This window comes from Pleurodeles waltl, chromosome 2_2, assembly GCF_031143425.1.
Source record: "Pleurodeles waltl isolate 20211129_DDA chromosome 2_2, aPleWal1.hap1.20221129, whole genome shotgun sequence".
NCBI classification, from domain to species: Eukaryota; Metazoa; Chordata; class Amphibia; order Caudata; family Salamandridae; genus Pleurodeles; species Pleurodeles waltl.
In genome coordinates, this window is record NC_090439.1 from 580,074,886 (window position 1) to 580,146,974 (window position 72,089).

Here is a 72,089-nt window from a genome sequence, read left to right on the forward strand (position 1 = left end):
GCCCAACAGAAATGATGCGTCCTCCAGAAAGAAGTGATCTGACATTACTGGGGTATTGGATACAGGTTGGCAGAGAAGCACTTGTACCAGAGAGGGGTTTAAGTAGCAGTTAGGAAATGTGTCTGAACTGAAATACACTGTTTCCTGTTGCTTCTTCTCTGTAAGCGGCAGAATTTATATGCTGTTGGCATCTGTATTGCTCCTGGACATGCTGGTAAACCATGAGGTTATCACTGAGGGCCTGATTTAGAGTCTGGTAGATAGTTACTCTGTCACAAACGTGACGGCAATCCTGTCTGCCTTAGTACAAGTGCATTATATCCTAAGACACTTGTAGTGAGGCAGACAGGGCATCTGTTGTTTGTGATATAGTACTCGTTTGTCAACCTCAAAAACAGGCACTATGTTACCTTGCTGCACATTTAATCAGGGAATGGCACAGAAACTGACACACGGATAAAAGAGTAAATCACCTCTCTAAAGACCATCCCTGCTATTTCCATACATACCGACAAGGATGCTACAATCAATTACAAGTAGAGCCCTGGGCTTTACATTACTGGCGGCATCTTACCACCTAGACGTTGCAGGAACATCACAGTCTTAGGGGGTCATTCTGACCTTGGCGGTCCATGACCGCCATGGCGGAGTGCGGCGGAAGCACCGCCAACAGGCTGGCGGTGCTTCCTGGGCGATTCTGACCGTGGCGGTAAAGCCGCGGTCGGAGAAGGGGAGCCGCCGGTTTCCCGCCGGTTTCCCGCCGGTTTCCCGCTGGCCCAGGGAACCCGCCATGGCGGCCTGCTTGCAGCACCGCCATGGGGATTCCGACCCCCTTCCCGCCAGAACCAGGATGGTGGGAACGGGTGCCGTGGGGCCCCTGGGGGCCCCTCACTGCCCATGCCACTGGCATGGGCAGTGCAGGGGCCCCCTAACAGGGCCCCACAAAGATTTTCACTGTCTGCTGTGCAGACAGTGAAAATCGCGACGGGTGCCACTGCACCCGTCGCACCCCTTCAACTCCGCCGGCTCCATTCCGAGCCGGCTTCATTGTTGAAGGGGCTGTCCCGCTGGGCCGGCCGGCGGTCTTCTGGCGGTCGCCCGCCGGCCCAGCGGGAAAGCCGGAATGGCCGCCGCGGTCTTTTGACCGCGGAGCGGTCTTTCGGTGGGCACCGCTTGGCGGGCGGCGACCGCCGACCGCCGCTGTCAGAATGACCGCCTTAGTTCTGAATGCCATTGCAAACTCTTTATCCAGTCTTAGGTGGTCATTATGAACTTGACGGAAAACACCTTACTGCCGGCGGTAGTGGTAACTACCACCAACAGGCTGGCGGGCAGGCCCACCAAATAATGAAGCCAATGAGAAACAAGTAGTGGGCCGTCCACACACCGCCATTTTTGTAGTCCTGCCGACGACGGAGAAGGCCACCCTCATGCCGGCGGAAAGGCCCTATCCACCCACCAAATAATGAAGCATCACACCGCCATCAGTTCAGGCAAAGCGTGGTGGAAACGACCCATATAAAGGGAAACACTCATCGAGGGCACACAGTACAAGCCGACGCAGACATGGAGTGAGAGTTGGAAATAATCTCAGTGCTTCTCCTTGCTATATTCCTCCAGGACCGTGACCGACGACGAAGACGATGATGGTAAGTACCGCAGCCTAGTACACATGGGAAGAAAGGGCACAGTTACACACCCACCCACCCCGCAGCGCACTCCCAACATCCCAAGCCATACATACCATAACAAGATGTGCTTACCAGACACAAGCCAACACATACCTACACCAATGCACCAATGCACACACCTGTATACACCATACCCCCACAGTGAAACGCTGCACAACGTCTCTGTATTGTGCCAACAGGACTGCTGGGCACTCAAATGTTATTGTAACAAAGAACATGAATGTCCAAATAAGGCCATTGGCCAGTCCATTGCAAAGTCCCGGAAGGGCAAATATAACCCACAGTTGACCCCTACGATGGGAAAGGAAACTCCACTGGGAAGGGGCATCAATGGGGCAGCCAGGCACCTCAGGGAACAGGGGCAGGGGGTGGTGGGGGTGGGGACTCAGGTCTTGAAGGAGGGGGTTTGGGGTTAGGTTTAGGAGGTGGAGGTGTAGAGGGTTTTGGGCTTGCCCTTGGAAGGAGGGGGAGTGGGCCTGGACCTGGGGCAACACAGGGCTTGTTCCTCCCTGGGGAAGGGGCATGGGAATGGGAAGGGCAGACCGGAGCAGACTTAGACGAGGAAGGAGTGGACTGGGCTAGGGCATGGGAACGTTTAGGGACAAGACAGGGTGGGCGCGTGCGTTCAAACAGGTCAACATGGGAGAGGAAAAGCTTCTTAGGAGGGGATTTGTAGCCAGATCTGGGAGTGGAGGTTGAGGGAGTGGTTGTACAAGGTGTAGGTGTGCTGGACGTGGATGCAGGTGCCTATTTAGTATGCTTATGTATGGTGGATGTGTGTGGTGTGGATGAGTGTGAACGTTTGAGTGTTTTGGGAGGAGAGGGGCTGTACACAGTGGGAGAATACAGGCTGCCAGTGTAGATGGATGTTGTGTGGGTGTCTGCAGGTCTGGTGAGTGTGCTGCAAGTGTATGTGAATGTAGTTGTGGTGAGTGCAGGTGTGATCTCTGGGGTGCATGACTGGATGTCAAATTGTGTGGTGACTGTAAGAATGGAGGCAGCAGCAGTGACTGAGGGTGCAGTGCATGTGGGTGTGCATGGTGAGGTGACAGACAGGGAGGAGGGGGAGGCTGACACAGTGGGGGAGGTGGATGTTGTTGTGTGTGCTTTGGTATGTTGGGTGTGTGCCTGCCTGTGGTGGGAAGTATTGTGTGTTGATCTGTGTGCATGGCTGTCAGTAGGTGTGCTTGTGATGGGTGGAGGGAGTGGGGTGCTGGAAGGGGTAGAGGTGTTGGGAGGGGGGGCGAAAAGACCAGGGACACTGGCTGACGTCAAAGAGGAGGCCAGAGTCTGAAAAGATCTCTGTAGGCCAGACATGGCACCATGAATGCCTTCAGATATGCATTGCATTGCTGTATCTGGGGTGCTAGCCCCTGGATGGCATTCACGATGGTTGTCTTCCCTACAGAGATGGTTTTCAGGAGGTCAATAGCCTCCTCCGTGAGGGCATCATGGCTGACTGGGGCAGGGGATGAGGTGCCTGGGGCTAAGGAAACGCCCACTTTCCTGGGTGAGCGGGCACGGACAACTAGGTGGGAAGCAACTGGGAGGGTGGTGATGGTATGGGGGTGGCGGAAGATGACAAAGAATGGGTGGGCCCAGTAGGGTCCACCACCACCAGGGAGCTGCCATCGGAGGAGGTATCACAGTCACTACCTCCGGTGAGAGCTGCCTCCCCGTGGTACTCCCCTTGCCCTCCAACCCACTGGTCCCCATGGCGTCAGTCGACTCTGCCTCCTGGGAACTGTGGGCTGCTGCATCCCCACTCACCAGTGCCTTAGCTCCCTCGCCAGATGATGCTAATGTACACAGGGACACAAGAGCACAAGGGAGGGGAAACAAAACAAGACAGAAGTATGTCAATTCCTGGAAATATGGTCATTTTGGGACACATACACTCCCACCCAGCTCAGGCACAATCCGTCAGCTGACACAACACATGTTATGAATGTGCCCCTGACTGGTAGGCATGACCCCATAATACACTACATTCCCATCCTGACCCACTACTCTGAAACACTTTGTAAAGTGAACCCATGAGAGACTATGCCAAGCCAACACATCTACTGGTTTGTGAGGCTACATTTAATACAATATTGCAAAAGGGGACCCCTCACAGGCCTACAGACCCTGCCAAAACTAGCAATGACACTATCCCATGGATGTGGAGGGGGCAGGACTGCAGGGACACAACTGTCTATATGTCTGGCACTACAATGCATGCAACCCTTAGCATCTAACTACCCCCTTGTGGCTGCTGTGCTGCCTTCAAGTGCCCATCCAAATCTGGATAGGCCACCACCAGAATGCGAGTCATTAGGAGGGTAAGGATCTGACTGGCACCCCTCCCTTGTTGGGAGAGCTTCCCCAGCTGGGCCTCTCCGGTCTTCCTGGCCCAGTGCCTCAGGTCCTCCCACGCTTCCTGCAGTGGGTGCTCTGCCGGTTGTAGACCTCCAGGGTCCGCACTTCCTTGGCGATGGCTTGCCACAGTCCCCTCTTCTGATGGGCGCTGACCTGCATGGGACACACAGAGTAAAGAAACAGACGTCAGTGTGTGTGCCATGTACACAAATGCCATGGCCGTTCATTATGACAAGGCCCATGGAGACTTGCAAATGAACAAATAACAAGCAGAAACTGCCAGACACACTACAGGTGAGCATTCACACCGCAAACAAAAAATGCATACATTCATCCGCCACAATCACACACATCTAAGGAGGACAGATAGCAACTCACCTGCTCCTCTGGTCACCCATACAACTTGGCATACAAGGGTAGGATCTCGTCCACCAGCTTCTCAAGCTCCTCCGCAGTGAATGCCAGGGCCCGTTTCCCTGTCACGTGCTCCATCTCAGGGACCAGAGTCAGGACACAGCAGCACACATAGCAGAGTTCTTCCCTTCACGTAATGCAGGAGTCAAGATACCGCGGCGGTGTGCACCGTCACCAAACGCGGCGCTCATGATTGGCCCAGGTTCCCCATTGACAACCATGTAATCCAATGATCAGGTGCACGGTGGTGAAAACTGCCTACCGCCATGTCCACTAACGCCAGAGGAATGAAGTCACTTCCACACTACAATACCTGGATGGTAGGAGGCTGCCATTTTGCTTCCACCATGTCTCCATAGCCTGGCTGTGAACCTTATCCATGGCTCCATTCTCTCTTCCCTTCATCGACTACTGACATGAGTACTGGTTCCCCACATGTACTCATGGTTGGAAGTGTGTCTACACTGTGATGCCATTATGGGTGAGAAATCTCACCACACATTAGCCTGATGGACTACCTCATTCTTTGTTTGTGTGTGCTTATGTGTCGCATTGTAGAAACGTATAGTGACACCATGTGTTGCAAGTGTTTGTCCAAGCTCAAAGTCTGTTCCTTCATCACCCTTAGGTACAGACCCATGTGGCGAGGGAGAGCCGCATCTGTGTACAGTCCCCTAGTAGATATGGCCACCATGGAGGAACGTCACATCATCATTACTTACCGACTTAATCGAGCTACAAACCTTGACCTCTGTGCAGTAATGGATCCTGTTCTGAAGCCGGGCAATCGGAATCAGCATGCCATACCTACAACTGTGCAGGTGCTATCTGTGCTCCATTTCTTGGCCACAGGCTCATTTCAAGTGACGGTCGGCATTGCTGCAGGAGTATCTCAGCCAATGTTCAGCCACATCCTGTCCAATTTCCTGGATGCATTTGTTCCACACTTGCAAAGTTTTGTCCAGTTTCCCCAAAGTGCTGATCTCACCGCCATCAAATAGGATTCTATGCCTTTGCTAATATCCCCCATGTGATAGGTGCAATTGATGGAACCCACATAGCCCTCATATCCCCAAAAGTGAATGAACAGGTGTATCGGAATCGTAAAAGCTATCACTCCATGAATGTACAATTGGTGTGTACTGCTGATCAGTACATTTCACATGTCAATGCAAGGTTCCCACGATCACTCCATGATTCATTTGTCCTGAGATACCACAGTGTGCCACACATGATGGGACAACTACAGGGGGACAGAGCTTGGCTCATAGGTAAGTGTGTATGACACTGGATCAGTTACATAGCTGACAGCCAGACTGAATGCAAGTAAAATGTGTGTTTCAACCCTCTTTTGCCCACTTTTGCAGGGGATTCTGGGTACCCCAACATCCAATGGCTCCTGACACCTGTGAGGAATCCCAGGACAGATGCAGAGAGGAATTATGATGAGGCCTATGGTCGTACTAGGAGTGTGATAGAACGCACCACAGGACTCCTGAAAGCAAGATTTTGTTGCCTCCATTTCTCTGGAGGATCCCTGTGCTATGTCCCTGCCAAGGTGAGTAAGATAGTTGTGGCCTGCTGCATGCTGCACAACTTGGCTGTGAGAAAATCTATCCCACTTCTGGAAGAGGAAGGTGCTGTCCAACAAGCCCTGCAACCTCAGTGGAGGGAGGAGAGTGATGGTGAAGAAGAGGAGGGGGAAAATATCAACTCCAGGACCCAGCTAATCCGCCTATACTTCCAGTGACTCTCAGGTACTGCTCTGTGATGCTAATGTCTTCACTGCATTGTTTCAGTCTGACTTATATAATAAGTACTGTGGTGTCCTTTACCAGTGAAAATGCAAAATCATGACTGAAATGGCAGATGCCATTGCACACAATGGGATGTACAGTGTGTCATACTTCAGACACTACAGTGTGTTGTATGCCCTCCTGCAATAAAAGTGGCATTCTGATGATAACTGGTTAATGCATTCACATTCACAATTGATCTCTCATATTGATTAAGGACAGATATTTTGAGTGCAAAGGTGTATTTATTCAAAGTGAAAACATACATGAGTGTTGGGACAGTGAAAGGGAGTGGCACACGGTGAACAACATACTCTGGTACATATGATCAGCTGTTGGTTGCACAGGGATATCATTCATGGGGCCATTGGAAGATGGTGAGATGGCAGTGGCATGTCAACGAGGTAGCTCAGTGGCACACAAGGGAGACACTTCAGGGCAGAGTCACTTCCTGGCGGTGGGCTTGGTCTTAGCTGGTGTTTCAGTGGGATATATGGGTCTGAGGGCACGTTTGTGAAGGTGCAGCTGGGATGCATGGGTAGGGGTGCTGGTGTCCTGTGAGTCCTCTGGCACTGCCACCAGTCCAGTGGATGCTGCAGATGTAGATGGCAGGTCAGTGTCCTGGCTATTGGTAGGGGCCAGTAGGTGGGTGGAGGACACAGGCCATTGATGCCCTCTCACTGGCCCTAGCCCCCTGTACCTGTGTCCCCTGCACACGTCTGGCAGTCCCACTTGCAGTTGGCCCTTCATCATCCTGCCTGTTGGTGGGTGGAAACTCTGGCCTCTGTACATGTGGACAGCCATTCCTTGGCCTAGTGACACTGGTGTGGAGTCGTTTGGCCAGGGCTGATGGTGGTGGCTGAGTGGTAGGGGTGTCCTGGGTGGGTCTTATGGAGGATGACTGTCCTGGGGTGGGGATGTGCCATGGATTTCCTCTGTGTCCAGACATCCCTCTGCACGCTCCTGAGTGGGCCCTCCGTCTTCAGGTGGAGTACTGGCACTCCTTGACGTCTCTGTCCAGGTGGCATGGGAGGTGGTGCCTGTGTGTGAGTGAATACAGATGTGGGTGTCCTGTACTTTTTGTCAATTGCATCACTGGCCAGCACTAATAGATGGTTGAATTCCCATGTAGTGGCATGCAAGGTCCCTTCGTGTACATCTAGATGCATTTATTGGAGGGGGTGTTGGTGCATTGTGGGTGCTGTAGTGCCACTGGGATTCCATGCAGGGGTTGGTGACTGTGCACAGGGGGCTGGATGGTGGTTTGTATGGGGTATTGTGGACATGCAGGTGACTTGGATGTGAGTGTGTGGGTGTTGTGGACTGGGTAGGGGATGGGGTCCTTGTGGTAGTGAGAGGGATGGGGTGATACATGCATTATAGGTGTGGTGACTGTTAAGGTATTATAGTTGACTTACCCGAGTCCAGTCCTCCAGTGAGTCCAGTGAGGCCATCCGGGTGCAAGATAGCCAGGAACTCCTCCCAGTCTGTGTATTCGGGGAAGGAGGTGGGGGACTACCACCAGTCTTCTGTACGACGATGTTGTGCCTGGATGCCATGGACAAAACCTTCCCGCGCAGGTCTTTCCATCTCTTCCTGAAGTCCTCCCTTTTGCATGGATGGTTTCCCACTACGTTGACTTTGTTGACCATTGTCTGCCATAGCTCCATCTTCCTGGCCACAGGTGTCTGCTGCACGTGTGCCCCGAATAAGTGTAGCTCGACCCTAAGTATTTTGTCCACCATGGTCATTAGCTCCCTGTCTGTGAAGCGGTGGTGCTTAGGGGGTGCCATGGTGTGTGTTGTGGGTGGTGTGTTGTAGGTGTATTGGTGAGGGTGCTTTTGTGTGGTTGGGTGTGTGGCTTGTGATGGTGGTTGTCCTATGTATGTGTTTTGGTGGTATATTTGTGTGTGTGACTTGTGTGATGGTTATTTCAGTGTATGCATGTTGTGTTGTCAATATCTATTGTGCTGTTGGCATTGTAAAGGATTGTGGGGGGTGTATGTGTGTGTTTTAAAGTGTTGTGGATGTGTGTCAGGTGTGTGGTTTTCAAACTTGCCAATGTGTGCATTTGTTGTTGGCGGGTCCCATTGCTGGCCGTGGCGTTCCGTACAGCCAATGGTCGTTCGACATTCAATGTCCACCGAGCTGATTTGTGCATCATTATTTGGTGGGTGGGAGATTTGTCTGCATGGCAGTGGCGGGGTGGGATGTACTGTCTTTCAGCCGTCGTTGACCCTGGCGGTGGGTGGAGGTTGCAAGATTTTTGGAGGTTTGTCTTTTTGGCATTAGTATGCGGCAGTGTGCAGTTCACCGCCACTGGCAGTCTTTTGTTCACCGTCAGCACAGCGGTCGGCGGTGATTGCCGCCAAGTTCATAATGAGGGCCTTAGTTTTTAACCATATATTTGGTGAACATATATGGACTTCTTGCTTTCAGTACAGGCCACTTCTCAGATCCCAGCAGCAATGAGAATATCTGATAATGAGTGGTAGAGTGTCGCATGAAGGAAGGACACAATTGATGATTCTGAGTCAACACTTTCAGTGCTGTTCCTGTTCCACCTAGATTTGATTTTGCTCAATCTGTTAGTTCTGCACCAGTGCCATCTTCACAGTGAAGGGGACATCAATGCTTCCACACATTTTCCCTGGATTCCTGGACTTATACTTAAATCCACTAGCTTCCTCTTTTTTAGCTAATCCTGTTTCTACTCATACTCTATATATTGTATCAGTCATTGCCATGTTAACACCTACTGACTGGAATTATGTCAGTAGTGTGGTTTGCCGTAGTTTGGCTTTTGCTCTAGGCAAGACTGCTGGTTTATGGATGACAGCACTTTTGTCTGTAGGCGACTAAGCCAATCCTACAACAAGTCGCAACTGTTGTCCCAACCCTCCCGGCTCACAAGCAGTACCTCACCAAAACCCAAACAGTAAATAGTGATTTCTGGCATCCTTTACACATGGACTCAAGAATGTGACATCTCAGGGGAGTTGTGGTTAAACAGAGATTACCCTTTTCTCACATGAGCAACAAGTCCCTTTAACACCTTTAACACACAGGCAAGGAAGGAGATGCAATAAAGTTTTCAATAGGTTTTATTAACAAGAGTACAATCTACTGTAGAATGCATGAGCTGCAATGATTAGGATAATGAACAATGGAAGGAGTAGAATCTTAAAAAACAGAGTCGTGAATATAAAGATTCCCACCATCTTGCAATAACATGAGATGTGAAATAGGCCCTAATACCCTAGCTTGGAGAACCTAGTCTCTAACCTAAAGAGAGCTAGGTGTGATAAACCTAATCTGCCAGTATCATGTCCATGAGAAGAGCCCTCCAACTCTGGTTACCTTGGAATGAGTCTCTAGATCAGACTCGATGGGGACACGCAGGCTGGGTCTGCATCCAGGCGACGTGTAGCATAGGTTGCATTGATGGCACCTGGTAGGAATCCCTCTGATAACCTTGTCTGCATGAGATGTATTTATACAGATCTTGTAGGTCCCCTGATGCAGGAATGTTCAATAGATAAGAGGGAATGCTTGGGCCGGCAATTATATAAACAATTTCCTCAAAAAGTAAATTTTAGCCCTCATTATGACATTGGCGATGAGTGATAAAGTGGCAGAAATACCGCCAACAGGACGGTGGGAATTACCGCCAAATTATGACCATGACGGTGAGAACTTCCATAGACAGCCAATGTACCACACCATCTGCCAGGGTGTTAACGCCACTGATCATAGCGGTAGCCATCAACAGCCAGACGGAAGACAAAGTACCACCCACCATATTATGACACAGCACACCACCACGATTTCTGGAGCGGTGTCAATGCCATCAAATACCTGGCAGAAACCAAACACAGAAAACAAAGCATTTACCAACCAGTACACAGAGGACTCCGCCGCCGCCATGGAACAGGAACTGCAAGTCTTCCCGATGCTCTTCTATGTCATGTTCCACCTGCAACACCAACGCCAACGAAGACGACTACGATGAGTACAGCCATCTAGCACACAAGGGAGGGAGGGAGGAAAATGAGAGTGACACACTTACACACACGCACAACACACACCAGACACACACACACCATACACACAACCAGCTGCACATGTAAACCAATCACACATGATACACAGCACAATAAAACATGGATCAGATTTCGTAAGTACTGAAAATGTATTAGCAAGGGAAGAGCCACCACATGATATGTACAATTGTCCACAAAGGGCCAATGCCCAGTCCAAAGTACAAAGGGCCCACATAGCCACAGGGCACAGTCCAAGGCCCAATTTGTCTCCTGACATAAACTGCACAGAACTCTGCCAGGGCATAATTTTGTAAGTGGGCAGGCACCTCAGGGGGAAGGAGGGTGACGGGCACCTCTGCTGAGTTGGGGCACTTTCCCACTGGTTCTGGAGGGGCCTCCATGCCCATTTCTCTGTGCTGGGGAGTGCAAGGACACAATCTCTCAGGGGGTGACTTGCCCACTGGTTCTGGAGGTGGCTCCATGTCCATTTCTCTGTGCTGGGGAGTGCAAGGCCACAGTCTCTCAGGTGGGTGACTTTCCCACTGGTTCTGGAGGGGGCTCCATGCCCATTTCTCTGTGCTGGGGAGTGCAAGGCCACAGTCTCTGGAGTGGGTGACTTTCCCACTGGTTGTGGAGGGGGCTCCTTGTACAGCAGTCGCAGGAGGGTAGTCTACATGCCCTCTGCTGGAGGTGAGGGCTGCATTGTCTCATCTGGAGGTGACTGCTGCACTGTGTCAGCAGGTGAAGGTGCCTCCTGGGCAGCCTCTACTGGAGGTGAGGGCTGCACTGTCTTAGCGAGCGAAGTTGCAGCCTCTGCAAGAGGAGTGGGCTGCACTGCCTCAACTGAAGGTGAGGGCTCCGTTACCACTGGTGGTAATGGTGTCATCCTGCCAGTCTCTTCTGGAGGTGAGGGCTGCACTGTATCAGTAGGTAAAGGTGCCTCCTGGGCAACCTCTGCTGGTGGTGAGGGCTGCACTGTCTCAGCGGGTGAAGGTGCAGCCTCTGCAGGAGGAGTGTGCTGCACTGCCTCAGCTGGAGGTGAGGGCTCCATGACCACTGGTGGTGGTGGTGTCACCCTGCCAGCCTCTGCTGGAGTCAATGGCTTCTTTCCCTTCATGGCAGACGTCAAGGGCTTCTTCACCTTCATGGCATGTGGTGCCGGCTCCTTCCCATTCATGGCAGGAGTAGAGGGCTGCTTCTCCTTCATGTCTGGAGTCAAGGGCTTCTTTCCCTTCATGGCAGGAGGTGTGGCCTCCTTCCCCTTCATGGCAGGAGTCAAGGGCTTTTTCCCCTTCATGGTAGAGGCTGTGAAATCCTTACCCTTCCTGGCTGGTGGAGTGGGAACCATCACTGTCTTGCCTCCATGACTAGAAGGTGCCTCCACTATCCCCGTTGACTGTTTGGCTGAGGTGCTGAGCTGGGTTGTTGGGACCCTCGTCTTACGAGCAGGACGGGGTAAGGGGAGGGAAGAGGTCAAGTTGGGCAAGGAAAAGCTTTTTAGGGACAGTGGGGTGGGAAGATGGAGGAGGGATGGGAGTGGAGGTTGAGGGAGTGGTTGTTGGAGGAGTACGTCTGCTGGATTTGGGTGCAGGTGCATGGGGAGGGTGATTTTGTGAGGTGGATGGTTGTTGGGTGTCTGAGTGCTTGCACTTGTGTGTTTTGGGGGGGCAGACAGGGTTGGAGAGGACACAGGGGACACGTGCACGGATGTTTTGGAGGTGTCTGCTAGTGAGGTGTGTGTGCTGCTTGGTGTGGTGATGCTGGTGGTGGTTGTTGAAGCAGTGCATGCAGTTGTGAGTGTGGATGTTGTGAGAGAGGTAGAGGAGGAGGGGAGACAGTGGAGGCAGTGGATGGGGTGTGATGTTTGCATGAGTGCTTGTGTTTTGAAGTGTGGTGCCTGTGTTTGACTGTGCTACTCTTGTGTGTTGTCTTGTGTGCATGCTTGTCTGTATGTGTGCATGGTATGGGTTGGGGTTTGAGGAGACTGGGACTGGGAAATGGTAGTTGGAGGGGGGATGGTAGGGACAGGGACAATGGCTGCCATCAGAGAGGAGCCCAGAGCCTGAATCGATCCCTGTTGGACCGCCAATCCACTGTGGATGCCCTCCAGGAATGCATTGCATTGTTGCATCTTGGATGCCAGCCCCTGGATGGCATTCACAATGGTTGGCTGCCCTACAGAGATAGATCTCAGAAGGTCAATAAACTCCTCATTCAGGGCAGCAGGGCTGACTGGGGCAGGGCCTGAGGTGCCTGGAGCGAAGGAGATGCCCACCCTCCTGGGTAAGCGGGCCTTGGCAACTCGCTGAGGGGAGGGCGGTGCTGGTACAGTAGTGGCGGCTGTACCTGCAGCTGGGGTGGTCACAGAGGTGTCTGCCACCACCAGGGAGCTTCTATCGGAGGAAGTATCTGAGTCTGTGTTGTCACCTCCTGTCTCTGTGGTGCTCCCCTCGCCCTCCGTCCCACTGGTTCCCTTGGCATCGGTGGACTGTGCCTCCTGCGTCCTTTGGGATGCAGCTCCCTCTGTTGCCGGTGCCCCTGCTCCTCCGCCAGATGATGCTAATGCACACATGGACAGGATGACAGAAGATAAAGGGGAGGAGAGAGAAAGAGAACACAGGGTCAATTACTGCACCGTCACACACAGGATCAGGATTGAGCACTATGCATTGCACTGCCATTGATTTGGCTAGATGCCAAAGCAAGATGAGGGCCAAACACCACCAACTGCATGCCTCCTGGGACCCACTAAGCCCTGTCTGACATGTAATGCAACCCAGCTAGGTTACCTTCTTTTCCCTTTCAAAAATTGCCCTTGAGCTGGATCACGCTGCAATGTCTGGCCTGGCATTAAGGGGCACCCACTAACTGACATCCACCACCCGGATCCCATGCCACCTACCAATTATTGTAGTAATTCTCACTGCACTCACCCTTTTGTGGCTGCTGTGATGCCCTCAAGCGCCCATCCAGCTCTGGGGAGGCCACCACCAGCATGCGGGCCATCCGGGGGTGGTCAGGTTCCGACGGGCTCCCCTTCCTCGCCTCCGTGGTCTTCCTTGCCCAGCATCTCAGGTCCTCCCACCGTGGGTGCTCCACCTGCCATAGACCCGCCAGAGTCCGCAGGTCCTTGGTGATGGCCCGCCATAATCACGTCTTTTGATGGGCACTGACTTCCAGAGGCGATACAGACAGGATGACACCATTACACAGACAATGCAGCCTGTCACACATATGGCCCACCAATCCCGATTCCATCATCATTGGCACACACATCGCCCTGCGCACACCATGTACACCAACAATTTACATGCCCCCCATGACACAATTCTTGCACACACATCTCCATGCATCCTTCCCACATGCATCATGCCCAAGGTGTACTCACCTGTTGGTATGGAGGGCCATACAGCAGTCCATACTGGGGTAGAACCCCATCCACCAATCGCTCCAACTCCTCTGCAGTGAAGGCAGGGGCCATTTCCCCAGTCACACTAGCCATGGTACGTTCCAGACACAGGTCACAGCAGCACACATTGTGTAGGTGTTCTCCTGTTGAACGTCAGGAAACAATTGAGGAACCAGATAGAAAATGGCAGTCACGTCTGCAGCGGTGTGCACCGACAGCGACAGCGCTGATCCTCATTGGCCACTGTACTCCATAGAGCCCCATATTATCCAATGAGGATAATATGTCTCGCTTCTGCCACAACGCCCAATGTCAGCAGAGTTACCTCACTTCCACCTGTCCCTAAATACAGGACAGGCGGTCGCCATGCTATGGAGATGGACCACCATCAGATTAAGCTTTACCTTGTCACTGCCTAGATTTGCACATACCTGTCATTACCACTGTCCCATCACATAACTGCAACATACACACTGAGGTTGTCGTTCCAATGTTCAAATTGTGACAGCCTACTCACTCTTGTGACCCTTAGGTACCTACTGCTGCGGATGAATTGGAGGAGAAGACGAACCTCCGTGGACAGAACCCTTGTGGACTTGGCTACACTGGAGGACAGGCACATTATATTCACCTATAGACTGGACAGGGCCACAGTCACAGAGATGTGTGCCCAATTGGAGCCTGACCTGATATCAGCTATCCGTCTTCCCACTGGAAGACGTCCCTCCCTCTTGTGCAAGTGCTATCAGTGCTCCATTTCCTGGCAACTGGTTCTTTCCAAGTGATAGTGGGCTTGGCAGTTGGAATGTCACAGCCAATGTTTTCTATTGTGCTGGTAAGGGTCTTGTCTGCTCTGGTGAAACACATTTGCAGCTACATTGCTTTCCCCCAGGGGGAAGATTTTGTGACTGTAAAGGCAGGATTCTATGCAATTGGCCATATCCCCAATATGATTGGTGCGATTGACGGTACGCATATTGCGTTAGTCCCCCCTGCCAGAATGAACAGGTTGCAACTGGTTTGCCTGGCAGACCAGTATATTTCCCACGTCACTGTCAAGTATCCTGGGTCGATGCATGACACCTTCATCGTGAGGAATAGCAGCATCCCAAATGTGATGGCCCAACTACAGAGGTACAGGGTGTGGCTATTAGGTGAGTCAGATCCCCCACCCACTGTATTCCATGTATGCCTTCAGGTGTTCTCCCCATAGGATTGTGTAAGGCTAAATGTTGTCCCGCAATACTTGCAGGTGACTCTGACGACCCAAACCTATTGTGGCTGTTGACCCTGTGAGGAATGCCAGGACAGGGGCTAAGGACCGTCATAATGAGGCACATGGGTGAACCAGAAGAATAATCGAGTGGACCTTCGGCCTCCTGAAGGCCAGGTTCAGGTGCCTCCATCTGACAGGTGGATCCCTGTGCTATTCACCGGGAAAGGTCTGCCAGATAGTAGTGGCATGCTGCAAGTGGCACAACCCAGACAACATGTGCTTCTTCTGCAGGAGGAGGGGACTGGAGATGAGCCTGTGGCAGCAGTCGACCGTGAGAACAGAGAGGATGAGGAGGCAGAGGATGAGGATGAGGACAACAGAACATCAGTTAGATGACAATGCTTCCAATGACAAACAGGTGAGACAGTGGAACTGACCTTTACTCTGACTATTGATTTATCTGTGTGCCTGTAACATGATGGCATTCACTTCCTTTGCATCTCAACTTACTGTCACCTATAGCTTCTCATTTTCCAGTTGTTGATGATATGACAACATTGCCCTGATGTGATCACTACAGACTGTTCCAGGTCATTATTTGTTAGCTATCACAGTGTTCACATCATTTGCACTCAATGTGACTTTTCCCACAAATGCACATTTAAGACACATAAAACAGTGTTACTCAAATTGTGTTCAAGGGTATTTATTGTAGTGCTATATAATTGAGGGTAAAGTGCAATGGAACGGGGTGATGGTGGAGGAAAGTCCAGGGTATGGTTCCATTCTCTTTGTAGCATAGTTCCAGTGTCCGAGGGGCCATAGGAAGGGGAGCAATGTCAGTTCAAAGTGGACAAGGTGACAGGGTGGGGCATTCAGTGGACAATCAGGAGAGTCTCATTTCCTGGCAGTGGTCTTGGTCTTGACAAGTGTCTCTTGCTTCTGTCTGGTTCACAGGGAACGTTTGCGGGGTGGTTCACCATCTGCAGAGGGAGGGGTGCTGGTGGCCTGTGAGTACATTGGCAGGGCCTCCTGTCCACTAGCTGCAGCGGAAGTGGAGGGCTGGTCAATAGGCTGGCTAGTGGTAGGGGCCCACTGGTGTGCTGTCCATTCCCTCATGATGTTGGCCATGTCTGCCAGCATCACTGTTATGGAGATCATGGTGGTGTTCAGTGCCTGGAAGTCCTCCCTGATCTCCTGATGGTGTTCTTCCTGCAGACGCTTGTTCTCCTGCATGTTGTTCAGGATCTGGGCCATCGTGTCCTGGGATTGTTGGTAGGCACTCAAGACATTGGTGAGCGCCTCATGGAGTGCCTCGTGGAGTGTCGATTCCCTGGGCCTGTCCTCCCCCTGGCGCACGGTGGTCCTCCCAGTGTCCCTGTTGCCCTGTGCCCCTGTACCTTGAACGGTCTGCCCACTGCCATGTTGGTGCTGTGTTTGGGATGGAGTGGAGTGATGGGAGTGAGGGCGAGGGTGTGAGATGGCATGCAGGTATGGGGGTGATAAGTGTTAAATGTTGACTTACCAGTGTCCAGTCCTCTGGCTACTCCAGTGAGTCCCTCAGGATGCAGTAATGCCAAGACTTGTTCCTCCCATGCTGTGAACTGTGGGGGAGGAGGTGGGGTTCCACCACCAGTCCTCTGGATTGCGAGCTGGTGCCTTCCTGCCACAGAAGGTACCTTCCCCCGTAGGACATTCCACCTCTTCCTGATGTCATTCCTTGTTCTTGGATGCTGTCCCACAGCGTTCTCCCTGTCCATGATTCTCTGCCATAGGTCCATCTTTCTTGAAATGGATACCCACTGGACCTTTGCTCCAAACAGCTGTGGCTCCACCCTGACTATTTCCTCCACCATGGCCCTCAACTCCTCATCTGTGAAACGGGTTGCCTTTGTGGGGACATGGGTGTTGTGTGATGTGTTTGAGTGTATGGGTGTTGGGTGGTGTGATTGGGTGTGCGTAGTGGAGTGCGTGAGGGATGTATGGGTGTGTGTGTATTTGTCGCAGTGGTCTTGATGTCTGTCTGGTGGCAATGATTAGTATTCGTAAAGGGTTATGGGTAATGTGGGTGTGTGTTTTATAGTGGTGTGAGTGGGTGGCTGTGATGTGTGTATGGGTGTCAGGTGTGTGTTGTTTGAATTGGCCAATGATGTGTAGTTTAGTTTTTGGGTGTCCATTCTGAGCATGGTGGTGTGTACCGCCAATGGTTTACCGCCATTGAATGTCCGCTGTGGTGATACGTGGGTCATGATGTGGTGGGCGTTGTTCTGTTGGCATAACGGTATGGATGTTGAGACAACCACTTTAGCAGTGACCTTTGGGCTGGCGGATTTGTGTCTGTGGCTGTATTCTGTCGGTTTGGTGTGTGTGTGTCGTAATATGCCGAATGGTTATCCTCCACCGCAGCAGTACGTTGGTGGCTATCAGCGTGGCGGTAAGCAGGATTTACCGCCAATGTCATAATGAGGGCCTATGTTCCTGTCACATGTAAGTGGGAAAGAGATATGATGTGAATACCTACTTATGTTATATTTCTTTGATGCTGATAGTGACGCCTTCATAGAGTGGCTCTGGTAACATGAAATCAAAACATCTTCCTTACTATAAACATACCAGACATCTTGAAAGACATAACTAAATAAATGTGCTAAAACAGAGCAGGTTAAGTAGGCTAAAAGTCACTAGGTGATGGGGGCACAGGCCTGCAAACCAGAAATCTAAGTGAACTCCTGATTCCCAATAAAATTAAATAGGATCCACTACAGTTGAAATCCATTTTACATGTTCACTAAGACTAAGGGGAGTGCCTCTAAATATTCCTACTGACTTTAACTAGTGTAGTGCTAACCTTGAGCTCAGACACTCCTCCTTGCTCTGGTCAGTGCATGTTGCAGATATCGCTTTTCACATGGCCCTAAATGACTGTGAGGCTTGTAGGAAACAAAAACCTAAAATAAATCAGTGCTTAAAAGATTCTCTTTACTGCAGCAGTCCAACAAGGGAAGATAATTACTATTACTACTACTAATAACAATAATAGTGGAGAAATGTGGGGGAAACAAACAAAACTGTAATCTGAGAGGAACATACTGAGAACTGAAAGACAGACCAATTAGATTAATTCAGGTAACACCAGGATACAGCTAAGAAAATATAAACATCTAGGAGCTCTATGATACCCTTCACACACAAGCACATACATCTGGGAATGTTTGCTATTTCTGATGCACAGTGATAGCAGCAAACAAAAGTGTGAATTGATTAAACAGACAAGGGTAACAAAGAACAAGTAAATGAGGAAGGTAAGGCATATGGTCTTTCAATCGCAAGGCAGAATTCAGAGAAGCAAGCTGAAGATGACATAGGAATACTGGCATGAACTAGGTTCTTCTTTATGTATTAAAAATCAATACCTCCAGCACTCTTGGGACCTGATTCAACAATGGTTGTAAATTTTCACCTTTAGAGTTACTCCTATGCGCAGATCCACGATAGACATTGACATTCTTGCTGCCCTATGGGGACAAAACATAAGTGTGCCCAATTACAGGAGGAGGAGCCAGGCAGCTTCCTAGCTGCACCATGCCCATTCAACATTGGTGACGACTCGGAGCCCCCAGCTGGGTGAGGAGAAGCCACATTCTGGTGAAGAACACATTTATTATACAGCCACCAACATCGAGGTCCCGGCAGCAACTGTGTAGTATCTTAGCTGGGAGTTCTTTGTTCAATTGCATGTGGCAATTGAACAAAGATGTTTTTATGCACAAAGCATTCTTTGTTCAATGGCAGGAGGCAATTGAACAAAGATGTTTTTATGCACACAAGGCATCTTTCCGATGTTCTTGTTGACGCGTGAGTGTTGCACGGTTCAAACCGAACATCGAACGGAAGGGCGGTTGGAGCAGCGGAGCGACGGCCCTCACTGCCCTGGGGTGATTTTAGTGGAAATGATTTTTAAATAAATCTGGTTTGTCAAAAACTATGTTTCGGGTGTGCTTTCAGCACATTTCATTTGCCGACGAGCTGAATCACCCCAGGCGCTTACCTTTCACCAACAATCGTGTGCACTGTTTACACGTGATGGTCCTATTCAGGGGGAATCGGTTAAGGAGTCTCTGGCCAGCTTCACTCACGGTGAGCCTAAGCGAAGCTTCTTAGGAGCTGTCTGCCTTCATTTCCCTTGAAGACCTTGTCAGAGCGTGTGGCTATAAATAGACTTTGTTCCTATGCAAGCGTGGAGGCCATCTTTAAACAGCAAGTCTTCCTAAAGGTTTTATTGCAATTTCTGTAAAATACTTACCGTGGCCTCTGTCTTTTGTTGAAAATTTTGATAAAAACATACCTTCGTTTTTTTTGGTGAAACTTTCAGTTTTTTAATATGACATGCAATTTGTTAACCCTTGCCACCATTTTTAGAAAAACCTGGGGAGCCAGCTGTTCCATGGAAACAGTGGTATGATGATTTTGATACTTATTTGGGTGCTATTGGTGCATCAAGGTTCAGAGCAGAAAGGTAGAAATGTTTGTTGCTGCATTCCTAAGGATTTGAAGGAAGATCTGTTTTTAAACATTTACCAGATAGTCATGTGGAAGAGGGTGAAGAATGAGACAAATTTGAAGAAGCCCTAAAAAAAATAGTTACCAGATTTGCTGCCCCACTTAGTTTGGTTGTAGCTAGAACACATGTTTTTTAGGAGGGAACAGAAAAGTGGAGAAGATGTGAATACTTACATATCTGCATTAAGGAAACTATCTTCAGAGTGTTGTTTTGCAGCATTTGATCCATTTGCGGATCAATTAATACGTGACCAATTCATATTTCACTGCTCGGATAAATCCATCAAACAAAAGTTATTGTCCACGGGAGATCCATCTTTATTGGATTCTATTAGAATTGACAAGAGTATTGAAACAGCCATTAAATCATCTAAGGAGTTGGAACATGCACAGGTTGACCGAGTTAATGTGGTTCAGAGATCAGACAACAGACGAAAATGAGCAATCCATCATCCAACAAATGGGATTTTGCCAGACAAAAGAGTTTTTTCAAACAAACAAACATATGTTTCAGGTGTGGTTACCCGCCACATCAGAAAGGAGGGAAAATGTGTCCGGCGAAGACTGTTCAATGTAAATTATGTGGCAAATCTGGACATTTTGCCAAAGTGTGTCAACGTTTCAGAAGCAATAATACTAATGTTAGTGTGGTGGTAGATTAATGCAAGGACAGAGTGGATGATTTGATGAGTAAGATGCAGGAAATGATTCTGGCCGTTGGCGAAGATGACATAAAAAGTGAAAATCCCGATCACCTTGTTAATCCTTACATTTTGGTTCAAGTTGGTGATAAGCATTTGAGGTTGTTAGCTGATTCTGGCGCTAGGATAACTATGGTTAACCAGGATTTGTTTGATCAAAATTGGGGTACACAGAAACTGAATCCACCAGATAGGTTACCTGTTTCATAATAGGGGAGGAGGCTTGATCTTGTGGGTTTCTTTGAAGATGTCCTTGTATTCGAAGGGCGACGGATTTTTGGGAAGATGTATGTGGCTGTCAAAGGGTTGAATATTTTAGGTTGGTTTCATCAAGGTCTGTTTGGCATGGTGTTGCGTCCAGGTACGTGTGACCAAATGACAGTTATAAGAGATTCCTCTGACATTGAGAATTTGCTTAATGATTTTCTGAAAATTTTTATTGGAGAGTTAGGCAAGATAAAAGGTTTTAAACACAAAATAAAAGGCAACATCAATGCCATTCCTACAAAGCATAAATTGAGAGGTATACAGTTTAGTGTCAGAGTTGATTTAGAAAGAGAATTGGAGAGTTTACATATGAAGAGAATCATTTAACCTGGTGAGTCCTCTTTATGGTTGTCACCCTTAGAGGTGGCAAAGAAGAAAAATGGAGAACTGAGAGTATGTGTTAACTTCAGGGATCTTAACAGAGAAATCTGGGTAGACTTGTATCCGCTTCCAAAAGTCAGTGAGATGCTTTCTTGTATAAGTGGAGCAAAATTGTTTACAAAACTTGACTTAGCCTCTGCTTACCACCAGGTGGAATTGACACCTGATTCTCATCACTACACTGCTTTTGCTTCCCCTTGGGGGAGGGGGACTTGGGGGACATATCAATACTGCTAAATTCTGTTTGGACTGGCGTCGGCAGCGTCGGTGTTTCAAAGAATAATGTATACCTTACTTAAGGATATTAAAAAGGTGTGTGTGTTTCAAGATGACATATTAATTCATGCAAGTGATCGTCATGAACATGATGTGATTTTAAGTCAAGTCCTAAAAGTGTTAGATGATGCTGGAGTTGTATTAAAAAGGGAAAAGTGTCAGTTTTTGCTAACGTCTGTAGAATATTTGGGGCATATCATGACAGCAGAAGGTGTGCATCCTAAACCTGGTCTTGTAGATCCAATAGTGGGGGCACCTGCACCTCAGGACAAAGTGAGTGTTAAATCTTTTCTGGGAGTTTGTAAGTTTTATTCTGAGTTTATTGAACATTTTGCAATTTTGGTCAGGCCTATCTCAAACTTGCTGAAAGCCAAAACAGAATTTGCGTGGGATGCTGAGTGTGTGGAATCATTCAACAACATTAAATAAGAATTGAGTAACGTGGAGTGACGTGAATGTTTTACAATCTTATGAACATAATTTAAAATGTTGTTGGACTGTTGATGCCAGCAAGTTCGGGGTTGGAGCTGTATTGACACTGGTCAGTGGGAAACAGGATCATACCATTGGTTTTGTGTCAAGAGTTCTTAGGTCGAATGAAGTGCACTATTCTGTTATAGAGAAAGAATTGTTAGCTTGTTGGTGGGCCATTGAGAAATTCAAATCTTATCTGTGGGGAAGAAATGTTTTGCTGCAAACTGACCATAAACCATTGGTTTCTATTTTAAATGGTACTAATGTCAAAAGTAACACACCAAGAGTTGCAAGGTTTGCAGCCAGGTTATTGCAATTTGAATATACTGTTGTACACATTTCTGGGGGAAAAATGTGAGAGCAGATTATCTCTCTAGGAATCTGATTGCTGGAGATGATGGTGAAAAAGACAAAATTCAAGATGAAAATTGTTTCATTGCTGCTATCGAGTTAGAACAACCTGGTTCCTTTTCTGTGGTGGAATGGAAAAAAGCTTCTACAAATGATCCCCTACCCTCTAAAGTCCTGATGTACGTCAAGGAAGGATGGCCTCATGAAATTTTTTTGGATTTGAGTGGTCAACCTTTTTTTAAGGTATCAGATGAGCTGTCTATTGAAGATGGGGTTCTATTGAGGAATGACAAGATTGTACCTCCTAGTGTTATTAGATCTGTCATTTTGGAAAAAGCACATGAGGGTCATTTGGGTACTTACCAAGAAGAGGATGAGAAAATACTATTTGTGGCCACAAATGGACAAGGACATTGATGTTATGGTCAAATATTGCCAAATTTGTTCTACAAGTGACAAGACCTTGAAGACGTCAACACCTCCTTTGAAATCAACTGAATGTCCTTCTGGTCCATAGGAAAAGATTGGTATTGATCTTTTAGGGCCTTTCAATTCTCTTCCACATAATGCTACGATGTTACGATATGCTTACTTTGTTGTTGATTACTTTTCCAAGTGCCCCCATGTGACATTTGTATGAGATGCCAATTCTAAATCAGTGGTGTCTTTTCTTAAAGATATTTGTTTGGAGGAAGGTTTTCTTAAAGAACTTGTTTCCGATAATGGGGTGCAATTTGTTTCTGCTGAAGTTGAATGTTTTCCGAATTAATGTGTGATCAAACATTTGAGGAGTTCACTTTGCCAACTGCAAACTAATGGCTGGGTGAACATTTTAATCAAGTGGTTGGAGAATGTGTGTAATGGGCTTTAGCTAAAAGGTGTGTGGTTGACGCTGTTGTTCAGAGTATGTAATTGTTTTACAGAACAACACCCCATTCGAGCACGGGGGTGTCTACGTTTGAAGCCCTTAGAGGGAGGAAGCCTGCCACTTTGTTTAGACCTGCTTGGTTGTCCAAATTTTTGAAACAGTCAACATGTAAGGAAGATATTGACATTAGGGTTCATTCTAATATGGATAAAGCTCAAGCAAAACAAAAAACATATTATGATAAAAATAGATGTGTGAAGAATGTTTGATTTGTAATTGGTGACTAGTGCCTAGTTTTATCAAGAAAGGTGACCCAAAGTGTTCTGAACCTTTAATGGTTGACAAAGTGTGTGGTAATGCTGTTTGTGTTAATGTACATAACTAGTGGAGTGTGGGAAAAGGTGTTAAAATTTCAGCGGACGGTAATGTCTCGCTGCTGGGTGTCCCTCTTAATGATTTAGGACAGAATGTAAATGTGAAGAAGTTCTCGAGTGTGCAAAAGTGCAATTATGTAAAACCAGTGTGTCCTAAGGTTTTGGACACAAGGTCGGATCATTTGCCTGTTAAGAAAAGTCTTAGGGCTCATAATTTACCTTTGAGGAGCTGTTAAGTAAGAATGTTGTGTTACATTAGTTTTGAAAAATTATTGTTAAAAGGAAAACAAAATGTACATGCAAACCATGAGCTCTTTGTTTACCTGTGAGGCACTGTTAAGTAAGAATGTTTGTGTTATCATTTTTTGGGTTCTTATTTCTGTTAAAAAAATGCTAAAAGGAAAACTAAATGTAGCATCTTAGCTGGGAGTTCTTTGTTCAATTGCACATGGCAATTGAACAAAGATGTTTTTATGCGGAGGCATTCTTTGTTCAATTGCACGCAGCAATTGATCAAAGATGTTTTTATGCGTGCAAAGCATCTTTCCGATGTTCCGGTTGCCGCGTGAGTGTTGCGCGGTCCAAACCGAACATCAGACGGAAGGGCGGTTGGAGCAGAGGATCGACGGCCTACACTGCACTGGGGTGATTTTAGTGGAAATGATTTTTTTTTTAAATCTGACTTTGCAAAACCTATGTTACGGTGTGATTTCAGCACATTTCAAACTGCCTTTCCAGGAACCTTGGTGGAAAAAACTTTCTATGGTCCTAGACACCTCTAACATTCCCCTTAACAATACCTAAGACACCTGATTCCCTCCACAACCCAAATACAAAATCACAAAGAGAAAACAAACAAAACACTTAAATCAAATAAATAATATAAACTCATCACTAAGCATGTACTTGCATATACAAATATGTGGAAAACTAAATTAACACACAAAAGTGCTTGCATTTGACAATAATGCAAACTAAAATATAAAATTAAGATCATTTGACATTTACAGTGATTACATACCATAATCCTTACATGTTCCAGGAAATGTTTGCGCTCTATGTGAGGCCCTATGTCAACTCTGATCGCGTTTCTACCCCCAACCCTCTTGTATTAATTCCCAACTTTTCACACACATACGAGAGCATGGAATCCGGCACAATTGCCACAATGCTTTTGTTCCACACTTTTCAATTCTCCAGCACAACATGATCCTTCACCTCTCTCATCTGAACTAGCTTCGAACATTGTGAGATTTATTTCTGAATGGGTCCTGTTTTGTTTATTCTCACCCAATCACCTACCTTTACTGGTAACTTGTTATAGCACTCACCACTGATGCGTTTTTCTTTTGCACTTCACGTCTTACACCTACCACCCACCCTACTTTCATAGCATCAGCCACTTTCCTGTCCATCCATTCTTTATTAAGTTTAGAACCATCCACTCTTCCTCTTAAGAGCATAGAAGGTGACATTCCTGTGCAGATGTGGGGTGTTGTGTGTATATATATATATATATCTGTCATCTTCCGTACCTTTTTTTTCCAACTTCAGAGCATTGTGAGTGTGCGGTGCTGCCGACAGAGAACACCAGGGCAGGCTGTGCCCTTCAGAAGGGAAAAACCTCTGATGCAGGCAGGAACTCCTGAAGGAATAAGACCACAAAAGGAAGACAAGCAGAGGCCAGAAGGATCTACAAAGGAAACCCAGGACAGGAGACTGAATATAATAGAGGGCTACCTAGATTCCAAAAAGAACATGAACCGCCAGGAAGCAACAAAGAAATGAAGCTATGCCAAGCAGGAGCAGAATGCACCAACGGGAGCGAGGACACACCAGCAGAAGCAAAGAGTGTTTGAACGCAATAGAAATGAAAATTCAGCCCTTAATATACCCATAGGAAGGAAGTGATGTAACTTGGATAAGAAAACAGTTAGGAAGAAAAATAGAAACATTGTATTATTACAAAGGTGAATACAATACAGCTCCCCATGCGTCCTGGGAGCAAGATCATGTGCCCCCGGGGTGCGGTAAGTAAAGAATACTGTATGAACTGCGGTTCCAACTGGAGCCACAGTGTTTGTGTGCCAGTTAACGGGACGCTGCACAGACCCACAGTGTGCCAGACGGGAAAAAGGCATGGGTTGCGGAGTGTGCCTGCAAATCCAAAACGGCTACAGCAGGCTGCTGCCAGAAGCGCGGCACCCCTGTAAGAAGGGGGAGGCAGCGTGGTCCTCAGCGGCAGGACTGATAGTGTTGTGGGCTGACTCAAAGCCCGCGTTGCAACAGTAGGTCCCCCTCCTGAGGCCCCAGGCTTATCAGAAAAAAAGCGACTGACAAGAATAGGAGCATAAACAGAGTCAGCAGCTTCACAACATCTGTCACTGGGAGGGTAACCCTTCCAATGAATCAGAAACTGTAAGCAGTTCCTAAAGAACCGAGAGTCACAGATTTCCTGTACCTCAAACTCGGGAACTCTATCGACCAAGACAGGCGTCAGTGACATAAGGTTTCAATTGTGAGGTATGGAACACACGATGTACCATCCAAGTACACGGCAACTATAGACAAAAGGACACTGGATTTATTATGTGAGTGACCTTAAAGGGGCGGTTTGAATTTGCTAAGAAATAGACGATGAGGCAGAAAGTTGGAAGAAAGCCTAGCCTTATTGTTAACCCGATAGGACAGGGACTGACATTGAACGGCTTCAGCAGACTTTTTCATTTTCTTTTTGGCATCCTGCAGGTTGAGATATATCCCGTGCCTGATAGCTCATAGATGTCTAAGAAAAAACCTGGTGCTGGAACAGAAAGAGAGTCATGTAAGACAGAAGGAAAAGCCCTAGGATGTTGACCATAGTGTCTGAAAAAAGGGGTGGCTTTAAGATGCACTTGGACAGTGTTGTTATAAAAAAATTCTGCCAATGTTAAGTAGAATGACCAATGACTTTGAGTAGAATTGGAAAAACATCTGAAATATTGTTCCAATCCTCAACTTAGGCGTTCGGTCTGACCATTGGTCAGAGGACGGAACCCTGAGGGCAAGGCTATCTCTATGTGAATAGATTTACAGAAATTTTTCCAAAACCGTGATACATACTGGGGTCTTTGGTCAGATATAGGTGGTCATTCCAACCTCGGCGGTAAAAGGCGCTTACCGCCGTTCAGAAGACCGCCATAACACCGACGCGGCCGCGGTAAACCGCCACGGTCATTCTGACCCACAACAGTCAAACCGCCAAAATACTGACATCCACAAAAGTCCGCCACACCAAAGGGCAGCGAGAAACTGGCGATGACCAAACCTCCACCGTCACGCCAACAGAAATACGCCCACACTATCACGACACACGAATCCACGCGGCGGTCTTTCAACCGCGGTATTCCATTGGCGGTACACACCGCCGCGCTCAAAATACACACACACTTACAAAATACAACCACATTGGACAATTCAAAATACACACACCTGATACACATACACACACCACTCCCACACACCCATTACAATATAAAATACACACCCACATCACCCACAAACCTCCACTCCTAGAGATTCGTGAACACGCACCGAGAAAAGACATCCGAGCACCCAGACGCCCAATTCACTGTCACCCAGCAATATTTGCACGCACTTCACACAACACAACAATACACATCACCACACTTAGCACCACACAATCCACCCTACACATCACCCACACCACCCCATGGCACTGCAAAGACACCCAGGTTCTCTGATGATGAACTCAGGGTCATGGTGGAGGAAATTGTACGAGTAGAGCCACAGCTGTTTGGGGCACATGTGCAGCACACCACCATTGCCAGGAAGATGGAGCTATGGAGCAGAATAGTGGACAGGGTCGACACTGTGGGACAGCACCCAAGAAATCGGGACGACATCAGGAAGAGGTGGAACGACCTACGGGGGAAGGTGCGTTCCATGGTATCCAGGCACAACATCGCAGTGCAGCGGACTGGCGGCGGATCCCCACCTCCTCCCCCAGAATTTACAACATGGGAGGAGCAAGTCTTGAACATCCTGCATCCTGAGGGCCTCGCAGGAGTAGGCGGAGGAATGGACTCTGGTAAGTCAAATCTTCACTACTTCTTCCCCCCACCCCACCTGCATGCCAACTCATACCCCCACCCTCACCCCCACCCCATCACACCTACTCCTTGCAAATGTCTCACCATCACAACCCACCCATCCCAACACCTAGCCCTGCATGCGTCCACAAAGCATGGACACCCATCACCTAAGCATGCCCACTGCACATACACATACAACCCCCCCACCCCAACCACAGTCACAACAGCCCCCACAAAGGAATGCCAGCACTGGGGTACACGGGCACCCACCCATTGCACGCTATGGCACACACAGAAGCAATAAACATACTTTTATACCCCTGCAGGACCCGAACGCCACGTCACAGCGCAGGAGGGTCCACAAATGTCCACTCCACCCCCAGAAGAGGACCACAGTGAGGACAGCAGCTCTGTCTCCCTGGATCTAGATGACCAGCCCGGTCCATCGGGGACCTCGGGACAGTCGGTTCCCCTCACACAGCCACAGCAGACCTTCCCCCCTCTGGGAACACCAGCACAGCACCCACCCAGCGGGCCCATACCTCTGTCCCCAGGACACGTCAATCAGCGGTGTGTCCACCACTACAGGGAACCCAGGCTAACCCAACACCCCAACAACAACAGGGACCTGGGGGCAGTGGTAGTGGGCACACGGTCCAGGGGACAGAGGCCCAGGGAAACAGGGGAACTGGGAGGGCTGCTGTGCGACAGGGGGGGGACAGGCCCAGGGAACCCACTCTCCACGAGGCCCTCTCCTCCATCATGGGAGCATACCACCGCTCCCAGGAGACGATGGCGACGGTCCTGGCCAGGTTTCAAGAGATCCAGCTTCCGCAGGAGCAACAGTATATGGGGTTCAGGGAGGAACTAAGAAACATAAGTTCTGCCATGGGTACCATCGTAGTGGCCCTGAATGAGGTAGTCACCACATTGCGGGACACTATGGCACCTCAAAGGGCCCCTGACACTAGCATGCACCAAGAACTGCCTACCACCTCCGCCGGCGCTAGTGGACAGGAGGCCCGACACAAGACCAACAGGCCACCAGAACCCCACCCCCTGCAGAAGGAGAACCACCCCGCAAGCGGGCCCTGAGATCCAGGAAGAAGACAGAGTAAGATGTCAAGACCCCCGCCAGCAAAGGATACCGCCCTGATTGTCATCCCACTGTCCCACATTGTCACCCTGTCCAACCTTAAACTGCCCCTGCTCCACTTCCCACAGGCATTTGGACAATGCACCTGTGAAACTGATAGTCTGGACTCTGCCATGGACAATCCTCCACCATCACCCCTCACCGATTTGCAACCACCCATCCAATTTCGAGCACTTGAATAAAAACACTTATTGCACAAAACAATCTGGAGTCTGGCTGTGATTTAGAACAAATGTATTAGACATGACCGTGCCAAAATGTTCATTCACATTGTGATGCCAACAAACCGCTGTCACACAGCTGTAGTCCATGGGAAAACAAAGCAGATGTCACGCAGTGGGGCCCACATCTCTGAAAACGGAAGGGAAAGTCACAACACAGTTACCATACACTGAGGGAAAAAGTCAGACAGTAGAGAGGTAGGAGTCTTTAAGTAAATGTAATATGCCGGTGTGTACTCTTACCTGTGTGTCACTGAAAATACTGCTGTATTACTGTGTTCCTGTTCTCTATGTCGTCCTCTTTGGCTTCCTCCTCTTCACTCTCCACAGGCTCCACAGCTGCTACAACACCACCATCTGGACCATCCTCCTGCAGAAAAGGCACCTGGCGGCGCAAAGCCAGATTGTGAAGCATACAGCAGGCCACGATGATCTGGCACACCTTCTTTGGTGAGTACATTAGGGATCCACCTGTCATATGGAGGCACCTGAACCTGGCCTTCAGGAGGCCAAAGGTTCGCTCGATCACCCTCCTAGTCCGCCCATGGGCCTCATTGTACCGTTCCTCTGCCCTTGTCCTGGGATTCCTCACTGGGGTCAGTAGCAATGACAGGTTGGGGTAACCAGAGTCCCCTAATAGCCACACCCGGTGCTTCTGGATTTAACCCATCACATACGGGATGCTGCTATTCCGCAGGATGTACGCGTCATGCACTGACCCAGGGAACTTGGCATTAACATGGGAGATGTACTGGTCAGCCAAACACACCATCTGCACATTCATGGAATGATAACTCTTCCGGTTCCTGTACACCTGTTCACTCCTGCTGGGGGGGACCAAAGCAACATGTGTCCCATCAATGGCACCTATGATGTTGGGGATATGTCCAAGGGCATAGAAATCACCCTTCACTGTAGGCAAATCCCCCACCTCAGGGAAAACGATGTAGCTCCGCATGTGTTTGAGCAGGGCAGACAACACTCTGGACAGCACCTTGGAAAACATAGGCTGGGAGATCCCTGATGATATGGCCACTGTTGTTTGAAATGACCCACTTGCTAAGAAATGGAGTACTGACAGCACCTGCACTAGAGGGGGGATCCCTGTGGGTTGGCGGATGGGTGACATCAGGTCTGGCTCCAGCTGGGCACACAGTTCCTGTATAGTGGCTCGGTCAAGCCTGTATGTCAGTATGACATGTCGTTCCTCCATTGTCGACAGGTCCACCAGCGGTCTGCACACGGGAAGATTCCTCCATCTCCTCGCATGTCCCAGCGGACGGTGCCTAAGAAGGACAACAGCGAGCACAGAGTCAAGCAACCCACAAGTACGTAACTACAGCTTGCACATAACACGATTCCCAATGCATTGAATGGCTTGTATGAGTGTTGGTGCAAGGCCTAGGTATGTGTGACGCAGTTGGTAATTAGGCCATGTGGGCCCTTGAAATGGCGGCTGCCTGACCTGTGAAGTGCGACAGTGGGATGTGAGGTCAATGCGCTGGCGTGGCACACCGCGGCGGTAGGCGGTCGAAGACCGCGGCGCAAAGCCGCATTGGTTAACATTGAACCCTATGGGTTTCAGGAGCCAATGACGATGTGCGCCGGCGGTCGCGGTACGCACCGCCGCGGTACGCACCGCCGCGGGCGTGACCGCCATTTTCTATCTGCTTAATCACTCGATACCTGATCTTCGACAGAAGAGGACCTACACTGCAAGTGCTGCTGTGACCTCGGTCTGGAAGAGACAATGGCTCATGCGACTGGGGAAAGGGCCCCTGCCTTCACTGCGGAGGAGTTGGAGAAACTTGTGGATGGGGTCCTCCCCCAGTATGCGCTACTCTACGGTCCTCCAGACCAACAGGTAAGTACAATGGGACCATGCTTAGTTGGCAATGCCTGGGTTGAGTGGGGTGGATGAAAGATGGTGGGGAGTGGAGCGATTGAGGCATGCATCAAACGACAGATGAGAACATGTGCCACATGGCAAGGGTGGGGATGGGGGGCCACTCACATTGAGCATGCAGAAGGTGATGACAATTTTTCTCTCCCTGTACATGTCACATAGGTCAGCGCCCACCAGAAAGTCGCGATTTGGCGTGCCATCGCCAAGGACGTCCGGACCCTGGGGGTCCACAACAGACGGGGCACACACTGCCGGAAGAGGTGGCAGGACATCCGACGCTGGAGCAGGAAGACGGCGGAGGCTCAGCTGGGGATGGCCTCCCAACGTAGGAGGGGTGCCAGTCGTCATTTGACCCCCCTGATGTCCCGGATCCTGGCGGTGGCCTACCCCGATTTGGATGGGCGCGTGAGGACATCACAGCAGACACAAGGGGGTGAGTACAAATACATTCTGCTGACTTTGCGCGCAGTGGAGGTGTCTGGGTGGGGGAGGAGGGCTGTGAGTATCCCTAGGCCAGGGCGATTTCTGTAGGCTAGGGCCCTCCGTAAGGCATGGCCCTGTGCCCCCGCCCCCCACCTCTGTAGGGTGCCAAGTACAGGTATCCATGGCCCTGTGTCATCTATGTGTGCAGTTGTCGTCCATAGGCTTGTAGGCCATGTCCCACGGATTGCGTAGTGGACCCCAAGTGCGCGGCGTAGTGCAGGGGGCTTCTGTGTCTGTCTTGTCCGCCAACGGTAGCGGTAATCCATGCACTCAACATGTCTTTATTTCTCCCCCCCTTTTTTGTGGTCTTCCTGTTCATGTGTGCATTAGCATCATCAGACGGAGGAGAAGTGGCATCGGAGCACGAGGGAGCTGCCTCCCACATGGCCCTGGAGGGCCATGCAACGGAGTCCGAATACACCAGTGGGACGGAGGGCGAGGGGAGCTCCACAGCGGGGACTCGTGCTGATGTCAGTGACAGCGACTCGTCCTCTGAAGGGAGCTCCCTTGTGGTGGCGGCAACATCCGTGCCCCCCGCAACAACAGGTACAGCCGCCACCCAGCGCACCAGCACCACCCTCCCAGCAGCCCCTCAGCGTTTGTCCCGTGCCCGCTCACCCAGGAAGGTGGGCATCTCCTTCGCCCCAGGCACCTCAGGCCCTGCCCCTGTCACCCCTGCTGCCCTCAGTGAGGAGGTCATTGACCTCCTGAGGACCATCATTGTTGGGCAGTCTACCCTTTTGAATGCCATCCAGGGTGTACAAAGGGAGGTGCACTAGAGTAATGCATACCTGGAGGGCATTCATTCGGGTCAGGCTGCCCATCAGCGATCGTTCAACGCTCTGGCCTCAGCACTGACAGCAGCAATTGTCCCTGTCTCTAGCCTCCCCCCTCCAACTTCCTCCACCCAGACCCAATCCCCTGTACCTCTGCCTATCCCAGACACACCATCAGACCAGCCTGCACACACCTCAACACCCAAGGGAAGCTCATCCAGACATAAGCACCACACATCACACAAGCATTCACACAAGCAACATCCACATGCAGACATACCAACAGCCACTGCCTCCACTGTGTCCCCCTCCTCCTCGTCTTCCTCCTCCCTCCCTGTCACGTCTCCACTCACACTTGCATGCACAACATCTTCAGCCACTACGTCCATCACCAGCACACCCACCAGAACACTCCGCACACGTGCAGTCACCACCCCCACTACCATTTACACGTCCCCTGTGTCCTCTCCCAGTGTGTCTGTCACCCCCTCTTCCAAACTACACAAACGCAGCCACCCACCCAACAGCCATCCACCTCACGACAGCCTCCAGCCCAAGCACCTGCACCCAAAGACACCAGACTTCACACTTCTACAACCACATCCTCTTCCTCCACTCCCATACCCACTACACCTACCCGTCCCTCTCTTTCCAAATTGCTTTTCTTTTCCAAACTTGACCTCTTTCCTACAACTCCCCCACCCCGTCCATCTCATAAGACTCCAATCAGCACCTCAGCCACCACAAAACCGGGACCTGTAAAGACTGTTTGCCATGGACTGTGGAGTCCCCCACCCTCAAGGGCATCCAGTTCAGCTAGGAGCCAAGGCACGGCCAGCCCGTCCCCGGAAAAGCATCCGAAGATTGCCAGTGCCCGGCGCGAGAGACCAAAGACCCCAAGGACCAAAATGCCTACATTGGCTCCGGCAGGAAGTCGGGTGCCACCTGGCACACCTCCAAAGGTGGGAAAGGGCCACAAGCGTACAGGGAAGGGTGGGAAGGGCAGCAGGCCAGCTGGCCAGGAGGGCCCCACCAGCCCCATCCCAGGTGTGCAGGAGGACACCCACAGGCCCGGTAATGCAGCCCAGGAGGGCCCCGCAAGCCACGTCCCAGGTGGGCAGGAGGACACCCACAGGCCGGGTACTGCAGCCCTGGAGGGCCCGCAAGCCACCAGACAGATGGGCAGGAAGGCCCCGCCAGCCACATGTCAGGTGGCGAGTGACATCCATGCCTGGGCCGGATCCGCTGACCAGGACACTCATCTCAAGCACCGCTCCGCTGGGCACCGACGTCTCAAGCACCGCTGAACAGGGCCCTTCATCTCAAGCACTGCCCCACTGGGCCCTGCCGTCTCAAGCACCGCTGAACTGGGCCCTTCATCTCAAGCACCGCTGAACAGGGCCCTTCATCTCAAGCACCGCTGAACAGGGCACCGCCGTCTCAAGCACCGCTGAACAGGGCACCGCCGTCTCAAGCCCTGCTGAACAGGGCACCGCCGTCTCAAGCACCGCTGAACTGGGCCCTTCATCTCAAGCACTGCTCCGCTGGGCACCGCCGTCTCAAGCACCGCTGAACAGGGCACTGCCGTCTCAAGCACCGCTGAACAGGGCACCGCCGTCTCAAGCACCGCTGAACAGGGCCCTTCATCTCAAGCACTGCTCCGCTGGGCACCGCCGTCTCAAGCACCGCTGAACAGGGCACCGCCGTCTCAAGCACCGCTGAACAGGGCACCGCCGTCTCAAGCACCGCTGAACTGGGCCCTTCATCTCAAGCACCGCTGAACAGGGCCCTTCATCTCAAGCACCGCTGAACAGGGCACCGCCGTCTCAAGAACCGCTGAACTGGGCCCTTCATCTCAAGCACTGCTCCGCTGGGCACCGCCGTCTCAAGCACCGCTGAACTGGGCCCTTCATCTCAAGCACCGCTGAACAGGGCCCTTCATCTCAAGCACCGCTGAACAGGGCACCGCCGTCTCAAGCACCGCTGAACAGGGCCCTTCATCTCAAGAACCGCTGGCCCATTGGCGGAAGGGGCAGGCCCGCATCTGTGTCGGGCAGGGCTGCACGAAGCACTCTGGGCACTAGTCCCCCTCCAGTACCAGTGGACACTGTTATCCACTTGAGAGACTGTGGCTTTGCACTCCCCAGGATGGCACAGTGGGCAAGCCACCCACTGTAGAGACTTGAGAGACTGTGGCTTTGCACTCCCCAGGATGGCACAGTGGCCATGGAGGCCCCTCGTGGATCTGGTGTCGTGGACTCATCTGGCTGAGGTGCCCCCCTTCCCTTCCCCCTGAGGTGCGTGTAGTTTTCCTATCTGATGCCCCTGCAGTGTTCTCTCCGTTGGAGGCAGGTATCCTGTGTGGGCTTTGCCCATGTGTTTTGGCCCAGTGGCCCACGAACAATGGCTGATAGACATATCGGACTGGACAATTTATGTATATAAAGTTATAGATGTGTGATATATTTTATACTCAGTCTTACAATATAATTCTATATTTATAATCATTTCCTTTTGCCTTTGCATTCTTCCGTGGGGGCTTAGGGGGTAACTGTGATGTGTTGCTATGCATTGATGTGTGTGTTGTAGTGGGTGAGGGTGGGGGTGGGTGTGTCGCGTATGTGTGTCCCCGTAATATTTTCTCCTCCCCCCTCCCCTGTGTCGTAGGTGCAGTACTCACTGTTGTCTTCTGCGTCGGCGTTCGTGCTCCTGGTAGAGGAGCAGGAAGACAATGGCTGGTAGGATGTGGAGTTGGGGTTCCATGCTGTCCAGATTCCTCGTGGGGTGTATGGAGGTGAGCGTTTTCCGTTTGAAATGTCTGTTTCCGCCGTGTTTTTATCGGCGGGGCTACCGCCCCAGAAAAGGTGGCGGATTGGTGGGTTGTGATAGGGTGGGCGGTACATTGTCTCCCGTCTGTCTGTTGGCGGTGACAGCCGCACTGTTTGTTTGTCCCGCCGTGGCGGGCGGTGTGTTAAAGTGGCGGTCTCTGTTGGCGGTTTCCGCCAGGGTCGGAATTGCATTTTTTTTACCACCAGCCTGTTGGCGGTTTGGCAGCCGCTTTAACACCGACCGCCAGGGTTGGAATGACCCCCATAATAACCTGCGCTAGACCATATAGGTGAAAGATTACTTGTATAGATATATCCTAATTCTCGTGCCGTAGGTAGTTTACGAAAATCTGTAAAATGTGCCATCTTGGAAAATGAGTCTATAGTCACCATGATGACATGGTTTCCTGCTGATTGAGGTAAGTAGGTAATGAAATCAGTAGACACTGTATGCCATGGTGCTGGAGGAACAGGCAAAGGCTGAAGCAACCCTTCAGGTCCAGTATGAGTGGTTTTGGCTTGAGCACAAACAGTACAGGAATAGACATAGGTCTCCGTATCTTCTCTTACTGACAGCCACCAAAAAGAGCGGATTATCAGTTCCAGGGTGGACTTAAAGCCATGATGACCAGCGATGGGAGAATCATGGGACAGCCATGATGCCTCTCACTGTACTTCTTTAGTAGGGAGGTAAATGCCATCTCTTTGTAATAGTCTGTGCCATGTTGGCTGAGTTGAGCGGCTATGTTTTCCCATTCTTATTTGGTTAGGGAAGTGTATCCCGACTGGACCCCTTTGAGGAATGACTGAACGGTGCTAATTATGCATTGGGGCTCTATGATGTTTTGCTGTGGAAGGATAGAACTTTCTGGATAATGATGGGACAGGGAATCAGCCAGGTTGTTCTGTGGCCCAGGTATATAGGTGATAGTGAAATCATATTGACTAAAAAGAATACCCACCTGGCCTTGAGACTGTTTTGGCATTGGATGCTGTGAAAACATTGTAAGTTCTTGTGGTCTGTTCAGATTTCAAATAGTTCCTTAGTGCCCATGAGAAACTGCCTCTGCTCACAGCAGGCTAATTTCAAAGAGCTAAGAGCTCTCGTTCGAGGAAGGAGTAATTCCTCTCGGAATCCGACAAAACATGTGAAATGTAGAAAACAGGGTGTTCCAACCCATTACCTTTTTGTTTCTGAAGAAGGACAGCCCCTAATGTCCTCTCTGAAGCTTCCGTTTGTACTATGAATTTCTTTGTAGTATCATGATGATGTAAAATGGGTGATAGACTGAAACTTTAAGGTTTGTGTGATGTAGTTTGTTTGGTGGGCAAAATTGCTAATAAACCCGCAATAGAAATTTGATAATTCTAGAAAACATTGGGTTTCTTTAATGGTGGAAGGTGAAGGCCAGTCTAATATTGCCTGTACCTTTTTGGGATTCATGGTGATTCCTGTCTTATTGATGCAGTAACCCAGATATTCCACCTCTGTTTTCTCAAACTCACATTTTTCGGGTTTACAAAACAAATTTGTTTTGATGTAACCTTTCCAGGACTTGAATGATGTGTGCCTGAGTTAGCTTATGAGTCACAGAATAGACCAATATGTCATCCAGGTATATCAGCGTGATCTGATTCAGAAGATCCGCAAATAAATATCCATGAATCTTTGGAATATAGAAGGAGCATTGTTCAGTCCACAGAGCTTAACCTGATATTCAAAATAACCCAAGAGTGTTCTAAATGTGGTTTTCCAATCATCTCCCTCCTTGACTCGAAGGAGATGATCAGCAGCTCGAAGGTCCAACTTGGTGAGTCTTGTGCTCCTCCAAACTATTCTAGAATATCCTTGATTAGGGGCAAGGGATAGCGATCCTTGATGGTGACCTTGTTTAATACACTAAATCCAATATATTTCTGTATATCTTCGGTCTTTTTTGGTACAAAAAAAGAGAAGTTTCCCAGCGGGCGAAGATGACAATGTGATCAGACCACTCTGAAGGTTCTCCTCAAGATATTGCCTTAGTGTTTCTTCTATGGCTCGGTGAGAGAGTATATTCGTACAAAGGGTACTGTGGCTCCAGGTTCAAGAGGAATGGCACAATCAAATTTCCTATGGAGAGGCAATACCAGGTTCTCTGGTTTCTGAAAGACTTCAACATACTGGTAATGACTAGGTACACCCTGTATGACATTGATGGACTTACAAACCTCTTCTCTCACTAGTGGCATCTCCCTGGGAGACCAATAGTTCTCAGCAGTATAACAAAATTGATGATAGAAATGTGACGACAAGGAGATGGTCCTTGTTTCCCAATTATTATAAGGATTATGTCTGATCAACCATGGTATCCACAGTACCATGATTAGGTGAAGTGATCAGGTCAAAGGACAGGTAGTCTTGATGTTTTCCAAAGGTCAGCTGTAACAATGGTGTCATTTCTTTAACTGGTCCAGAAACGAGAGGGGTTCCATTTACCATGTGTACCTGTTAAGGCATATCTTTAGGTATTCGATGTATTCATCTTTCTGTGGCCCAACTTTCATCCAGATACATACTGCTAGCACCACAGCCCATGAGTGCTAATACTTTTTCTTCATTCCCATTGGGTAGACTCAGAAGCATAGGTAGTAGAAAAAGCGAGTTGGAAGTTTAATTTGAGGAGCAAATTGAAGGTATGTCAGACCGTCCCGTCCTCTCCCTTCTTATAGAGAATGGGATCTGGTATTTCCCGATGGCTTACATGGGCAAGTATGACAGTTATGGATCGAATCACCAGGAGAACCACAGTATAAGCACAGTTCTAATTTTCTCCTGTTTCCTAGTTCCGTTTCGGAAAACGTAGTTAGTTTGTGATTATTGCATGGCTTGCTTTTATGCATTTATTGAACTTGTGACGGTGGTGCTTGTAGCACTTGGAAAGGGCTGAGCACAGGTACATGCACATATAATAGGCTACCTGTGTGTGAAAGAGAGGGTTGAAATGAGGTACGCTTTAGATTAGATGGGTGTGGAAAGAATTCAAAGCAAATACAGAATCAATTCATCAATTGGCAAGACAAGAGGTAACATTATGGTGGTGGTGATATGTCTGCTCTGATCATGCTGCTTCACATAGGTACACAGAAGCATATGCAGCGCACAAGAAAAAAACATGTTTTCTTTGTGGGTTCACTAGTCAGGAGACTCTTGTACAAAGCAGCATGGACACCTAACTGCCCTTCCTGTACAGAAAGAGAACTGCCAGGCAGCTTCCATCACCTAGACATGATTGGAAAAAGAATGCTATTTCTTTGTTATTATCCAGCCATTACACAATGATCAGATGTGAAGGGATATTGCATCAGAAAATAGTCAATAGGATAACCTGCACAACCAGGAAAACTATTCATCAATAGTTATCAGTAGAGAATGTTTCACAGAATGTCAATGAAAGTCAGATATTAACTAAGGGAGTTGTTTTATGACAGCAAACATGAGTAAAAATTATTAAGAGATATGGAAGGATCATTATTTGGAAATGGCCCTAAAACAATAGACAGGATAGACAGGATAGTCATACCAATGGTGAGCTATGTCAGTCGCCCTTCTATTCATTAATGATAGCAAGCTCACCCACCGGAGTTTGTATCACAATTGTGATGTAAGAAATAAGATCATGATGATTTCCCTTTCATTGGTGTGTGGTATGAGAACATACGTAGTAATGGCACGTTCTAAGGCAATTACAGCCAGAGAGGAGAGTATCCTTTATAAACTGGAATCTTATACTAGAATTACTGTACATATAGGTGAAAAGAGGATGCAAATCATTCCAAACCATACTGTAATTACGGACAATTAGTTGAGTGCTTACTTGAAACAGGTTAAAGAAGAGGTGGTGGCTGGGGTAGTATTGATCCCAGAGCACCTTCCTGGGTTGTGTAAAAGAAATAGCCAAGCAAAGGTAAGCCCCTGCAGTCGAAGGAAGCGCTCTCAGTAATCCTGAATGCCAGGTGGGCACCAATATTATGGAAGTCCACTATGAGTTTTTTTTGTTTATTCTGCACAAACAAGCCCCCAAAACAGGGTATTTGTCTGCAGAAGAAAAAAGCCAATGGCTTTTAAGTACAGGGAGGTTATTCTTTGATTCTGTAGACCATTGATAATTTTTACTCCATGGTCCACCATGCATCACATGGTGAACCCTGGCAGGGAAACCCTGAATCTGGAGACCTAGCATAAATATGGTTAGCTTAAAGATGCAGCAAAGGCGGCTGGCTGTCACTGCTAGTGATTGACTGCCAGCAGAGGTGCTGGAGGCTCCTCAGGTGGTCAAGTTCCTCATCTCTAAATGGAACATGGAAATAGCAGAATACACATTTTAAACATTTAGTGAAATCAGAGAATGGCCTACAGCTGCAGGTAACATAACATGTTACTGCAAATACATAAACACAAAAATAAAATGTAAGGAAAAATGTGTTACCTTAAAGAACGCAGGGGAACTTTGTCTTTCTTATGTAACCCACGGAAAGCATTTCTAGAAGATTGTAGTTCCTAAATGTTCAGACTGAGAGTTCAAATGAACAGAGAAGAGTATTTCAGCATTCAATCATACAATCTGAAGTTACTAGATATCCAATTAAAGAGACCTCTAGGTGAATCAGTAAGCAGATAAAGGTCAACATCCACTGAGCAATTGTCCTCAGCCAATGCAGTAGAAATAGAAAAGCAAAGGTAAGACAAAACATATAGACTCAAAATCCAGAGAGCAATCATTACTAACAATAGTAGCACAAGTAGTAATCCAAAGGTGTATCAAGAGTTCGGCTGAAGGTGAAGTTAGCATTAAAATACCTGAGAACAATCATATTCACCACCAGATGCATTGTGAAGCACTGAAGTCAGTGTTAATAGGTCTTTCTACAGATTGTTGTTATGGCTTTCTGTGACATCGGAGAACTACTGCGAATGGTGGGAAATATCATTCCTGAGATTGAATATATGAACTTAGATATGAGTGGTACTCTGGAAACCCAGCCATGTTATAAGTGCATTCACCAGTAGCGGCTTGAGTGCCGCGGAGGGTGAGGGGTGGGGGAGGCGTGGGGGAGGCGGGAAGGAATAAACCTTAAATTGAATTTTAAAAAACACTTACCTCCTCTGCCGCACCTCTGTCCCTCGATCCTCCTCTGCAGGCACAGGCTCCCAGCCTCCCCTGTGCCAATCCTGAAGCTGGGATTGGCTAGTAGCTCCAAGTCAGATGCTCCCAGTAGACTGAGAGCCTGTGCAGGCTCTGTTTGGCCAGCCTGAGATGGCAGCCAAACACACATGCGCTGTGAAGGGGATGTGCTCAGCACACACCCTCAGTGCACGTCACCCCTGTGGCCGGGAGTAGTAGTAAAATGAGTTTTGGGATGAGTCAAAGGAGAGATAAATGAGGAAGAATTTAGTGGGGTTGTTTGGGAGATCATAGTAGTAAACTGAGGTTTGGGGTGAGCCAGGAAGGGGGGAAAGAGTCTAGGAAGGGTTATTGTGCAGAGCGTAATGGTAGAATTGGTTTCGGACTAGTCAGAGAGTCGAGACAGAGGATAGATTGATCTCCTCATTGGGTGATGAGAACACAGATCAAAGCTTTCGATAAAGGACTTTTTTTCTTGTTATACAGTAGGACTACAGTAATAGTTGTATCTAGATCCATGATTACATAGTAAGGAAATATATATGTAAGGAGTGTAATATATTGAGATTTAATTTGTATCAAACAAACACAGACTTTCAAGAGTTGCAGTATTTGAAGTTAATTTATTTGTGTACTTCTATATCATTATTTTATCTTTCCTCAATATTTCAATAGTGAAATCCTTGTAGATATATAGTTAAGATAATATTTACCTATTGTGATAGATAAAGTAAAAACAGACTCATAAACATCTAATCAACCAACTTATATTGAAACTATGCAATGACCTATGAACATGTTAAGAATAGATTAATATGTACTTTAATATATATACAAACATACACATATACAAAATATATATTACTCATACATACACATACATACATTTAACCATAAGCAAAATATACATTTGTCAAAAATTGCCTAAAGAGTATGTATATATTTAAAGATAGAATAGTTATACCTATTTGTACAAAGAAATATAAATATCTAGATGTATACATATAAATATTTTTTAAATGTTTACAAACACAGGGATATGCAGTCCATTGCTGTTTGAGTATGGTGGTTATGTAGGAAAGAGCCAACTCTTGAGGAGTCTTCTGAAGATAAGATAATTATACGTGGATCTTATATTTGGGGGTAATGAATTACATAGTTTGATCACTTGAACAGAAAAAGATGTACCACCTATTGTCTTTTTCTTGTATGGTGGTGTTTTGAGGCAGGGTGACAATCTTGAGTGGAGGTTTCTTTGTTGAATGTATTTGGTGATTTCATTCCTGATGAAAAGCAGTCCTGTTCCATGTATTGCTTTGTGGGTGATACAAAGCAGCATGAAGGTGGATCTTCTGGCAAACAGCAACAAATGTAGGGCCCTCAAGGCAGGGAAGATGTGGGCTTGTGTTTTTATTTGTAGGAGTAGTCTGGCAGCCAAGTTCTGAATGTGCAGTTTTTTCATAGTAGATAGAGATGATCCATAGTAGAGGCCATTGGCATCATCCAGTTTAGATAGTACAACAGAGACAGTAGCTTGCACTTTGTGTGGAAATCCAGGGCGGGGAAAGATATGTCGCAGAGATTTCATGGTGATGAAGCTTGATCTTGCTAATTTGTCCACTTGAGCATTCATTTTCGACTTGGAGTCCATGGTAATTCCTAGGTTTCTAAGTTCCTTAGACACTTTAGGGGGTGGTCCCAGATCGTCATGCCAGGAGCAGAGTGGGTCATAATTTTTCCAATCACCGCATGTCAGTATTTCTGTTTTGGAAGCATTCAGTTCGAGATGGTTCCATGTCATCCACTGATCAATTGCTCTGAGCCAAATGAAGATTTTTGACTTTCCAATGTCTTTCTGGCATTCCAGTTTAAGGAGTATTTGTGTGTCATCTGCATAGTTATAGCATGTGACTTGAAATTCATTGATCATTGCCGTTAATTAAATCATGTAGATGTTAAATAGCATGGGTAAGATGATTGAGCCTTGAGGGACTCCTGCTTTTGTCAAGGAAGGTTTAGACAAGAAAGGAGGAGTAAGGATGAAATTTGTTCTGTTTTGAAGGTAGGATGTGATCCAGTCAAAAGAAGCCCCCTCCACACTGGCTTTGTAGAGTCTTTGTATTCGGGTGTCATTGTCAACTGTGTCAAAGGCAACTGAGATGTCCAGTAGAAGAAGTGCAGCAATTCCATTGTGGTCTATTGTGTTTTTAAGATCATCCCAGACCGTGATGAGGGCAGATTCAGTGCCTCTTCCTGGGTGGAATCCAGTTTGGAATTCTGAAAGTATGGAGTTATCTTCAATGAATTGTGCCATCTGCACGAAAGCTGCTCTTTCGTTATGCCGAATTCACCTTAAAGGGGAGGTGGGTGTGCCCTCCTTGTGCCTCAAATAGTTTGTGAGGACCCCATCGCCTGGGGGTGATTAATAAATAATTGGGAGGGGACATGTGGCCTCCAATGGAGGCAGTAGTGTGGGTGCCCCAGGTGGGCACTGAGGCACCCACCCATAAATGATAAAATGTCCACTTCTCAAAAAAGGAGCCAGCTGGAGCTGTGAGGGCCCTGGGGTTGCCCCTGCAAACCACAACATAGAAATGAGTTGTTGGTGCCCCTAGCGGGCACTAGGGCATCCACACATAAATTATAAAAAGGTCCGGCTGTTACAAGGGGAGCTGCCTGGGGCCATGGACGCCTATGCGCGCCCCCACAGATCCCAAAATATCAAATGAGCTGTGGACAGCCCTGATTGGGTACCAGGACATCCATGTAATAAAAAAATATACCTGCTCTTTCCAATACGCATTTTGTGTGCTGGCTGAGGAGCCGGCTGGTGCTACAGAGGCCATGGGGCTCCCCCGCAACCCCTTCATGAAATAAAAGATGTGGGACATCCGCAATTTCTTTTAGAAGGAATAATAAATGAGCAGCAGGAGCTACTTTTTTCACTGCTTAGTGAAGGAGCTCTCCATAATGCCTTGTAATAGCTATTTACATTTTTTATTTTTACCTTGGTGGTGTCCATACACGGAGCAGAGGCACCACAAAGTATTTTTGTAATGTTACAGGTGGCCGCAAGGCGCTTAACAGTCCCCCAGCAACATTAAAAACACAGTAAGTCTCCTGGGACATTAAATCCATGACCTGAGGATAACCTATCATATTTTTTAAAGCTCTCATAGCTAGAGCCTATTCTCTTCATCTAGAGTGCAAGGCCCTCTTGTGGTTGTTTGTATGATTGCATTTTATGGGTTGAAAATGTTAAAAGGAAGACTCAGAGACATGTTGGTTTTATTTAAAATAAAATATGTCTTAGAGTCTCCTTTCTTTATTCAGCTCACAAAATGCAGTATTAAAAACTACTTTTAACCACATCTCTGGTTAATTTTGTAGACAGGTTGTATGCCATTTCAAAGTAAACAGAAAACAATTCTCTTCGTATCAAAGATTTTTAGGTAGAATCTAAAAAATCTGCTAAATGTATATTCAGCACAAAGAACCACAAATGAATAAACTAAGGTATATTAGGAAATGTCTCTTTAAATTAACCCAACTTGAAGAAGGCGCATTGAACACTAAGACATCAATCGCATAAAACTTAAATGCACACTTTAATTGAGAACTGACTGATATTTCACGAAGGACATTAATTTTCATGTTCTTACGTTGGTAGACAGGGATGAACATTCCTAAAAGATGTTTGTTGAATGTTGGCATCTGATTGCTCCTTTGTTTAGGAGGTGGGGAATTTAATAAAGATAACCCTAGTGGAATGTGGTGTTTAATAAATGATATTTTCTTTGCAAGAGATGGTACATCATTTTCTCTATTTGAAATTCTATTGTTTGTTGTGATTATATGGAGGAAATAATACCAAATGGCCACCCCCTTCCTCCACCTTTCCATCTGCAAATTCCTCCCATACCCCCCTTGTGCTCCGTGTTGCTCTGGTCCTCTTGTGCCTCTCCCCGCTCCCCATTTTGATGTCACTTATGTGCGCTTCTCGCTCCGTTGTGATTTTCTTCTCCACACCTCCATCTCTCAATGCTCTTCTTTCCCCTGTGCTCCGAAGTCCCCTCTCCATGTATGTTTCTCCTCCGTCTCCAGTATTGTTCCCTCCCCATGCATTTCTGTTCCAGACCTTGCCCACACCTGCTTCACCTGTTTGCCTCTCAGTTGTATAGGTACATTTATATTTTTTAATTTTGCCCGTGCCATTGCACGGGTGTGCTCATTTATCCTGATGCACGAACGCACATGCATCACCATGATTGCGTGCCGGCGGTGTTACATGACTGCCAGCAGCGGTCACGTTATCGCACTTTTTTATATATATATATATATATATATATATATATATATATATATATATATATATATATATATATATATATATTCTAGTGATGCTGCCCTGTTTTGGGAAAGAGACATACAGTGTAGAAAACATTAAAGGTAATTGGCAATGTTAATGGGTCCCAAAACAGAGAGTTATTGGCTTTCCCTATGATTGTTTTAAATGTCAGAAACTGACAATATTTAGTTCTTTAGTTTAATAATCCAAGGCCAGATATACTTATGACTATTAGCACCCAAGTCAACAATTTGACTTGAACAGCGCATTAGAAATGAAAGGACAATATATTCAGGGCACCAGTGTTGCAGTAAACATATATGGTTGTGACACTCACTGCCAAACGCCTTTAAAAACCTTTAAAGAGCCCACATCGAGTCTGCCCCATGCGTCCTAAGTGGCTGACTCGCCTCCCGCCAGCACATCTCTCAGAGGTTATGAAGTGCTGCTCTGTCAAGTCCCAGTCTGATCATGAGAAGGATGTGTATTATTTTCTTGAAAACAAAAATGACTAAGAGGAAGCAGTTTTTCCCTTGCGTGCAATGCCTGCTAAAGAATTTACATTCTTCTAATTTGCTGGTTTACTGCACCGCTTGGTGCTCTCCTGTGGATGTGCGGAACGGCATTACGGCTAGCAGTGTCGGCATGTAATTTACCCCTTTTGTAGAAAGCCTCACCCTGCCCCCTTGTTGAAATCCTCCCTTTCCCATATGCGGAAGCTTCTTTAATATATACGTTCAAAGGACCATTAATGTTCATTATGGAAGGCGTTGTTTAAAAACGTTCATTTTCAGCAAACAGTTATATTAGATAAGGGTAAGGCTGCAGCATCACAGCTCTCCGCTGTGGTAGAATTCACAGGTAAATACAGTGAGCGAGCATGCTTACTTAAAAAAAAGATTTTATCAAACTGGCCTCATCAAACAGTCTTGAAAGGCATACCACGGCTGTGGGTTGGATGAATGTGCCTAACATACAAAACCAACAATCCAGACTAGAAACATTACATTAAACGAACTTTGTGTTCATTTTTCTGCCTCATGAATTGCTCAAAAATGTGAGAATGGACAGGAAATAATATCTATTGGGTCAAGTGAGCACTACAACTACGAAGACAATTGCTATTGCTATAAATACATGAGCACAAGCAAAAAAAAATTCTAAAATGTTTTGGCTTAGTGTCACTACAATCTATAGTGCTTTCTTCTGAATGATCTTCAGTTACTACCTTAATAGGGTAATCCTGTTTACACTCCGTGAACTTTCACGCGGCGAAACATTGCCTGCTTTAGATATCCACGACAGCGCAGATGATCTTATAATGGCTGTGACGAGGGCGAGAAGGGCTAAGAGTAATGAAGATTGCCAAAGGGAATCAGGGCTTTACCTCTAGTCCCTCGTCCCAGTCATTACACTATGAGATATGCCACATTATAAGCCTTTGACAAGAAAACATAGTGCAGACTTAGGCCCATATTTATACTTTTTGACGCAAAACTGCGCCAACGCAGTTGTGCGTCAAAAATATTACCGCCGGCTAACGCCATTTCTGTGCGCCATGCAGGCGTCAAATTTATACTTTGACGCACGGCGGCGCAAACCACAGGTGTGAGTCATTTTCTTTGACACACACCACAGCGTCACGTCGTAAAGAAAAACAACCGCAGCAGAAATGACTGTGAGACGATTTACGACACCGCAAACTGGATATGCACTGTTTTTTGACGCAATAGCGTCAAAATTCGCCGCAAACACAGCAAGTACTGCAGAGGAGAGCCAAAATGGATCCCAGATGCATGCACAGACCCCAGGAAGATGACAACAGACCAGGAACTAGCCAGGAGGACCCACACAAGACCCAGGACAGGGAGAAGAGAAAAAGAAAGTGTCGCTTCAGTGCAGAGGAACAGGAAATTCTGGTTAAAGAGGTGACGGAACACCAGCACCAACTGTTTGTCACCTCAAAGTTGCCAATCAGTAGGAGAGAGGCAATATGGCAACAAATTGTTGACACGATTAACAGTGTGGCAGAAGTACACAGAACAGTCATCGAGTGAAAGAAACGCTGGCATGACTGCAAGCGCAGGACCAAGGAAAAGATGTCCAGGAACAGGAAGGCAACACTGCAGACTGGAGGTGGGAGTCCAGCACCACAGGAGCCCCTGGACCACATGGAGGAGATGGTCGCAGCCGTCATCCCTGAGGAGATCGTCACAGGGATTCAAGGACAAGACAGCGCAGACTACCAGGAGACAAGGCACATGCAGGGTAAGTCGCATAGGGAATTAAAATGCACTGATGTGAACTGCAAGCGGGGGGAGTACCTACTACACAATGCATGTAAGTCATCATATTCAGGGAGTGGCATGGGTAAAGGGGCATGGCACTGGGCCATGGCCCGTTCTGAGGAAACCTGGGGCACACCACTATACAACACCAACAACCTTCCCATGGGTGTATGCTGCCATGCCAACTATGTTGCAAAGGTAAAGCCAGTCCTAGAGGGAAGGGCACAGCATCACACTGGAATCCCGTAACACGCCAGCCACTATACTCCCTCCATTAACTAGGGCCCAATTAACAACCTCTAGCCATACCGACAACTGGAATGTAACATTGACAACAGTTGCCACTACCACCTCCGCTGTGTGTGCTGGTCAAGTAGCTAATGGCAGGAACGTTCCCATGGACCAAACACACCCAAATTAGAGGGTTCAGGATGACAACGTCAACAATCCCCTGAAACAAGACAAATGTTCCAGTCCTGTCAAATGTGAATGTCCATAGTAGCCGCAAACTTCAGCCAATGTCATAGACATTAGGAGGTAGACAGCACTAATGTCATAACAATGCTGCATATGTCAGGGTCCATCCTGTGCCTGGCTCACAATGCAACATCCCAAATGTCATACTGCTAAGACAACAGCATTGAGGGGGAGGACACATGTAACTGGTCACAGAAATACACCTGCACAGTCAGAGGAGGAAATAGGACACTGCAACGACTATCTTGGCAATCCAATGTACCACTCATTCCCCAACATCAGCAGTACACATTACCAATGCTGACATCCATATTGTGCCATTACAATGCTATACATAGTATACGCTACATTGCTACTACATATAGGTGGATGTGAAAGATCAGAGACTGGGGCAGGTCCAGATTGTTAAGTGTACTGCTAGTGCCATCACAACACCCACAGCCCGTGAAAGGCCTCACCATGAGAATGGAAGTAGACAGAGGATTGAGTAGGACAAGAAGGTGGCAAATCACTATTTGGCCAGAACCAACACCAAGAGGAGATGATGCTGACAAGTCCACAAACTGACCACAATACATGTGACATGCAGGTGGGTTATAGGCCTGGGAGAATGGCCATCTGAAAGACAGGAGCAATGAACAGGAACCAAGATCACAATGTGTAAATCATCACAAGGCAGGCATGTCACATTACAAAGCCCACAACACTGACACACTAATTGTACCGTATTTCATTGCAGAGGGCGATAGATCTCCTGCGGATATGCCTGTACAGGACTACCCTGATGACATGGATGACGAGCTGACAAAGATCAGTCAGCAGACCCTCCAAGAGGTCCTTGAAACCCTCCAGACCCCACCTTCAGTCACAAGGAGGAGCACAGATACAGCAGCCATCACAGAGGACCCACCCACCACCCCAATTGTATGACCTGCCAGCTCCAATACAGCTGAGGACTCTGACGACACTGGCACCAGCTTTGAGAGAACTATAGTCGGAGTACAGCTGGAGCTGGCCAAGGAGGTGCAAGTGGGGATGCAAACTATGGCAGCCAGCCTAGAAGGGGTGCGTTTGTGCATGATGACAACTGAAGAACAGGCAGCAGCTATGCTAGGGTGAACAACTATCTTGCAGGAAGTAGAAAAAAGGCTGAAGGAAATCAGCACAGCTGTAATACAGTTGACCCAACACCTACAACAGCAATCCTGTCAACGCGTGCACAAATGCAACATTGAACTCCTCAGGGCCGACCTGGCTGCCTACCATTGTGATGTGGCTGCTATTCTTAAGAACCAGCAGATCCTCCTTGCAGCAGTACTGCCCTTAAGACCCCCACAGGTAGCAGCTACCGGGATGTCTGTGCACACGTCTACACACACGGAGGTGTGTGTTGCCCCTTCACAACCACCACCACCAAGGGCAGAGGAGGCAACATACACATCAGAAGATTAAGATCAGGAACAGCTCACCTTCACACGTAAGAGTACCCGGTAGCACTAGTCCCTGCCACATGGCCACCTATTACCAAGGTCCTGCGCTTTGTAACATGACACTCTTGCAACAACTGTATTCAAGCACTGTTCTGCAAACCACGGTTTATCTTGTCAGCCTGCCCTGTGATTGTCTCTCACTAACTCATTGGCAAGTCCTGTCCCTCTGCACTGTCTGACACTTCACCCCAGCATGTCCAATGACATGTCCTTTTGCACTTGTGTAAGATCACAATGGAAGATATCACTATAATGGACTCACAATCATGGACAATGTACATATAGCACTACAGCACTTTTCAATAAATAGCACTTACACAACCACTTTGTCTCTGTGTAATGTGACAAATCAACCGTGCAGTAGATCAGTAAATTTTGCCTCCTGTCAATTATCATAGATTGTCAATACAACTGTCCTGAAATAATGTGGGCTGATAACTATGCACACTGGCCTGGATTCTACCATACTCTGCCCTTCCTGAGGGTTATTTCTGAGGAAAAGAGAAACTATACACCATAATGCTGTGTTGGACAGAATAATGCTTCCTCAAGGGATGTCAAAACCAGAAAATAGTGCCTTCAAATTGTTGCTTTAATGCAAAACTAACGTATGTGACATTTCCCACAAATTTAAGCTAACACACACCAAACTGCATGAATGGAGGTGTATGAATTTACATCCAAATAACTAATCATGCGGAACAGTGTAACAAATGATCTATGTGAGTTATGTACACTATACTACAAGAGAGCTTACTACCACTCACCTTATAAGGATTTCCTTGGACATCAGACTGCAGTCAGACTTAACACAGTGTCCCCAATACTAAATCTGGAAGCACAGTATGTGACATTGAAAACATACATCATGAAAAAACCACACTTTGGGATCCATAGTAACCGTGATTGGTGGTTGCAATGAATGGCCAAATCTTAGCCAAGTAGCTTTGGGGTAGCTGCCAATGTTACAGCTCAGTTGGGATTTGTTTGCAGCATAAGACACAAAATCTAATACAAAAGAGACACTGTACACTCATGCCAAGGCCCTGATCTACAAGCATTTGACACATACTGTAAAGGGTTACCTAGATATTTATTAAACAGTAAAAACAGAAGTGAAAACTCGGGAAAAGACCTTACCTTCCCTAATCTCCTCTAACTACTCATTACCCACAACTGTCCCTGACTAACCTAAGCTAAACTTACTTACCACATTTAACGAAACATTCTAAACATCAACCCCTACCCCCCTTATGAGACGGGACACATGGAGGACAACAGATACTAACCTAAACACATACTATCCTATACTAAACAAATACATATATATTTATTTTTGTAAACTTTTTTTTATATATATACTGTTTCAAAAAAACACAAGAACCCCAACATTGACCACCACCCACACACATAAAAATAAACTGTATAAATATTCAGGAACCCCCACCCCCCCACCCACTAACACTAACTAAACTAACAGCCAATACTAATCTAACACTAAGGCCCTCATTCCAACCCCGGCGGTCTCAGACCGCCGGGGCCGGGGTCGGCGGGAGCACCGCCGACAGACCGGCGGTGCCCCGCAGGGCATTCTGACCGCGGCGGTTTGGCCGCGGTCAGAAAGGGTAAACCGGCGGTCTCCCGCCGGTTTACCGCTGCCCTTAGAATCCCCCATGGCGGCGCAGCTTGCTGCGCCGCCATGGGGGATTCTGACACCCCCTACCGCCATCCTGTTCCTGGCGGTTCGCCCGCCAGGAACAGAATGGCGGTAGGGGGTGCCGCGGGGCCCCTGGGGGCCCCTGCAGTGCCCATGCCCATGGCATGGGCACTGCAGGGGCCCCCGTAAGAGGGCCCCGCAAAGTATTTCAGTGTCTGCTAAGCAGACACTGAAATACGCGACGGGTGCAACTGCACCCGTCGCACCCCTGCAACTACGCCGGCTCAATTCTGAGCCGGCGTCCTCGTTGCAGGGGCATTTCCTCTGGGCCGGCGGGCGCTCTTTTGGAGAGCGCCCGCCGGCCCAGAGGAAATGTCTGAATGGCCGCCGCGGTCTTTTGACCGCGGTGCGGTCATTCAGCGGCGGTACCTTCGTCCGCCAAGGTCAAAATGACCCCCTAAGCCCCCTAAACCCACAAAGTATCGGAACCAGGAAAGAGGAGGGAAGCGAGGGAATCATGTCCGTCAACATATCTATAGGTTGGCCCTCCTGAGGGCCTTTTTGATGGAACGTACCAGCCGGTTGACCTGTCACACCTCCTGCCGCAGTCTGCTCATCTTTCTAAGGACATGGTCCAATTTCCATTGCATTTGTGAAAAAGCAGCAGGGTCAATGGCTGCAGCAGGGGTGGTCTGGGTGCCAGCCGAGGAAGTATGGGCCTGTGTTGTGTCAATGGCTGTAGGCTGCCCTGCAGTTGGTGCTGTGCTTGGTCCAGGAGCAGTTGCTGTGGATGGTCCTGCAAAAGTCCCAGCTGCTGGTGGTGCCACCTGGGTGGTAGTGGTGGTGGTGCTGGTGGTGGTTGTGGTAGGCAAAGAAGGGCCGCCGTGTGCAAATGCCCTCCAGGCTGCAGAGGCTCGTTCATGGCGATATCTGCGGGCCATGTTGCGGTACCCAGACTCGACATCTAGTATGTGGCGGTATCTCATTGCCCGCCGTTGAAACTCCCTGACCTGGATGGGAGTCATATTTGCAGCTGTTAAGACAAATAGAAAACCTAACATTGGGTACTGCATTGTGTGAAATGGCACAAGAAGTAAATAAGACTATACATCTATTGTACTTGTAACAGCCCATTTCATAATACGGATCATTTATTGTCCCTGAGGAAGTACATGGCAAGCCAGCACATGATCTGTGAGTGGATTTGCCAGTATAGTAAGCATATGCTAATCATGAGTGTGTACACTAGGTTCAGACAAGTGATTCACTGATTTACATGTCTGCGTACTAAACTTGTATCATCAGTCCTAGGTACACTATTCACAACCCTATGCCTGTGTCTGGGGGGGGGGGTGGACCATCAACTAATTATTTCAACAACAAGGACACCCAGGAAGCTTAGGAAAGCTGGACATGGTTTGGCCCAGCACACACACCACAGGTAAGGAGGATCTCCAAATAGGAGACAGCTGACCCTTGACCAATCCCATCGACACTCAACGTTGGAAATGCAGACCTTTGTCCACATCATTTACTACCAGTAAGCCATGACTTACAACAAACAGAGAGATGCAAGAACACCTCTGGCCATGAGTTGCATGCACACCTAGGCCATTGCACTCAAGTGCCACATACTCGTAGCACTACATGTGGAGCTACATGCTGCTAGGAAGTTTAACATACAGTTCAATAAGTACATTAGTGAATAGGGAAGCAGAAGTCTGTGGGTAAGCATTTGGCATCCCTATTCTGGGAGATTTCGGGTCTGACTGTCTGACTAATTCACTAATATGGTCCAGTGCGATTGTTTCTGAATCAAGTTTTATCCACATGACTCATCCCTATTCACATTGCCGTGCCTACAGGACTGACCTAGAATACCAAAATATGACAATATGATAAGGATTGGCCAACTCAAAGATGGTGATAAAATTATATTCCACTCATGGAACAAAACAAATGATTGGCCAGCGCATCACACCTTGCTATGTGTCCAGTCCAACACACAGGAGTCCATTACACATCACCAGCAAACACAACACATAACAGACATTTCAACACTCACTGGAGTTGTCTGGGTCCTTGAATCAAGCCACCCCGCCAACAGTGTAGGGTGCTGGTCCACCTGTAAGGCATGGAAGGGAGAAATGTGCTCAATGTCTGTGCACTGTACAACAATTCCAAAGACAAATACTATGTGTAAGATTACATCAGAAGGTAAAGCCTCTCAGACATGATGATACTTCATCCTACATACCACGGCAAACATGTACAGACCCATGGACTCCAGTGAGTGATGCACACATGCAGTGGCCCTACCTATCATGTGGTGGCAAACATGCTCCTTCATTAGTGAGCAGATAAAATCATGGAGTGTATTTGTCTCATCATGTGTATCCATGAGAGACAGCCAAAGCCACTTTCCGTGAGGACTGCATTACCAGTCAACCAGCCATTGTGACTATGACAAATTTATGATACACAGGTACAATGTTCGCCCTCATTTTGTTACAGTTTCTTCATTTGATGTGGCACAGCTATGATGAGTTGCACCAACCATAGAGATATAAACCCAGCGCATCTAGAACTTGTTACCTATGTGTCCAAATCCAGATCAGACATGTATCCAAAATCAAGGAGGGGCACAATAATCCCTAAGATTTTCGGAATTTCCATGATCGGTTTCCTTACACACTCACTAAACACACATGAAACATATGTTTGCGCCACATTGTTATCATCAATTGACGTGAAGCCTGCACTAATTTTCAGCCTCCTGTTGTGTCTAGCTGTTGCGTCAACAAATTATGGTAATGAATTGGAAAAATCTATATCTCACAGGCAACTGTGGCCTATATCTATATATAATTGGCTCCTGATTTGTGTTGCTGTTTGACACAAAGGTGGCACTAACTTACATAATACAAATGTATTCAGTAAGTTTGCGGAGCTCTTGCTTCCAAACAGCTCGCATTTGTGGTCCTTAAAGTTGAAATATGACCCTGTCAGTTTCAGTAGCATTCCACACACTCAACAACATTGCCGGCAGATATTGTAAAAAACAGGTGATGTCACTACAGAGCATTTAAACGTGCACATTAACATGATTTGTACTCACCAACAGGGCCACAAATCACAATCCCCAGGTGGTCCAGCAGATCTTGCTCCCTGGAGACAAGGTCAGCCCAGCGGTGCTTCAGCTGGTGGTCGTTTCTGGGTGTGTTGTAAATCCTTTGCAGGTGATGCAACACCTTTGCCCACCGGAGCCTCCGTGCCTCAGTGTGATACCCCTGTATCACACGCCCACCTGCCTCAATCATCAGGGGTAGGAAATGGCACACCAGCCAAATGAACCCACCCAGCTCCTCCTCTCCCATCCTGCCAAGACGAGGCCTAACCAACATATTTGTACAAAAAGAGAAATAGGGGATAAAGGGGAACAAAGGAGAATAGGGGGAAAGTAGGACAGGAAAAATTCAAATAAACAACTAACACAGCCCAACTATACCCAAACTAACACTACCCACACCAGACTCCCAAACAAACAAAGACAATAGTTTACAACACAAATGACCACAAAAAACACTCAAACAGGATATTACAACAAGTTTTGAATCACAAAAAGACAATAAAAAGACGACATAGGAGACAAATTCACTAAACGCACAGAGACAAATTGAGACACAGCCACACATTCAGGAAATATCACAGACTGCAAATTGAAAGTGAAAGTACACCCACTCTACCTATTCTGTAAACAGGACATCCTATTAAATCACTTCCTGCCTAAAATGGCGGGCGTTTTTATTGTCATGCGTCACAATATTTTGTTGCATACTGTCTCTGCGTAATTTTTATCTAAGCACAATATTAGATTTAAGCCCGCATCCATATGTTTCTAAATTGTTTTAAACTTAACCAATTTTCGGAGGTACAGTGTGGAAGATACCGCTCAGGGCCAATGGTTCTTTCAGGGCATTATGCGTCATTTTTTTACGCGTTTGCAGCAAAATTTCAAGCATTAACTGGGTTTGGGTAATTTTACCATTTGAAAGGTATATTACAGTTGTGACAATACTGAAATAGGCTGATTGCACCCATTTTGGGTATGACGGTGTATGGGCACATGTGACACATCATACTACTGCGGACTATGATCCGCTACTTCATGTACAGGATTTTCACTCTTGACTGACGCAATAGATGGCCAAACGTGTGGCCTACATATATGTATTAAACAAATTGGGCATGTTTGGCGTCAGGAGAGGATAGCAAGGTGACGCACATAAGTACAATACCTCAATGCCTAAGGCTCAATGTGTGTGCTTTGGCTACCAATATTGTTGTTGACCCACTGTGTGACCATCACAAGATGCATTATAGCAAATATGCTTGTATGCATGTGGAGTCAATGTGTCCAACCCTCAGATGCAAGTCAGTGTGGAAATGAGAGAGGACATGTGTTAGTCATACATGTAACAACAACTGCTGTGTGCACTTTCTAGTTTTTGGGTAACATAAACACCACAAGTGACAAAGCATGCACCGGATAGATAGCACACGGTTGTTCATGTCAATGGTCCAAAACTTGGTCATCACATGTCCTGGAATTTTGGATACTGCTTCCTAGGCACTTGTTGGTGAACCCACCATGAGTAGGCGCATGTACATACTAAGTGGGTACCGTGTTTGTGACACGGAGAGCCAAAGATAAACCACATTTGTAATGTCACACCACAGTTGAGGTCATATAACTGAGCCACAACTCTCCTGTGGCAGTGGAGGACCAGCAGACCAAGCAGCACGTGGCCACATATTTCCAGTGATCAATTGCACAGAGGTGTCTGGTTCATGTGTGTGGGCCAACGTTTAGCCTGTATATTTTTAGGGGTCTATGTTGTCACAATTACGTCCAGGTTTAGTCATGAGTCTGTGGCGGCTATTCCTGTATCTACTGAGTATCCTTCGGAGATCAATGGAAGTAAAGCCAATGAGGATTTGAGAACCCACATGAGGATGGTCCTACCCTGTCACTGCAGACGTGTTATGAGACTGTCAACAGGGCAACCTTGGTGTGCTGAGTAAGATAATATCTCAGGAATCTTGTACCAGCAGGTGTCATCACAACATTTGTACACAGGTTGGCCTCTAAAACTCCCACCACATCTGGGAATATCAGAGCCTCTGTGCTGATTATTCTCACAGCTATTCACCACGCATGGCCCATCAATATGTTGTGAGCAGTGTGAATCAGCGTGCGAACTGTCAGGGTCCTAACATGTCTGGACTTTTCAGGCACATTATCTGACGTTGCTGGTTCTGCTGGAGGCACCATACCCAATCCCTGCATACGGCCATGGTACACTGTCACAATTTCTCGCTCATGCATACATGAGACCCAGACATGGGATAGGCCATGATTTGGGTATTTGGAGACAAGTTCCCAACTATGGCAGATTCTGCTATACAATGTATTTGAGTATGCATTGAAGAACCACCTGACAAAATACCCCAGGATGTATGTGAGGGTTGGGAAAGCAACTATGATACATACGTAGCCACAAGGAACCTTTAGGGTAATGCACAGACAGGTGCCAGTCAGGCTAACAGGATGCAGGGTCAATCAAGATCCAGCAATTTCACAAGGTACATACTCAGTGGTCTGACTGAGACTGGTCGGAGGAGGAACAAGACAGTTGACATGGAAAACGGTGTTTGTCCTGTGTTTTGGAAGGTGACACATTAACCCAAGGGCTGTGTTACACAGCTGATTTTTATGGCAATGCATAACAGTGTAATCGATAAAATGGCATTGATGCTGTTCCAAGCATCTGCAAGGGCAGTGCATGTTCAAATGGCTGGTCTGTATGGAGGTGCTCACAGGTGTGTGCTGCATCAGTCTCTCACAAGTTCTGTAGGTGAGATTCTAGTTCAAAAGGCCAACAGTACCTTTCACATGGGAAGCAATCTCCAGGTGATAACAGGGCTTAGAGACTACAAGCCAGTGCATTATTTAACCTGACGTCCATGCAGACAGATGTACAATTACTATGGCATACCATACTAAAGGGTGAAGCACACTGGATTAAAATTGTTAGCCTGTGTGTGTGTAGAGGAGGGAATATCTGGGTACACATATTACCATTCCAGGGACCTCTTAAGACGGGTGGGATGAGACCGGGAACATGGGTGTGTCAGGACTTAGGACATGGGCTGACATGTACATGCAATTTCATGTGCGCAATGCTTGTCATAGGTGTGGTACTTGTGACCATCACAAGATGCATTATAGCAAATATGCTTGTATGCATGTGGAGTCAATGTGTCCAACCCTCAGATGCAAGTCAGTGTGGAAATGAGAGAGGACATGTGTTAGTCATACATGTAACAACAACTGCTGTGTGCACTTTCTAGTTTTTGGGTAACATAAACACCACAAGTGACAAAGCATGCACCGGATAGATAGCACACGGTTGTTCATGTCAATGGTCCAAAACTTGGTCATCACATGTCCTGGAATTTTGGATACTGCTTCCTAGGCACTTGTTGGTGAACCCACCATGAGTAGGCGCATGTACATACTAAGTGGGTACCGTGTTTGTGACACGGAGAGCCAAAGATAAACCACATTTGTAATGTCACACCACAGTTGAGGTCATATAACTGAGCCACAACTCTCCTGTGGCAGTGGAGGACCAGCAGACCAAGCAGCACGTGGCCACATATTTCCAGTGATCAATTGCACAGAGGTGTCTGGTTCATGTGTGTGGGCCAACGTTTAGCCTGTATATTTTTAGGGGTCTATGTTGTCACAATTACGTCCAGGTTTAGTCATGAGTCTGTGGCGGCTATTCCTGTATCTACTGAGTATCCTTCGGAGATCAATGGAAGTAAAGCCAATGAGGATTTGAGAACCCACATGAGGATGGCCCTACCCTGTCACTGCAGACGTGTTATGAGACTGTCAACAGGGCAACCTTGGTGTGCTGAGTAAGATAATATCTCAGGAATCTTGTACCAGCAGGTGTCATCACAACATTTGTACACAGGTTGGCCTCTAAAACTCCCACCACATCTGGGAATATCAGAGCCTCTGTGCTGATTATTCTCACAGCTATTCACCACGCATGGCCCATCAATATGTTGTGAGCAGTGTGAATCAGCGTGTGAACTGTCAGGGTCCTAACATGTCTGGACTTTTCAGGCACATTATCTGACGTTGCTGGTTCTGCTGGAGGCACCATACCCAATCCCTGCATACGGCCATGGTACACTGTCACAATTTCTCGCTCATGCATACATGAGACCCAGACATGGGATAGGCCATGATTTGGGTATTTGGAGACAAGTTCCCAACTATGGCAGATTCTGCTATACAATGTATTTGAGTATGCATTGAAGAACCACCTGACAAAATACCCCAGGATGTATGTGAGGGTTGGGAAAGCAACTATGATACATACGTAGCCACAAGGAACCTTTAGGGTAATGCACAGACAGGTGCCAGTCAGGCTAACAGGATGCATGGTTAATCAAGATCCAGCAATTTCACAAGGTACATACTCAGTGGTCTGACTGAGACTGGTCGGAGGAGGAACAAGACAGTTGACATGGAAAACGGTGTTTGTCCTGTGTTTTGGAAGGTGACACATTAACCCAAGGTCTGTGTTACACAGCTGATTTTTATGGCAATGCATAACAGTGTAATCGACAGATGTACAATTACTATGGCATACCATACTAAAGGGTGAAGCACACTGGATTAAAATTGTTAGTCTGTGTGTGTGTAGAGGAGGGAATATCTGGGTACACATATTACCATTCCAGGGACCTCTTAAGACGGGTGGGATGAGACCGGGAACATGGGTGTGTCAGGACTTAGGACATGGGCTGACATGTACATGCAATTTCATGTGCGCAATGCTTGTCATAGGTGTGGCACTTGTGCTATCTAGGTTCTGCTTATATGGAATTCTAGTCACACATGGTCCTTGCAAAGATAAGTGATGTAACAGTTACTGCTGTCAAGGGTGTGGCCATACATTAATGTTACTAATGCAATAGCACATCCACTGCCTCATGTATGATGCTTTTTGTTCCATTATTGACTGATGGTGTCTTAGTTGTGTGCCATATGCTGCAAAGAATCATGTTGCCAACCTGTATGTGTGAAATAGGTGTGGTCCTCTGCTATTGCCCTTCAAATGTGAAATGTACAGGATATATGTCATATACAGTGTGTGTGAATGTGACTGTTGATTAATACGCATCACAATTGCTTTGGACATTTCTGTGTCCTGATTGGTATATCAGCAATGCTCCATGAGGCTACACTCTTATTCTGATAGTGATAAAGGTGAGCAAAAATAATTACCCAGACCATGATGTGGTGATTATTATAGGTGTTTATTTACATATGTTAATACAGTGGTGATGGTGAGTTGATTCAAAAGAAATTGTTGACAATATGTTGGCGCCTACGCAATCCTGCAGCTGTGTTTGGTTGGTCCCCCTCATGTTGATGGCCAGCATCCTCCTCTTCCTCCTCTTCAGGCATTTGTGGCTCTGGTTCTAATAGGGGAATGTTCTTTTGTACACAAATGTTGTGCAGGATGGCACAGGTTAAATGATCTTCCAGACCATTTCTGGTGAGTATAGGAGGCTGCCTCCAGTGATGTCGAGGCACCTGAATCCCGACTTCAGGATGCCAAAGGTCCTCTCGACTATGGTGCGTGTCCTCCTATGTGCCTCATTGTAGGCACGCTCTGCTGCAGTGCTTGGGTTGCCAAATGGGGTCATAATCCATGGCTGGATCTCATACCCCTGATCAGCTGAAAGGGAAAATTATTGAGATCATGTTGATGTTACTTGCCCCATTAATATCACCTTGCATGGCAATAGTTCTCTTGTGTTGTATGTGACTCATTTGTGTTTGTGTTCTTGTGTCGATTCCTAGGCTTCTAGGAAGTACCATCAGCATTGGGTTGTTTCCTTGGCTGAACGAGTGTTTGACTGCTGACCGGTTGTCAGCAGTATATTTTGAGAGTTGCAGTACAGTGTCAACTCCCTTGCATTGTGACTTGTGATACAGGTGTCCCTGTGTCTTCACTGGGGGTGAGATGATAGTTCCATACACTGAATCAAATCAACAGTGGTGGCAACACGTTTGCATCTATGTACCCTGGACATCCCATACATTTTGACATATGTTAATAGATTAATTTAACCATCAATGAGACCCTTACATACAAGGTGACAATTAACCAAACTTCTCCATACGTTGTGATCATTGACATCTTAACATTTGACTGTAAACTTATTTCACATGTGCAGTAGCAGCAGGAGAGGGAAGCGAGAGGAAGCAAGAGGTAGGTGGCGATCCAACTCCTCCTCCGCTGGCGAGCAGACCCTGCACGAGGAGCCTCCAGCGCTCAAAACTTCACCGGCGGCTCCTCTCGCCCCGGGGCAGCGGCAAAGCGCCAGGGAAGTTGAAGCGCTGGAGAGAAGCTGTGTGGAGTCGCTAAAAAAACCCTACAGAGAAAGCGGTAGGAGAAGCAGCACCCGCCTAAGTGCAGCGGCAGCAGTGGGCGTCCCGGGCAAGCCCTTTCTACAGTGGGAGTTGACACCCTATCCTCTGAAGACGAGACAGTCCCGTGGGACAGCAGTAGCTAATTTGAAGGATTCCTTCGCTTTGAATATTTTCACCACATCTGGGACTCAAAGCACTAGAGCCTGGTGCGAGGAGAGTTCAGAAAGCAGCTGAACTCACGGGATAGGAAAAAGAATCTCCAGTGCACCGCTGCTTCAGACCTGCTGCCTCCCCCGCTTCAGACTCCTTCGCTTGCTGCCATTGGGATCTTGAGGGCCGGAGTGATTTCTTGGCTGGGCACTGTTGGCACTTGTGGAGCCTGATCCACCAGACACCCGCAGCCCGGAGGATGCCATTTATTTTTTATTTTTTTTGTTTTTTTGGTTAAAGTTGACATTGACTCTGCTGAAGTCTGCCTGCAGTGAGTGGAGACTGTCACACAGGAGGCGGTATGTGGGTTACCGTGCGGTTATTGGAGACATAGGATGCTGCTGCTGCCAAGGCTACCTTGCTTCAAGGTAGGGGCTAGGATCTTGTTGTACTATGAGGTCTGGCAAAATAAGGAAGGAGTACTTAACCCCTCAAAAGCCCCCTCAAAAGCACAAGAAATGCCGTCGGGCAGTCAATACGGGCAACGTCACTCCGCCCTCACCGTCAGCATCAGCCTCTGCAACTTCTGCAGCACCTCTTTCATCGGCTGATGATTTATCTAACTCTGAGATTCCCAAGATTTATCCTTCTGTTGCTCCTACGCCTCATCCACGCTCCCTGGATCTTCGCAAATCCTCTCTACTGTCGTAAAAAACCTAAATTGGAAGTCTTGGTCAATGGAGGGGAGATCAAGTCGGAGTTAGGCCAGAGCACTTTTAAGGAGCTTGCAGTCATCAATCCTTTACTTCCAGCTCATGGATATTCTACAACTGTGGCACAAGTTTACTGTCCTACTTCGCCCACTTCACCTGTCTTCACTCAGTTAGCACCTCAGAGTGAAGTGTGTCATCTACCACTCCTTGTGGACCAGCGGGCTGCACCTTTGTTAAAACACGAACCCCTTCCAACTATTATCTCCAGGGATCATTCCTTAAATCCAGGGGAGGGGGCATCCTTCTTAGTGGCATCTCCAGCAACTTTTTACCGGCTGGCTGGGCCGGATGGGCAGACTGCAGATTGCCACGATTCCCTGCAGGATCAGGACATCTTCTTGCTATCCAGCCCCCCGGCAGCCCAATGGATCCGGAATTCAACAGGCAGTATTCATCCAATATTACCATTAAGGTCCTCAAGTGGGGCCGCTCACAGTTCCCAAACCGAGTTCATCAAAGGCGAACTTAACGATCAATCTCTCCTTGATCTCTTGTGACTTTTATCTGATTCCTTGAGCGGTGTTGTTAAGGAATCTAATCATGTGGCCTCCCCTACGCTCACGGAAACCAGTTCTGCCTGGCCTCAGCTCCTGCAAACCCTTCATTCGACTGTGCTGGCTTTGAATTACCATTCTGATAAACTAGACGTCCAAGTTGATCTGTTGAACACATTGGCTTCTTATGTAGCTGGTATTGATCAAAAAATTGAGAACCTCAATCAGCTTATTTCCAGAGCACAGACAAGTGCCAAATATGTTCAACTGACATGTTGCTGTTCCCCAATCATCAAAAGTTTGTCATCTCTCCCTACCTTTTTAAGTTCAGTTGTATGTGAAATTAAAAGACTATCTTCACCGCCTGTGCCATCGGCACTCCTGTCGAATCCTATTGATTTGGTTCGGGGGCCCACCGAACTTTAAATATTAGACAAACTTTGTCCAGTCATGAGTGTAAATTCGATCAGCTCTCCCCGGTCAGCTGTCACCGGAGCTCTGGAGCTGGTCATCGAGGCCAAGGGCGCATCTATGTCTCTTCCATCCTCCGCACCTGAGCTTGTGGTGCCTGCTTCTTCTCATCCATCTTGCACCCATGTACAACCTGTTCTAGTTCAACCATTGTCCTCAGGAGTCGACCCTGTGGCTCAACCTCTGTTGAGCAAGAGGGATAAAAAAAAGACTCCGCAAACAACGGAACAGCAAGCGGAGTCAACTATCTCAAAGACCCTCGATTGACGTCCGATTGTTGGCGCATCCTGAGGTGCAGCTGCCTTTGCAGTTTCAAGGTGTACCTAGGGAGGCTTTACCCCCTAATTTCCTCCAGTCTGTGCCTATTAACGCCCCCTTGGTGGGAACAACTGTACAAGAGACTGACTCTCCCCTTAAGAATTACTTGATTTTGTGTGAGAAAGGCAATCCTGGCAGTGCGTTGGTTTCGGCAGCCCCACATTGGGGTAGCGGAGGTTCTGCTTGCCCTGCTACCAAATTGTTTGTATCCAAAATCGCCCATGGGAATTTGAACGGCGATGCTATGGACCTTGGTTCTTCTAACTCTTTTTTGCCGCCTGTTAATAGAAGCAGTTCTTCTGCAATCCTGCCATCAAGCCCTCGGACCGCTTCTGCTGAAAATCAGGTCCCGGGGGTTCTTACAGGTTTATTGAATGCAGATGAACAGTTACAGCCTCCACTTTCCATGCACCCCTCCATGACCCCAGTGGATCGTTTAACTCCAAAACTCATATTTACTCCAGAATATCGCTCCAGGGCCCCCCATGATATATTGAATAGGGGAAATATTTTAAGACTTCTTAATGCTATTTAGGATCTTAACCATATTGGTTCTAAGGACATTGTGTCCATTGAATTTTTAGACTCCAGGGGGCCTTACTGAAGTGACTCTACTCTGGTTACACTAACTTCTGCTACAATAGCTCAGTCTATTCTACATAGGAGAGATTTATTTTGCTCATGCGGTATTATAATAACTCCCTTTAAGGAGTCTGGATACCCCGCATTATTATCAGAATCTCAATGTTTGACGGCTCATACAGTTTTGAAACCATTTTCTGCCCTAGGTGGCTCCTCTACTTTTAATGGCATTCTCCCTACTGACTGGTTTTAAGGGGTCTTCTAACTGGGATTGGCTGTTTTCCACTCTTTTGCATGGTCACCCCCATTGACCCCTACGGGTGGGTGGTTCTGTTCCAACTTCTGGACATCTGTCCCTATGTTCATGGAACATTAATAGGGTTGCGCATAAGTTTGCTTCGGCCGACCTTTTAACATTTTTTAACAGTCATGATGTAATTGCCCTTCAGGAAACCTGGGCTGAGCATAGTTGTCCACTGCCAGGGTATTTAGAAATATGGAAATCTGCTCACAGAACGAGCAAGAATGGCCATTCCAAGGGTGGCCTGGCCATTTATGTGACAGTTAAATTAGTCGGGAGTATACTACCTCTGGCTTGGGAGGATAATTGGATCCAGGGAATTGTTATAAGGAATGGGCGTGCGCAGCAGTCCATTATAATAATGAATGTTTACATTGCCCCTGGAACCAAGGAAAAAAGGGGTAGGTTGTTGCGATTGATGCAGATTGTAGTCATGGGATTGGGCTAGTTGGGGTTTATCCAGGTGCTAGTTATCTTATAACCGGTGATTTTAACACAAACCTGTTTCCGGATACAATGGAGGCTCTTGAGGGTCCAGATTGGGTGAACCGCCATTTAATTCCTGAACAATTAAGGCCCCAAGGTTGTCTGCACTGCCCTTTGAGAGAGTACTTAGTCATGTATCTTAATAGTATGGGCTTTAAAGTTTTGAATGGTCGCTTATGTGATGATGCCCCCCACGGTGGACAAGGTCAGATGGTCGAACTTGCTCCTATTTAGATTATACCATCTGTAATATTGAACTGTTTCCTCTCATTGAAAAGTTTCAGATTTCCCCTCGGAGTGGGAGCGACCATTGTCCACAAATTGTATTTATTAAATCAAGATTTCCTGTTCATGATGGCATGCTGGTTGTGGGTGGTGGCGTTTGTTTCGAATCACTGAAGCGCATAAAATGGAATGCTTCTATTGGTGGCACACTATTGACTGAATGTATCAATTTTTTTAGCTCTGAGAGTTTGGGTTGTGTGTTCCCTATTGAGTCATGGGTTAAACTTTCTTGCGTCCTATTGTCAAAGTTTCACAAACCCATGCGCAATTGTGCTCCACCCCAGTCCTTTGTTGCCTCCAGGGAAACTAAGAATTTAAAGAGAGCACGGAATAGGCTAGCAAGGGCAATCAGGAAAAGTCCCAATTCAGAGCGTTTATTCATTTAATATAATCAATTAAGGAAAGATTATAGGAAGGCTGTTTATGACGACCATCAGACCTATCTCGGTCAGTTTTGGGCTAAACTTCTAAGCGCAATCAAAGATTCAAACTGCACGAAATTTTGGTCCCTTATTAATAATCTAACCAGTAATCAAAGGGGCATAGGCGTTGTTGACATTTCAGAAGGAGCATGGGAGTCTTATTTGACCAACCATTTTTCTGATAGTGAGCAGGATGGGGAACCATTGGATGAGGGGGCCCATGGATCTACTCCTGCTTTGTTTAAAACATGTTCTTCATCTATAGGGTCTCTAATTCCTATGCAGGGAATAAGGAAGTCCTTCCAATCACGCCTTCCCCATATCATCTCGAGGGCTAAGCAATTTGGAGCCCCCAGACCCAGTGGTCTTCCACAGGCATTATTTAAACAGGATCCTCTCTTTTGGGCTAATCATTTCGCACATTTGTTCGAACACTGTTTCCTAACCTCAACAATACCTGAGTCCTGGCGTGGTGCCATCCTCCACCCTTTATATAAAAACGGTTCAAGATCTGATCCTGCTAATTTTAGAATGATAGCTCTGCTGGACAATGAGGCTAAGTTTCATTCCAGCCTTTTGTTGCAGGATCTTCGAGCTTGGGCTGAATCGAAGGCCTTAATCCCCATAGTTCAAACGGGGTTTTCAGCTGGCTCAGGTACCTCAACCAATTTATTAGCCCTTTCTATTTTGATTGATAGGGCGGTTTCATCAGGCTTGACGCTGAATTGCTGTTTTGTGGACTTCAAGGCAGCATTCAATCTGATCCCCCGGAGTGCTCTATGGGTCAAATTACAAAGCTGGGGCATCCCTCCAGCACTTTTGGGTGCCATTATAGAACTCCACACTAATAACTGGGTCCGTATTAAGCTTGGTGATGGGTGCTCCCTTTCTAGGAAAATATTGACCACTCGTGGTGTAAAACAGGGCTGTGTACTCGCTCCTCTTCCTTTCAATTTGTTTATTGCTGATATGTCAGCATCTCTTGACACCGTCAATTCTCATCCCCCTAAGATCGGTGGCCTTAGGCTTAGTCACTTGTTTTATGCCAACGATCTTGCTTTGTTCAGTTGTACTAAGATCGGCCTTCAACTGTTGCTTACTCAACTTGCAACGTATACTTCCGCTAACCAATTAGAAGTTAACCTGTGTAAAACAAAAGTGGTTCCCTTTGGGAGGAAAAAACATTTGGGCTTTAGCTGGTACTATCAGAACCGCAAACTTGTTTCCGACCAGTCTTATATATATTTTGGGGTACATTTTGATTCGAGGGGCAGCTGTGTTAATCACACGAAGGCAATTGAACTTAAAGCTGTGGCTTTGCAGGTGGCCTTTTCCAAACCAGCAAAAGTGTTAAAGGGGCCGAACCTCATTCCCTTAATGAAAGTCATGAAAGCAAAGATCGCCCCCACGCTGGTTTATGGTCAAGAAATTCTGTTGGGCAAAGGCTCCTGCCTATTAAATAGGTTGGTAAATAAAATCTATAAAAGAGTTCTTCATGTTCTGCACCTGGCTTCACCGGCGCAGGTACAGTTGGAGTTTGGGCTTCCGGATCTGGTGGCAGTTGATGCTGGTGCCTTCCTGGAGTTGGCCTCATTTGGCCATCTGGAGTCAGTCCTGTGGCAAGAAATTAGTGAGCTGAAATCGAAGTGCACTTACTCCCAATTTTTGGTTGACTGTAAACGGCGATTGGATGCTGGCGATTTCTGGGAAAGCAATCCCCTGTATTCCTTGTTTAAATCAGAGATTAAAAGGCTTATTCAATCGTACTCTTATCACTCAGACTGTTCTCTTCTTGCCCATCGGAAGCATGCCTGGGCAGTAATTGGCTCTTTTAAATCAGGTATGTCCTCCAGTTTCTTCTCCTGCTTTTTGGGGTTTTGGTTGAAAAAGGCGTTTTTGGCCCTAAGGATGGGTGATTGGGTTTTTTAAAAACATTTGCCTCAATGGCAGCTATCCCCTGGGGACAGTGTGATATGCAGAGGCTGTAGCGATGCAGAGGAAACCATTGATCATGTGGTCTGCCTATGTCCAGCTTTATCAAAGGAGCGTAGACTTTTGCTCCAGAGCAAATGGAATGAATTGGGAATCTGCTTTTGCCGACAAGCAATCATTCAGTCTCTGGACCCAGGCAATCCAATGTTAAATGTGTTACTGACCAAATTCATTAAATTTGCACGATCTAAATTTAATGGCACTGTGAGCAATGAACACACTTAGTTGGATATTTTTGCATGCTCTTGCCATTTTACCAGTTATTGGTTAGGACGAAGAATTTGATCGGTATTTGATGATGTTCAGTGAAATTATTATTTTATGCACCATGCACTTTAGGGCTGTGCCCATGTGTATTAGCCTGTGTTTATTGGGGCCTTGGGTCAGGTGGCCGGTATTGTACAGTATTGTTTCATAATGTTTTTAACCCCTTCGCTGCCAGGCCTTTTCCCCCTCCTGTGCCAGGCCTTTTTTTGCCTATTTGGAATAGTTCTCGCTTAGGCCCTCATAACTTTTTGTCCACATAAGCTACCCACGCCAAATTTGCGTCCTTTTTTTCCAACATCCTAGGGATTCTACAGGTACCCAGACTTTGTGGGTTCCCCTGAAGGAGGCCAATAAATTAGCCAAAATACAGTGAAAATGTCGTTTTTTTGTAAAACAAAATGGGAAACAGAGGCTGCAGAAGAAGGCTTGTGTTTTTTTCCCTGAAAATGGCATCAACAAAGGGTTTGCGGTGCTAAAATCACCAGCTTCCCAGCTTTCAGGAACAGGCAGACTTGAATCATAAAACCCAATTTGTCAACACAATTTTGGCATTTTACTGAGACATATCCCATTTTTACGATTTTGTTGTGCTTTCAGCCCCCTTCCAGTCAGTGACAGAAATGGGCATGAAACCAATACTGGATCCCAGAAACCTAAACATTTCTGAAAAGTAGACAAAATTCTGAATTCAGCAAGGGGTAATTTGTGTAGATCCTACAAGGGTTTCCTACAGAAAATAACAACTGAAAAAAAGAAAATAGTGAAATTGAGGTGAAAAAAACAGCAGTTTTTCTCTACGTTTACCCTGTAACTTTTTCCTGCAATGTCAGATTTTTTAAAGCAATATACCGTTACGTCTGCTGGACTCTTCTGGTTGCGGGGATATATAGGGCTTGTAGGTTCATCAAGAACCCTAGGTACCCAGAGCCAATAAATGAGCTGCACCCTGCAGTGGGTTTTCATTCTATACCGGGTATACAGCAATTCATTTGCTGAAATATAAAGAGTTAAAAATAGCTATCAAGAAAACCTTTGTATTTCCAAAATGGGCACAAGATAAGGTGTTGAGTAGCAGTGGTTATTTGCACATCTCTGAATTCCGGGGTGCCCATACTATTCCGGGGTGCCCATACTAGCATGTGAATTACAGGGCATTTCTCAAATAGACGTCTTTTTTACACACTCTCTTATATTTGGAAGGAAAAAATTTAGAGAAAGACAAGGGGCAATAACACTTGTTTTGCTATTCTATGTTCCCCCAAGTCTCCCGATGAAAATTATACCTCACTTGTGTGGGTATGCCTAGCGCCCGTGACAGGAAATGCTCAGCCGGCATCTATGGAAAGCTACCAAACCTGTGCATTTTTTTAAACTAGAGACCTAGGGGAATCCAAGATGGGGTGACTTGTGGGGCTCTGACCAGGTTCTGTTACCCAGAATCCTTTGCAAACCTCAAAAGTTGGCTAAAAAACACGTTTTCGTCATATTTTGGTGACAGAAAGTTGTGGAATCTGAGAGGAGCCACAAATTTCCTTCCACCCAGCGTTCCCCCAAGTCTCCCAATAAAAATGATACCTCACTTGTGTGGGTAGGCCTAGCGCCTGCGACAGGAAATGCCCCTAAACACAATGTGGACACATCCCATTTTTTGACAGAAAACAGAGGTGTTTTTTGCAAAGTGCCTACCTGTAGATTTTGGCCTCTAGCTCAGCCGGCACCTAGGGAAATCTACCAAACCTGTGCATTTTTGAAAACTAGAGACCTAGGGGAATCCAAGATGGGGTGACTTGTGGGGCTCTGACCAGGTTCTGTTACCCAGAATCCTCTGCAAAACTCAAAATTTGGCTAAAAAAACACATTTTCCTCACATTTCGGTGACAGAAAGTTCTGGAATCTGAGAGGAGCCACAAATTTCCTTCCACCCAGCGTTCCCTCAAGTCTCCCGATAAAAATGATACCTCACTCGTGTGGGTAGGCCTAGCGCCCGCAACAGGAAATGCCCCAACACACAACGTGGACACATCACATTTTTTGACAGAAAACAGAGGAGTTTTTTGCAAAGTGCCTACCTGTAGATTTTGACCTCTAGGTCAGCCGGCACCTAGAGAAACCTACCAAACCTGTGCATTTGTTAAAACTAGAGACCTAGGGGAATCTAAGTTGGGGTGACTTGTGGGGCTCTGACCAGGTTCTGTTACCTAGAATCCTTGGCAAACCTCACATTTTGGCCAACAAACACTTTTTCCTCTCATTTCGGTGACAGAAAATTCTGGAATCAGAGAGGAGCCACAAATTTCCTTCACCCAGCGTTCCCCCAAGTCTCCCGATAAAAATGGTACCTCACTTGTGCGGGTAGGCCTAGTGCCCACGAAACGAAATAGCTCAAAACACAGCGTGGACACATCAAAATGATCAAATACAAAACGACCTGTTTTTGCAGGGGGGGCCTGCGTTTTTGGTCCTGGGCTCAGCAGCCTTCTAGGGAACCCTACCAAACCCAGACATTTCTGAAAACTAGACACCCGAGGGAGTCCAATGAGGTGTGTCTTGCGTGGATCCCCCAATGGTTTCTTACCCAGAATCCTCAGCAAACCTCAAATTTAGCAAAAAAATCATTTTTTTCCCACATTTCTGTGTGGGATCACCGCACTGGGACACATTTCATACCACCCAATGTTCCCCTCAGTCTCCCGGTAAAAATGATACCTCATTTGTGTAGGTGGGCCAAGCGCTTGTGAAAGGGAAGAGCCAAAAACATGTCGATATTGAAGGGAAACAAAGAGGGTCCAAAAGGGCAGTTTGCAAAAAAACATTTTTAGGCTGACAAGTGCAGCAGAATTTTTATCGGTATAGATGAGACAATGCTGGGTGGGAGGAATTTTGAGGATATCTGCAGATTCCGGAAGGTTTCATCACAAAAACTTGGTAAAAATGTGTGATTTCCAGCAAAGTTGGAGGTTTGCAGGGGATTGTGGGTACAAAAATGGTGCAGGGTGCATGTGAAACACACCAGTCTGGAATCACCCAGATGTTTAGTTTTTAGATGTGTCTAGGTCTTGTGGATTTTTCTACGTGGCAGCATCCCAAAGTCCATAAAGTGCAGCCCTCACCATTCCAAGTGGGACGATTTTGAGAGTAAGCCAAGTTCTCATGGCCCAAATGTAAAACTAAAACCCCAAATAATCAAATGCTTGCTGTGGGATAAGATGTTTTAGAGTGTGGGGGAGAGCTGGAAGACTGTTACCCCTTCAGTTGAGGTGGGGGCGTAACCAGGCCCATACTGGTTGGTAGCCACCACCCCAATTTTTTTTTTTTTTTTTTACATTCCTTGGCATCTAGTAGACTTTCTGCCCCCCCCGGGGTGCGGATCAGGGGTAATTGCCCCATCTGCCCAATAGTGGGCAGAACAACTTTGGCCCCATTTATTTGGGGTTGGGGTATGGCCATACCCCCACCCTCTTATTTTTGGGGAAAGAATTTCCCTGGCCTCTGGTGGGCTTTCTGCCCCACCTTGGGGCAGATGGACCTTCCAAAACTAAGCCCATCTGCCCCCAATGGGGGGCAGATATGGCCAACAGTAATGTGTTCCCATGGGAGCGATCCTTACCCAAGGGGCTGCCTCCCTAAAGAAAACACACTCATACACACACACCAATCCCTGGTGCCTAAGTGGTTTCTGCCCCCATGGGGGCAGATTGGCCGGACAAAAATTGGCTGATCTGCCCCCAAGGGGGGCAGAAATGGTCTAAATACAATTTGCCCCCCAGGGGAGCGACCCTTGCCTGATGGGTCGCACCCCATCTCTAAAAAAACAAACAAACAAAAAAAACACACAAAAAAAATTAGCCCTGGTGCTTAGAAGTTTCTGCCCCCCCGGGGGCAGATGGGCCTAATAACAATAGGCCGACCTGCCCCCGGGGGGGGCAGAAATGGCCTAAAATAAATTTTCCCCCCCACCCCCTGCAAGCCCCCGGGACCCGGGAGCGACCCTTGCCTACGGGGTCGCTCCCCTTGGGTGACATTGGCGCAAAAAAAAAATCCCCGGTGCCTAGTTGTTTCTGCCCCTTTGGGGGCAGATTGACCTAAAATCGGCCAATCTCCCCCCAAGGGGGGCAGAAATGGTCTAAATACAATTTACCCCCCCCAGGGGAGTGACCCTTGCCTAATGGGTTGCTACCCATCTCTAAAAAAACAAACAAACAAAAAAAAAAACACAAAAAATCATTAGCCCTGGCACCTAGAGGTTTCTGTCCCCCCTAGGGGCAGATCAGCCTAATAACAATAGGCCGATCTACCCCCGGGGGGGCAGAAATGGCCTAAAATAAATGTTCCCCCCCAACCCGCCCCGGCAGCGACCCTTGCCTACGGGGTCGCTCCCCTTGCGTGACATTGGCACAAAAAAAAATCCCCGGTGCCTAGTTGTTTCTGCCCCCTTGGGGGCAGATTGACCTAAAATCGGCCGATCTGCCCCCAAGGGGGGCAGAAATGGTCTAAATACAATTTGCCCCCCAGGGGAGCGGCCCTTGCCTAATGGGTCGCTCACCATCTGTAAAACAACAACAACAACAAAATCCCTGGTGCCTAGTGCCACTAATTAAAATAGGCTGATCTGGGCAGAGCTGGGCTAAAATAAATTTGCCCCCCAGGGGAACGACCCTTGCCTAGGGGGTTGCTCCCCTTGCGTGAAATTCTCGAAGAAAAAAAAAAACTCCCTGGTGTCTAGTGTAGAGAAAGACAAGGGGCAATAACACTTGTTTTGCTATTCTATGTTCCCCCAAGTCTCCCGATGAAAATTATACCTCACTTGTGTGGGTATGCCTAGCGCCCGTGACAGGAAATGCCCCAAAACACAACGTGGACACATCCCATTTTTTGGCAGAAAATAGAGGTGTTTTTTGCAAAGTGCCTACCTGTAGATTTTGGCCTCTAGCTCAGCTGGCATCTATGGAAAGCTACCAAACCTGTGCATTTTTTAAAACTAGAGACCTAGGGGAATCCAAGATGGGGTGACTTGTGGGGCTCTGACCAGGTTCTGTTACCCAGAATCCTTTGCAAACCTCAAAAGTTGGCTAAAAAACACGTTTTCGTCATATTTTGGTGACAGAAAGTTGTGGAATCTGAGAGGAGCCACAAATTTCCTTCCACCCAGCGTTCCCCCAAGTCTCCCAATAAAAATGATACCTCACTTGTGTGGGTAGGCCTAGCGCCTGCGACAGGAAATGCCCCTAAACACAATGTGGACACATCCCATTTTTTGACAGAAAACAGAGGTGTTTTTTGCAAAGTGCCTACCTGTAGATTTTGGCCTCTAGCTCAGCCGGCACCTAGGGAAATCTACCAAACCTGTGCATTTTTGAAAACTAGAGACCTAGGGGAATCCAAGATGGGGTGACTTGTGGGGCTCTGACCAGGTTCTGTTACCCAGAATCCTCTGCAAAACTCAAAATTTGGCTAAAAAAACACATTTTCCTCACATTTCGGTGACAGAAAGTTCTGGAATCTGAGAGGAGCCACAAATTTCCTTCCACCCAGCGTTCCCTCAAGTCTCCTGATAAAAATGATACCTCACTCGTGTGGGTAGGCCTAGCGCCCGCAACAGGAAATGCCCCAACACACAACGTGGACACATCAAATTTTTTGACAGAAAACAGAGGAGTTTTTTGCAAAGTGCCTACCTGTAGATTTTGACCTCTAGGTCAGCCGGCACCGAGAGAAACCTACCAAACCTGTGCATTTTTTAAAACTAGAGACCTAGGGGAATCTAAGTTGGGGTGACTTGTGGGGCTCTGACCAGGTTCTGTTACCCAGAATCCTTTGCAAACCTCACATTTTGGCCAACAAACACTTTTTCCTCTCATTTCGGTGACAGAAAATTCTGGAATCAGAGAGGAGCCACAAATTTCCTTCACCCAGCGTTCCCCCAAGTCTCCCGATAAAAATGGTACCTC